The 72,089-nt window shown below is 44.5% G+C and overlaps 2 protein-coding genes across 2 annotated transcripts in view; one reads left to right on the top strand and one right to left on the bottom strand.

The window, feature by feature from the left end:
- LOC137306108 (probable G-protein coupled receptor 139) overlaps positions 1-6,297 on the bottom strand; it is a 14,741-nt gene extending 8,444 nt beyond the window's left edge. The window contains exon 1 of the mRNA XM_067975171.1: positions 6,227-6,297. Within this exon, the coding sequence (XP_067831272.1) occupies positions 6,227-6,297 (71 nt within the window). The remainder of the gene's footprint in view (positions 1-6,226) is intronic.
- A 22,559-nt stretch (positions 6,298-28,856) lies between these two features.
- LOC137306107 (probable G-protein coupled receptor 139) lies at positions 28,857-48,734 on the top strand. The gene is made up of 2 exons (XM_067975170.1): positions 28,857-28,908; positions 47,836-48,734. The coding sequence occupies exons 1-2, from the start codon at positions 28,857-28,859 to the stop codon at positions 48,732-48,734; spliced, it is 951 nt and encodes a 316-aa protein (XP_067831271.1).
- The last annotated feature ends 23,355 nt before the right edge of the window (positions 48,735-72,089 follow it).

The raw sequence follows: 72,089 nt of genomic DNA, 5'->3' as shown, positions 1-72,089 counted from the left end.
TACGGGGATAGGGCGTGGGAGTGGGACCAGCTGGATTGCTTTTGCACTGAGCTGGCATGGATTTATGGGCCGAATGGCCTGCTTCCGTGCTGTCAGCTTTCTGTGGTTCTATGAATACACGTGATTTTTACCAAGGGACCATAAACTAATCTTTCAATTAAAAAATAAATAAATGTTAAATAAAAAATGCATAAAATTAAAAATTATTAATTAATCAATGACTATTTTGAAATTAAGCTAAATTCATTTACTAAATATAATCTAGATCTCAAGTGACTCTATTGGTCGTAAAAATAAACGACTGATTAAATAAATAAAAAACTCTATATTGCATTACAGGCTTTGTGTCGGCATTGTTATATGTGGGAGCTTGTGGACAGTGAGACTATCCCGGATTGCCACATCTGCAGTAAATGTCTCTGCCTTGAGACACTCCGGCTCAGAGCCTTTGAACTGGACTCTGAGGTAAAGATACTTTGTCACATAAGTGAGGGGGATGCAGGGGAGGAGGACACGCAGAAACTGATCCTATCCAACAGGTGCGAGGCACTTGATATCTGTGAGAATAAGGATGAAGGCCACAGGGACGACGCCCAGGCTGACCATGGAGCAATTGACCCTCCAAGCGGGGTTGGAGAGGCTCAGAATAGAAAGGTTCTAGTCATCGGGGGTTCAATAATCGGGGGCTAGATATTCGCAATTAAGACTACAGGGGGCTGTGTTGCCTACTTGGTGAAAAGGTAAAGGATATCTCGGAGCAACTGGAGAGCAACTTAGAAAGGGAAGGAGAGGGTCCAGTTTTCTTGGTCCACGTCAGCACCAATGACATAAGGAATAACAAGGAGGATTTCGTGCTAGGAGAATATCAGACGCCAGGAACTAAATTAAAAAGGAGAACCTCACGGTTGTAATCTTAGGTTCACTATCCAAGCCACGTGCTAATTGGCATAGCGATAGGTAGATCAACCAGGTTAATGCGTAGCTGAAAGGCTGATGTCGGAGGGAAAGGGTTCCATTTCATGGGAAACTGACACCAGTGTTTGGAGAGGAAGGAGCTGTACCTTTGGAACGGGATCCATTTGAACCGGAATGGGACCAGTGTCCGAGTGGAATGGATAAATAGAGCGGTGGATAAGGCTTTGAACTAGCAAGATTGGGGGGAGGGATCTGGTAGCATAACACAGCCTAAGGATAACTGAAGCAGGAGATGAGTGTAATGGTCAGACCAGTGTTGGAATAAAGGTAACATAAACGGTCAAGTAACAAATACAATCAGAAAACAGAAATATAAAAAGACTGTTCATAATAAAGTAAAAGGAACAACTATTAACAATGAATTAAACTGCCTGGAGAGCACTGCAAACAGCGTCAAAAATAAAACTGGGAAACTGTAGGCAATAATCCATAGTAAGGATCCGGATGTAATAAATGAAACATGGCTAAATAAAGAGCAGGACTGGCAACTAAATATTGCAGGCTATAACATAACCAGAAAGAATAAGTGAGGGAAGAAGATGATGGGAGGTGGAGGGAGCTGTAACAGCTGTACCAATTAGGGATGACATAATTGCAAGGGAAAAACGGACATAACGAACAGAAGGACAGAAACAGAATCCGTCTGGATTGAATTAAAGATAAACATTTACATACAGCTAGATTTATACATAAATAGCAAACGCGTTGTCAAAGGAAGTGTGGGACCTGTTATGGACAGAAAAGATCTTCTTCTGGAGGCGGAGGGAATTGCTGAGGTTCTAAATGAATACTTTGCATCGAACTTGTAGCAGTAAAGGAGGAGATAGTATCGATATTGGACAGGATAGAAATGGATAAAGAGGATGTACTTAAAAGATTGGCAGTACTCAAAGTAGCAAAGTCACCCGGTCCAAATGGGATGCATCGTAGTTTACTGAGGGAAGTAAGGGTGGAAATTGCGAAAGCTCTGGACACAATCTTCCACTCCTCCTTAGATATGGGATGGTGCCGGAGGACTGGAGGATTGCAAAATGTTACACCCCTGTTCAAATAAAGGGGAGAGGGATAAACCCGGCAATTACAGGCCAGTCACCCGAACGTCAGTGGTGGGGAAACGTTTAGAGACAATAATCCGGGACAAAATTAATTGGTACTTGGAAAGTATGGGCTAATAAATGAAAGTCTGCATGGATTTGTTAAAGAAAAATCGTGTTTGACTAGCTTGATTGAGTTCGTTGATGAAGTAATGGAGAGGGTTGATGAGGGTAGTGTGGTTGATGTTGTGTATATGGACTTGAAAAAGACAAGTGATGAAGTTCTTCATAATAGAGTTGTTGGCAAAAATGAAGCCAATGAAATTAATGGGACAGTGTCAGCGTGCAAACCAAACTGGCTGAGGGACATATATATTAATGAACTGGACTTGGGTGGAGAAGGCATTATTTCAGAGTTTGCAGATGAGACGAAACTCAGAAATGTACTAGATAATGTGGAGGATAGTAACATACTTCAGGACGACATAGACAGACTGGTGAAATGGGCAGAGACATGGCAGATGAAATTTTACGCAGAGAAGTGTGAAGTGATGCATTTTGGTAGGAAGAATGAGGACAGACATTATAAACTAAATGGTACAATTTTAAAAGGGGTGGAGGAACAGAGAGACCTGGGCGTGCACTCAGACAAATCTTTGAAGGTGGCAGGACAAGTGGAGAAGGCTGTTAAAAAGCAAATGTGATCCTGGGTTTTATTAATACGGGCGAAGATTACAAAAACTAGGAAGTTATGCTAAACCTTTATAAAACAATGGTTAGGACCCAGCTAGAGTGTTGTGTTAAATTCTGGGCACCAAACTTTAGGAAGGATGTCAAGGCCTTAGAGAGGATGCAGAAGACATTTACGAGAATGGTGCCAGGGATGAGAGACATGATTTATGTGGAGACACTGGAGAAGCTGTGCTTGTTCGATATGGAACATAGAAGGTTAAGAGGAGATTTGAAAGAGCTGTTCAAAATCATGATCGGTTTCGACAGAGTAAGTAAGGAGAAATTGTTTTCAGTGGCAGAAGGGTCGGTAACCAAAGGACACAGATATACGGTGATGCGCAAAAGAGCCAGAGGCGACATAAGGAAACATTTATTTAACGCAGCGAATGTAATGATCTGGAATGCACTGCTTGACAGTGCGGTGGAAGCAGATTCAATGGTAACTTTCAAAGGGATTTATCTAAATACTTGAAGGGATAAAATACAGGTGTATGGGGAAAGAGTAGGGGACTGGGGCTCTTTGGATAGTTCTTTCAAAGAGCTGGCACAGTTATTTTGCGCCAAATCGCCTCAGACTTAAAAGAAACATTTCTACTAAGCTGAATTCTCCTTGGCTGCAGTAATGGCGGGGCGGGGGGGGGGGGGGTGCGGAGGGGGGTGGAATGTTCGTGACCCACACTCAGTACAATTCTTCAATGACTGATATACTCCAAGTAATACAGAGAACTATAGAATCATAGAATTGTTAAAGCACAGAAGGAGTTAATTCGGCCCATCGAGACCGTGCCCACTCTTTGTAAGAGCAATCCAGTTCGTTCCGTTCCCCAGCTTTTTCCCGGAAGAGCTGCAAAAATTTACTTACAAGCATTTATCCAATTTCTTTTTTGAATGCCACGATTGAATCTGCTTCCACAAGGCAGCGCCTTCCAGATCATAATCACTCGCTGCATAAAAAAAAACTTTCCCTGACGTTGTCTTTAGTTCTTTTGCCAATCACCTTAAATCTGTGCCCTCTGAATATCGACTCTTCCGCCGATGGGAATAGTTTCCCTTTATTTACTTTATCTGAACCTTTCATGATTTTGAACACTTCTATCAAACTTCTCCACTCCAGTCTATCCACACAACTGACGTCTCTCATCCCTGGAACCATTCGAGTAAATCTTGTCCTCACCGGCTCTGAGGCATTCACATCCTTCCTAAAGTGCGGTGCCTAGAATTGAACACAATACTCCAGTTGTGGCCGAAACAGTGTTTTATAAAGGTTCAACTTAACTTCCTTGCTTTCGTGCTCTGTGCCTCTATTTATAAAGCCCGGGATCCCGTATCCTTTTTAGTCGCTTTCTGAACTAATTCTGCCACCTTCAAAGATTTGTGCACATACTATCCCAGTTTTCTCTTTTCCTGCACCTCCTTTACAATTGTACCATTGAGTTCCTGTGGCCTCCCCTCGTTCTTCCTTCCAAAATGTATCACTTCGCACTTCTCTGCATTAAATTTCATCTCCCATGTGTCCGCACATTCCACCAGCCTGTCTATGTCCTCCTCAACTCTATCACTATCCTCCTCAACATTTAGTACACTTCCAAGTTTTGTGTCATCCGCAAATTTGGAAATTGTGCCCTGTATTCAAGAAAGACCAACTCATTAATATATATCAAAAAAGCAGCGGTTCTAGTACTGACCGCTGGGGAACATCACTCTCCACCTCCCTCCTGTCCGAAAAACAATCGTTCACCAAAACTCTCTCTTCCCTGCCACTTAGCCAGTTTCGTATCCATGCTGCCACTGCCCCTTTTAGTCCATGGTCTTCAATATTGCTGACAAGCCTATTATGGGGCACTTTATCAAAAGCCTTTTGAAAGTCCATATACGCAACATCAACCGCATTGCTCTCATCAACTGTCTGTTACTTCATTAAAAAAACTCAATCATGTTTGTTAAACGTGATTTGCCTTTAACAAATCAGTGCTGTCTTTCCTTTATTGATCCCTTTGTCTCTGTTGTCAGATGTGCCACTCCGGTCACAACCCACAGTCAGTACAATTCTACATTGACAGATAATTCTAGTAGTACCTGGTTTCTGTTGTCAGGCCTATCACTCCACTGAGTGACCTACACTCGAAACAATTCTACAATGATAAATACTTCCTGTAATGCACGGACACTGCTGCCAGGTGTTCTTCTCCGGTTAATGAACCACATTCAGTACAATTCTACATTGACACCTACTCCCAGCGATACGTGGCCTCGGGAGTCAGGTGATCGACTGTGGCTAATCACCACATTCAGTATAATTCCACAGTGACAGATATTCCCAGTAATCCATGAACACTGGGGTCAGGTGTTCCAATCCAGCTAGTGACCCACACTCTGTACAATTCTACAATGATAGTAATTCCCAGTAATATATGACCACTGGGATGAGGTTTTGTACTCCAGATAGTGATCCACACTCGGTACAATTCTACAGTGAAATACATTCCCAGTAATACATGACCACTGGGATGAGGTGTTATACTCCAGATAGTGATCCACACTCGGTACAATTCAACAGTGAAAGACATTCACAGTAATACATAACCACTGGGATGAGGTGTTATACTCTGGTTAGGGAAGCACACATGATAACATTATGCAATGACAGATCCTTCCAGTAATACATGGACAATGGATTTAGCTGTTCCGCTCCGGTTGATGACCTGCACTCAGTGCAGTTCTGCAGAGACAGATACAGTGGCGGAAGCGTCGATAACCAGAGGACACAGATTTAAAGTGATCGGCAAAAGAGCCGGGGAACACAAGAGGAAACATTTTTTTAATGCAGCGAGTTGCAATGATTTGAAATGCATTACCTCAAATGGTGGTAGAAGCAGATTGAATCTTAACATTCAAAAGGGAATTCGATAAAAAACTAGAAGGGAAAAATACAGGGACAATGGGAAAGAGCAGGGTAATGGGGTTTATTAGATTTTTTCTTTAAAAAAGCAGGCAGTGTCCTCCTTCTGTGCTGTCGCTGTCCTATGATTCTACGATTCTTTGAAAGAGCCGGCAGAGGCACGATGGGCCGAACGGCCTCCTCCTGTAACTACGTGGATATTATGATACTCCCAGTAAAAATGACCGGTGGAGTGAGGTGTTGCACTCCGATGAATGAACCACATTCATTATAATTCCACACTGACAGATACTCCCAGTTTGAAATACAACCGGACCGTTGTTAGCACTGAATGCAGGAGCAAGATTCCACAAGCTTCCGCTAAAGGTAATAATTTTATAACTTAACTTGGCCATGAGACTAAAACTGAAATATAGATTTAGATAAGACAAGGATCCTGAACTTTCATTCTTGATTGAAATTATCTCACTGATCCGTTGACGGTATAACTTTCACAACTCGATCAAGATATAACATTATCCGTCAAAGGGCAAAACCAGAAAGCAGCTCACACATGGTTTTACACAACTTAAATGGTTACAGTCACTTACCAGGAACACCAATGACGGCAAGGATAAGGTAGAATATTTTCTCGAAACTGTAATATGTCGCAAGCATTTTCTATGTTAAGCAAATTGTCACTTCGTGCTGCAGACAATCTCTCTGAATGCAAGTCTGAGGTGATACACAGCCTTTAATTTATAGCTGTGGGATCTCCATGTAAACATTGAGAATGCGACATCGTTCAAATTAGTTTTGTATGTTTGAACAAGCAGATTACGACATTCAGTCTCTATTGTGATAGAATATATTTGGTGCTGAGATTGCATTTGAAAACCCCAAGGACTGGACAATTCGAATATCATTAATTAACGAATGAAAATTCGAAGATGTATTGTCCGAGCAATGATGTTGATCCTTCAAACACTATCAGAGCCACTTTTATTTTTTTTATTCGTTCATGGGATGTGGGCGTCGCTCGCCAAGCCAGCATCTGTTGACCATCCCTAATTGCCCTTGAAAAGGTGGTGGTGAGCCGCCTTCTTGAACCGCTGCAGTCCGTTTGGTGAAGGTTATCCCACATTTCTGTTAGGTAGGGTGTTCCAGGATTTTGTACTACCAGACCTATAGATCTCATATTGTTTTGTTGATATTCTTCACTCTGCTGTGTTCATTCAGTAAATACATTCCAAATGTTAGTCTCCCTCTCAGAGGTGGTCTACTGCACTCTGGGATGTGGCTGCCCTCTTTCACTGTGGCCATTCGGTTTTCCAATTATATCAACTTACATTGCGTTCCATTGAGTTAACTGCAAAGAAACAGACCATTCGGCCCAAGAGGTCCATGCTGGTGTTCATGCTCCACACGAGCCTTCTCTCTCCTTACGTCATCTAACCCTATTAGCATTCCTTCTTTTCATTTCTCCTTCATGTGCTTATCGAACTTCGCCTTCAATGCATCTATGCTACTTGCCCCAACTATTCCCTGTAGTAACATGTTCCACATTCTTACCACTCTCTGGGTAAAGAAGTTTCGCCTGAATTCCCTGTTAGGTTTATGAGTGGCTATCTTATATTTATTGCCTCCAGTTTTGGACTACTCCGCAAGTGGAAACATTTTCTCTACGTTTACCCTATCAAAGCCATTCATAATCTTAAAGACCGCTATCAGGTCACCCCTCAGCCTTCTCTTTTCTTGAGAAAATAACCCCAAGCTGTTCAGCCTTTCCTGATAAGTAATCATTTCAGATCTGGTATCATACTTGTCAATCCAATTAATCTGGGCAATTTGTAACTATGGTTCGGAAAATTTGGACTTTTGCTTTTTGTCACACAATTGGGTAGCTTGAAGTTAGGGTATTATTTACCATACATTATTTTTGTATTAAGTCGGTTTGCTATTAAAATCTGCATGATGTCTTTTTAATATCAGCAATTGGCAAGGGAACATTGTTGCTGAATGAATTAATAGACATAAAAACGGTTTGAATGAAGCATCTCACACTAATATAAATACATGAAGGAATACTGAAGCATTAAACTAAACTAATCATTTCTGCAACCACCCTGCCGTGTTGCCTCCATGGTGCAAATGTAAAGGACATCACTGAGAGGGTGCAGAACATTCTGCGGAGTGAGGGGAACAGACAGAAGTTGTTGGGAGCGAATGATATAGGAAGGGACAGGGTCGAGGTCCTGCAGTCAGAGTTTCAGGTGGTAGGAAGGGAGTTAAAAAGTAAGACCTGAAAGGCAGAAATCTCTGGATTACTCCCAGTGCCACTCGCTATAGGAATAGTTGGATAAGAGAGGTTAATGCGTGGCTGGGGAAATGGTGCAGGAGGGAGGGCTTCAGAGTCCTGGTGCATTGGTTCCGGTTCTGGGGCAGGAGGGATCAGTTCAAGATGGGCGGGTTGCACCTCAACAGAGCTCGGACCAATGTCCTCGCGCTTAGTTTAAACAGTGCTGTGGGTGAGGGTATAAATTAATTTGGCAGGAGATGGGGATCAGGACGAAACAGAGGACTGGGAGGAACAGATAGCACGAGAGTAAAGGATAGTTCAGAAATAGGATTGATCAGACAGGGGGTAAATACGAGGCAGACGAAGATGGGATTGGAGTGCATGTGCTTAAACGCACGTAGCATGGTCAATATGGTTAGTGAGCTGCAGGCTCAATGATACAGAAGCAATAACCTAGACCTGGCTCAAAGAAGTGGACGATTGGATACATAATGTTCCTGGCTACAATGTATTCATGAAAACTAGGAAGGAAAGGACGGTGGAGGTGACAGTATGAATCAAAGAATCTATTATAGGATTGGGAAGGTATAATGCAGCTGAGGGGTCAAAGACAGAATCTATTTAGTTAGAATTAAGGAACAATAGAGGAGCTATTACACTGCTGGATGTATACTGTAGGTCACCAAATATTGGGAAGTAAACAGAGGAGCAGATGTTCAGGAAAATTACAGAAAGTTTCAAGAACTATAGTGCAGTAATAATGCACGACTTGGATTATCCCTAAAATAGACTGGTACAGTAAGAGTGTAAATGGCAAACAGGTGAGCAATCCTTTAAATTCATACAAGGGAACTTTCCAGAACAGTGTCTTTCTAGCCCAATCAGGAAGGAAACAATGCTTGATCTATTTCTGGAGAATGATGTGGTGCAGGTGGATCATGTTACAGTGGGGGAGCATTTGGGGAACTGTGATCATACTAACAATAGGTTTAGAATAGTTATAGTGAAGGACAAGGAAAAATCAAATGTGAAAATGCTTAACTGGATGAGAGTCAATTTCATTGATATAAAAATGGATCTTACCTGGTGGTTTGGAATCGAAAATTGGAGCCCTAGTAAAAATGAAGTCAATGGGAATCAGGGGGAAAACTCTCCAGGAGCTAGACTCATACCTAGCACAAAGGAAAATGGCAGTGGTTGTTGGAGGCCAATCACCTAAGCACAAGGACATTGCTGCGGTAGTTCCTCATGGCAGCATCCTAAGCCCCACGAACTTCAGCTGCTTCATCAATGACCTTCCCTCCATCATAAGGTCAGCAATGGTGATGTTCGCTGAACATTTCACAGTGTTCAGTTCCATTCGCAACCCCTCAGATAATGAAGCAGTCCGTGCCCGTATGCAGCAAGATCTGGACAACATCCAGGCTTGGGCCGATAAGGGACAAGTAACGTTCGCGCCAGACAAGTGCCAGGCAATCACCATCTCCAACAAGAAGGAGTCTAACTACTTCCTCCTGACATTCAACGGCATTGCCCTCGATGACTCGCCCACCATCAACATTCTGGAGGTCACCATTGACCAGAAACTTAACTGGACCAGCCACATAAATACTGTGGCTATAAGAGCACGTCAGAGCTTGAGTCTTGTGCGGTCAATGACACACCTCCTGAGTCCCCCACGGATTTCCACTACCTAAAAGGCACAAGTCAGGAGTGTGATAGAATGCACTCCACTTGCCTGGATGAATGCAGCTCCCACAACACTCAAGAAGCTTGACACCGTCCAACAGAAAGCAGCCCGCTTGATTGTCACCCCATCCACCACCATAAACATTCACTCACTTCACCACCAGTGCACCGTGGCTGCAGTGTGTACGATCCATAGGATGCACTACAGCAACTCGCCAAAGCTTCTTCGACAGCACCTCCCAAACCAGTGACCTCTACCACTTAGAAAGACAAGAGCAGCAGGCACATGGTATCAACATTACCTGCACGTTCCCCTCCAAGTCACACACCATCAAGACTTGGAAATATATCGCTGTTCCTTCGTCGTCGCTGGGCCAAATGCCTGGAACTCCCCACCTAACAGCATTTTGGGAGAACCTTCACCACACAGACAACAGCGGTTCATGAACGCGGTTGATCACCACCTTCTCAAGGGCAATTAGGGATGGGCAACAAATGCTGGTTTCGGCAGCGACGCCCACATCCCATGAACGAATAAATAAAAAATTGCAGGGGCTCAGGCCACAATCTTCCAATCCTCCTTAGATATGTGGACGGTGCCGGTGGACTGAAGCTTTGCAAATGTTGCACAACTGTTCAAAACAGGGGAGAGGACCAAACCCTGCAATTTCAGGCCAATCAACTTATCATCGTTGGTGGGAAAACATTTGGAGACAATAATCCAGGACAAAATTAGTTTGCACTTTGAAAAGAATGGGCTAATAAATGAAAGTCAGCATGGATTTGTTGAAGGAAAATTGTGTTTGAACTTGATTGAGTTCTTTGATGAAGTAATGGAGGGGTTTTGAGAGGGTAGTACGGTTGATGTCTAATTGGACTTTCGAAAAGCATTGATGAAGTACCACAAAATAGGCTGTCGGAATATGGTTTGAAACAAGAATAGAAGAAAAGAGGGCAAAGGTCGGACAGAAAGAGCGCGGAGGCATTGTAACAGTGAAAACAGTAAGATTCAAGAGACAAGTTGACCTCACCTAGTATAAACATACTAAGATCTGATAATGGGAAAAGGCCACTTAAACACCAAGACATTAAACAATTCTTGGTGGTTTCTGAGAGTCAGCAAAGTAGGAAGAGGAGATAAGACCAGCAGTGCTTACGTACAGAACAACACAGCCGAATAGTACAAAAATAGAGCTTGCTCCCTTCAAAAGGTTAGAGCTCTCAAGACTGGTTGGACGGTCGCACATTTCCACAGGCAGTCCACAAAGACTAAATCTGCACAACTTCTGTTTATTGAACGGATCGGTTTGTATTGTTTGCTTGGCATTAATCTAATCTGTGGACTGTTGTACAATATCTATAATACTATTGAAAATAATATTGAAGACAGCAGTAGAGCAATTCTGTTTTAAGTCAATCTATTAAATTTGTCATATTATGAACACTCGGGCTAGAATCAAGCGGATGTTATTGTTGATGGATAAACAACACATGGTTGTGAATTTAACGGGACCATAAGACCATAAAGAAAAGGAGCAGGAGTATGCATTCGGCCCCTCGAGCCTGCTCCGCAATTCAATGAGATCATGACTGGTCCGATTTTTACCTCAACTCTACTTTCCCGCCTTTTCCCCATATCCTTTGACTCCCTTGTTGATCAAAATTTTGTATAACTCGTCCCTCAATGTATTCAATGATTGAGCCTTCACAGATTTTTGGGGTAAAGAATTTCAAAGATTCACGACCCTCTGGGACAAGAAATTCCTCCTCATTTCCGTCTTAAACGGGCGAACCCTTATTCTGAGACTATGCATCCGAGTTTTAGATTCCCCCAAGAGGGATAACATCCTCTCAGCATATTCCCAACCGAGTCCCCTCAGAATCTTATATGTTTCAATAAGATCTATTCTCATTTTTCTAAACTCCAATGAGTATAGACCCGACCTGTTCAATCTTTCCTCATAAGACAACCCTTCCATACCCCGAATCAACCTAGTGAATCTTGTCTGAACTGCCTCCAATTCAAGTATGTCCTTACTTAAATAAGGGAACCAGAACTGTACGCAGTACTCCAGGTGTGGTCTCACCAGCACCCTGTGAAGTTGTAGCATGACTTCCCTTCTTTTATACTCCATCCCCCTTATAATGAAGGCCAATATTCCGTTTGCCTTCCAGATTACGTGCTGCACCTGTATTTTGACTTTTTGTGTTCATGTATGAGGACACACAGATCCCTCTGTACCGCAACATTTTGTAGTATTTCTTCCTTCAAATAATATTTCGTTTTTTAATTTATCCTCCCAAAGTGGATGACTTCACATTTTCCCACATTATGATCCATCTGCCAATTTTTACCTATTCGCTTCACCTGTTAATATCCCGAAGCGATAGTCCCGAAGGTGGTGTTGCCTACCCGGTGCCAGGGTTAAGGACATTTCCTCAGGGCTGGAGAGAAACTTGGGGTGGGAGGGCGAGGATCCATTTGTCGTGGTCCACGTAGGCACTAAGGACATAGGTAGGACAAAGAAAGAGGTTCTGCTGAGGGAGTTTGAGCAGCTAGGAACTAAATTAAAAAGCAGAACCACAAAGGTGATAATCTCCGGATTATTACCTGAGCCACGAGCAAATTAGCACAGGATAAATCACATCAGAGAAATGAATGCGTGGCTCGAAGTTTGGTGTGGGTGAAGAGGGTTTCGATTCACCGGCCAATAGCAACATTACTGGGGAACGAGGGAGCTGTTCCGTTGGGACAGTGTTCACCTGAACCATGCTGGGACCAGTGTTTTGGCAAACCGAATAACAAGGGCGGTAGATAAGGCTTTAAACTAAATAAAAGTGGGGAGGGCTGAGGTGGGGCGAAGTTTAGATTGATAAAGAGAAAAGACAAGGCAGTTGTACAGGAAAGTGATGTGGGGAATGATAAAAATAAAATGTCAGGAGCGACAGAGCGTACAAATATAAGAGTGCTCTGGCAAATGGGGCCGGGGTAGGAAAGAATGGTAAATAGACAAAATTAAATGTTCTTTACCTGAATGTGCATAGCATTCGTAATAAGATAAATTAATTGACGGCACAAATAGAAACAAATCGGTATGATCTGGTGGACATTACAGAGATGTGGTTGCAAGGTGAACAAGGTTAGGAGCTAAATATTCAGGGTTATTTATCATTTCGGACGGATAGGGAAAAAGGTAAAGTTGCGGGGGGGGGGGGGGGGGGAGGGGGGAGCTCTGTTAATAAAGGATGAAATTGATATAATAGTGAGAAATGATCTTGGCTCAGAAGATCAAAATGTTGAAACAATTTGAGTGGAGGTAAGAAATAGCAAGGGAAAGAAATCACTGATGGGAGTAATATCTTTGCCACCTAACAGAAGCTACACTTTAGGGAAAATGTTAATCAGGAAATAAGGGGGGCTTGTAAAAAAGGTAATGCAATAATCATGGGAGATTTTAACTTTCACATAGATCGGACAAATCAAATCAGCAAAGATAGCCCTGAGGAGGAGTTCACAGAGTATATTAGGGACTGTTTCTTAGACAAATATGTCGTGGAAGCAACCAGGGAACAGGCCATTTTGGATCTGGTAATGGGTAACGAAACAGGATTAATTAATGATCTCAATGTAAAGGTTGTATTCACTAGAGTTTAGAAGGTTAAGGAGTGATCTGATCGAAGTTGATAAGATATCAGGGGAACGGATAGGGTGGATAGAGAGAAACTATTTCCGCTGGTTAGGGATTCTAGGAGTCGGGGTCACAGTCAAAAAAATTAAGACAGACCTTTCAGGAGTGAGATTAGAAAACATTTCTCCACACAAAGTGTGGTAGAAGTTTGGAACTCTCTTCCGCAAATAGCAATTGATACTAGCTCAATTGCTAAATTTAAATATGAGATAGATAGCTTTTTGGCAACCAAACCTATCAAGAGATATGGGCCAAAGGCAGGTATATGGAGCTAGATCACAGATCAGCAATGATCTTATCAAATGGCGGAGCAGGCACGAGGGGCTGAATGGCGTACTACTGTTCCGATGTTCCTATGTTCCTATGATCCCTTTGGAAGCAGTGATCAAAACACGATAAAATTTCACATCCAGTTTGAGAGCGAGGATCTTGGGTCTGAAATTACTGCATTAAATTAAAATAAGGGCAATTATAGAGGAATGAGGGGCACGGTATCATAGTTGCTATGTTACTGGACTAGTAATCCAGATGCCCGGTCTCATAATCCGGAGTCATGAGTTCAAAACCCGCCACAGCAGCTGGGGAATTTAAATTCAATTAATTAAATAAAATCTGGAATTAAAATACTAGTATCAGTAATGGTGGCCATGAAACTATACCGGATTGTCGTAAAAACCCATCTGGTTCACGAATGTCCTTTAGGGAAGGAAACCTGCCGTCCTTACCTCGTCTGGCCTTTATGTGACTCCAGACCCACAGCAAAGTGGTTGTTTCTTAATTGACCTCTGAAATGGCTTAACAAGCCACTCAGTTGTACAATCTCGCCAAATAAGTCATAAGATGAATAAAACCGGACGGACCACCCGGCATCGGACCACTAGGCACCGGACACGACAACGGCAGACTAAGCCCAGTGCACCCTGCAAAGTCCTCCTCACTAACATCTGGGGAAGTGTGCCAAAATTAGGAGGGCTGTCCCACACACTAGTCAAAAAAACAGCCTGACATAGACATACTCACAGAATCATATCTTTCAGCCAACGACCCAGACTCTTCCATCACCAACCCTGGGTATGTCCTGTCCCACCGGCAGGACAGACCCACCAGAGGTGGCGGGACAGTGATATACAGTCAGGAGGCAGTGGCCCTGGGAGTCCTCAAGATTGACTCTGGACCCCAAGAAATCGCATTGCATCAGGTCAAACATGGGCAAGGAAAGCTCCTGCTGATTACCAACTACCGCCCTCCCTCAGCTGATGAATCAGACCTCCTCCATGTTGAACACCACTTGGAGGAAGCACTGAGGATAGCAAGGGCACAGAATATACTCTGGTTGGAGGACTTCAATGTCCATCACCAAGAGTGGATCGGTAGCACCACTACTGACCGAGCTGGCCGAGTCATGAAGAACATTGCTGCCAGACTGGGCCTGCGGCAGCTGTTGAACGAACCAACGCGGGGGAAAAACTTACTTGACCTCGTCCTCACCAATCTACCTGTGTTGGGGGGAGTGACCACCGCACAGTCCTCGTGGAGACGAGGTCCTGTCTTCGCACTGAGGACACCATCCAACGTGTTTTGCGGAACTAACACAGTGTTAAAAGGCGTACATTCAGAACAGATCTAGCAGTTGAAAACTGGACATCCATGAGGCGCTGTGGACCATCAGCAGCAGAATTGTATTCCAGCACAATCAGTATTCTCATGGCACTGCATATTCCTCGCTCTACCATTAGCAACAAGCAAGGGGATCAACCCTGGTTCAATGAGGGGTGCAGAAGAGCATGCCAGGAGCAGCACCAGATGGACCAAAAGATGAGCTGCCAACCTGGTGAAGCTACAACTCAGCACTACATGCATGCTAAACAACGAAACAATAGGCTACAGACAGAGCTAAGCGATTCCACAATGAACGGATCAAATAAAAGCTCTGCAGTCATGCCACGTCCAGTCGTGAATGGTGCTGGACAATTAAATAACTGACGGGTGGAGGAGGCTCTGTATACATCCCCATCCTCAATGATGGCAGAGTCCAGCACGTGAGTTGCAAAAGAAAAGGCTAAAGCGTTTGGAACCATCTTTAGCCACAAGTGCCGAGTGGATGATCCATCATGGCCACCTCCCGATATCCCCACCATCAAAGAAGGCAGTCTTCAGCCAATTCGATTAAACCCACGTGATATCAAGAAACGGCTGAATGCACTGGATAAAGCAAAGGCTATGGGCCCCGACAACATCTCGGCTGTAGTGCTGAAGTCTTGTGCTCCAGAACTAGCTGCGCCTCTTGCCAAGCTGTTCCAGTACAGCTACAAGACTGGCATCTACCCACTATGTGGAAAGTTGCCCAGGTATGTCCTGTCCACAAAAAGCAGGACAAATCCAATCTGGACAATTACCGCCCCATCAGTCTATTCTGAATCATCAACAAAGTGATGGAAGGGGTCGTCGACAGTGCTATCAAGCGGCACTTCCTCACCAATGCTCATCGATGCTCAGTCTGGGTTCCGCCAGGACCACTCGGCTCCAGACCTCATTACAGCCTTGGTCCAAACATGGACAAACGAGATGAATTCAAGAGGTGAGGTGAGAGTGACTGCTCTTTAAATCAAGGCAACATTTGACTAACTGTGTGGCACCAAGGAGCCCTAGTAAAATTGAAGTCAATGGGAATCAAGGGGAAAACTCTCCATTGGCTACAGTCATGATTAGCACAAAGGAAGATGTTAATGGTTGTTGGAGGACAATCATCTCAGCCCCAGGACATTGCTGTCGGAGTTCCTCAGGGCAGTGTCCGAGGCCCAACCATCTTCAGCTGCTTCATCAATGACCTTCTCTCCATCATAAGGTCAGAAATGGGCGTGTTCGCTGATGATTGCACAGTGTTCAATTTCATTCGCAATCCCTCAAATAATGAAGCAGTCCGAGCCCGCATGCAGCAAGACCTGGACAACATCCAGGCTTGGGCTCATAAGTGGCAAGTAACATTCGCACCAAACAAGTACCAGGCAATGACCATCTCCAACAAGAGAGAGCCTAACTACCTCCCCTTGACATTCAACAGCATTACCATCGCCGAATTTCCCAACATCAACATCCTGGGGGTTATGCACTGAACAGAAACTTAAATGGACCAGCCATATAAATACTGTTCCTCCAAAAGCAGGTCAGAGGTTGGGTATTTGGCGGCGAGTGACTCACCTCCTGACTCCCCAAAGCCTTTCCACCATCGACAAGGCACAAGTCAGGAGTGTGATGGAATACTCTCCACTTGCTTGGATGAGTGCAGCTCCAACAACACTCAAGAAGCTCGACACCATCCAGGACAAAGCAGCCCGCTTGATTGGCACCACATACACCACCCTAAACATTCCCTCCCTTCACCACCGGTGCATAGTGCCTGCAGTGTGTACCATCCACAGGATGCACTGCAGCAACTCGCCAAGGTTTCTTCGATAGCACCTCCCAAACCCGCCACCTCTACCACCTAGAAGGACAAGAACACAGGTACATTGGAACAACACCACCTGCACGTTCCCCTCCAAGTCACACACCATCCCGACTTGGAAATATTCCGCCGTTCCTTCGTCGTCGCCTGGTCAAAATCCTGGAACTCCCTTCCTAACAGCACTGTGGGAGAACCTTCACCACACGGACTGCAGCGGTTCAAATAGGCGGCTCACCACTACATTCTCAAGGGCAATTAGCGATGGGCAGTAAATGCCGGCCTCGCTAGCCATGCCCACATTCCATGATCAAATAAAAAAAACTGAAAACGAGGATTACAGGACACGTTTCCACAGGTAAGGGCCTCTCACGTTAAAATTCATTCCAGCAGAGTGCGACAGGTGATTAAAGAGACCGGGCTCCATCGGCGCAATCGATCAGTGTGTGCTCTTCATGTCGGGTTGGCAAATGCCGAGGTTGTTAGTTCGAGTGTCACCTGAAGCAACCACTCCTTGTCGCTTTGAACATTTCGTCCAGAGTTGAATTGGTCTGTTCCAAGATCCATCTCCTTTTTAGTGTTGCCCTGTGGTTCCTCCTGACTAACGTGTAAAAATAGCAACTGAGAGGTTTGAAGAAGCACTTTAGTACGACTTGTTTACAGGAGCGAGACTCCGGTTTTGGAGCCACAGGCTATGATTTTGATCCGTCCACGAATTGTTGGATGTAACTGGAGCGTTAAACTAGTGCCCTGCACCACTCAGACACGATACTTTCCATCCTACACTTCAGGAGCTATTTTTACAGGAATCGAATTGCTGCAAGCAAGAATTCTACGCCTAAAACATCAATTCTCGCACGGCAGAGGGCTGCATGTGTTCAGTTGGAATCCTGCCTGAAGAAACATTTTCAGGTTGGTTAGATGTAACAGGGATCAATGCTGGGGCCTCAACGATTTACAATTTATATCAATGACTTGGATGAAGGGACCGAATGTATGGTTGCTAAATTTGCTGATGACACAAAGGTAGATAAAAAAATAAGTTGTGAAGAGGACATAAGGAATATGCAAAGGAATATAGATAGGTTGTGAGTGGGCAGAAAATGGCAGATGGATTCAAGTGGGAACGTGTGAACTTGTCCATTTTGGCAGGAGGAATAGAAAAGCAGTATATTATTAAAATGAAGAGAGATTGCAGAATTCTAAGGTACAGAGGGATCTGGGTGTCCTCGTCCATGAATCACAACATGTTAGTATAAAGTTACAGCAAGTGATTGTGAAGGCAAATTAAATTTTGTCATTTATTGCAAGGGGAATGGAACACAAAAGAAACGTTTTGCTACAGTTTAACAGGGCATTGTTGAGACCACATCTAGAATACTGTGTGCAGTTTTGGTCTCCTTATATAAGAAAGGACATAATTGCTTTTGAGGCGGTTCAGAGAAGGTTCACAGGACTGATTCCTGGGGTGAGGGGGTTATCATTTGAGAAAAGGTTGGACAAGTTGGGCCTGTATACACTGGCATTTAGAAGAATGAGATGTGACCTTATTGAAACAAATAAGATCCTGAGGGAACATGAAGGGGTAGATTCTGAAAGGATGTATCCCCTTGTGGGAGAGACTAGAACTTGGGGCTACAGATTTAAAATAAGGGTTCTCCCATTTAAGACGAAGATGAGGAGATTTTTCTTCGCTCATAGGGTCCTGAGTCTGTGGACTCCGTTCTCCAGAAAGCGGTGGAGGCAGGGTCATTGAATATTTTTAAGGCTGCGTTGGATAGATACCCGATAAACAAGGGAGTTAAGGGTTATCGTGGGTAGACGGGAAAGTAGGGTTGAGGTCACAATCAGATCAGCCATGATCTTATCAAATGGCGGAGCAGGCCCGAGGGGCCGCATGGCCTACTCCTTCTCATAATTCGTATGTTCGTACGTGTGTAACATGCAGTCTGGCAGATCTGGAAGTCCAGCAGATTAACTTTTGCGCAGAGCAAATTATGAGCGTCCCTCTTGAGAGTTTTTCGCCAATCCAGCTCTGAGTGGATTAAGCATCATGAATTCGGGTGGGGCTGGAGCCACTTGTATAACAGGAAGTATTGGGGGCCACACACTGCTTTGATAATAAGAGTCTAAATGACGTAATGGAGACGGACGTTGCGATACAGATATACAAATGACGAAATGTAGCGATACAGGTTAATAAAGGCAAAAAAGCAAACCAGTCACCGGAGTTCATTTCTCGGGGAATAGAATTGAAAAGCAGAGAAGTTATGTTAAATATGTATATAACTTTGTTTAGACCACACTTGGAGTACTGTGAACATTTCTGGTCTTCATATTATAAAAAATGATATAGAGGCACTGAAAAAGATGCAAATAAGTATTTAATAGCATCATACCAGAACTGAAATGGGAAGACTGAGGGATCATCTGATAGACGTCTTCAAGATTATGAAAGAGTCGATGTGGAGAAGATGTTTCCACTTGCCAGGGAGAAGAGAACTACGGGCCACAAATATAAGATTTAAGATAATTAATTCAACAGGGAATTCTGGAGAAATTTCTTTACCCAGAGAGTGGTTGGAATGTGAAACTCGCTACCACAAGATATACTTGAGCCAACTAGCATTGATGCATTTAAGGGGAAGCTAGATAAACACATGCGTGAGAAAGGAATGGAATGATATGCTGATTGGGTTAGATGAAGGAGAGGGAGGAGGCTCGTGTGCAGCTTCTGAAACACTTGCATGGATCATGGACCTGTTGGGTCGAATGGCCTGTTTTCTGTGCTGTACATTTTATGTAATTTAATGGGCAGCTTCCTTTCCTTAAAATGTATTATCGATCAAGTTGAGGTAGTGAGAAGTTATTTCCTCTGGTGGGAGAGAGCAGAACAAGAGGCCATAACCTTATAATTAGATCTAGGCCGTTCAGGGGTGAAGTCAGGAAGCACTTTTCACATAAAAGGTAGAGTAAATCTGGGACTCTCCCCCACCCCAACAAAAGAAAATTTCAAAACTGAGATTGATAGATTTTTGTTCGGTAAGGTTATGGAAACACGGCGGGTCGATGAAGTTAAGATACAGATCGACCATGATCGAATTAAATGGCGGAACAGGCTCGAGGTCCTGAATAGCCTCCTCGTGTTCCTATGTTCTAATGAATGAAACAATAATTCAAGCAGAGAGACCGTCATGTGTCAGGATGTGTGAGTGAATAATGTTTTCTGCTTGAAGTATTGATTTCATTTATTGACTGTCTTCAGTCTTCCAGTTCAGTGCAGTCCAGTCAAGACAGCTGCTCGCAAAAAGTTGCATTTTCTGTGATGTTTTGGGTGAGTGGACTGCGGGAGGTGTCTGTGTCAGATTTTGGTGCAGGGAACTGTATCAGACTTTGGGAGGAACGGGAGATATGTCAAGTTTTGTTGGAAGGGACTGCCATATTTTGGGGGAGGGGAACTCTGTCAGATTTTGGGGGAGGGTGACGGTGTCAGATTATGCGGGACCGGGAGCAGTGTCAGAATTTAAGGCGAGGGAAGTGTGTCAGATTTCGTGGGGAGGGGGCTGTGTTAGATTTTGAAGTGGGTGACTGTGTCAGATTTTCGGGGCGGAGTCTGTGTCAGATTTGGGGGAGGCGACTGAGTCAGATTTTGGGGAGGGAGAGATCTGTCAGATTTTGGGCAAGAGATCGGTGTGAGATATTGGGGGAGTTGACTGTGACAGATTTTGGTGCGAGGGGTAATTGTGTCAGATTTTTGGGGGAAGGGACAATGTCAGATTTTGCGGGAGGGGAACACTGTCAGATTTTGAGGAAGAGTAACCCTGTGAGATTATTGTGGAGGGGACAGTGTACGATTTTGGGGAGTGGACTGTTTCGGAAATTGGACTGAGTCAGATTTTGAGCGGAGGTGGAGTTGTGTCAGGCTTTGTGGGAAGGAACTGAGTCAGATTTTGACGGAAAGCACTGTCAGATTTGGGGTGAATGAACAATATCAGAGTTTGGGGTAGGGGACTGTGACAGATATTGGGGGGAGCGGCAGATATGATAGATTTTGGGGAAGTGATTGCCAGATTTTGGGTGAGTTGAACTCTGTCAGATTTTGAGTGAGGGGACTGTGTCAGATTTTGGGGTAAGGAACTGTGTCAGATTATGTGGGACTGGACTGAGTCAGATATTGGGCAAGGGGACTAGGTCAGATTTTGAGGGAGGGAGACTTGTGTCAGATTTTGAGTGGTGGGGATTGTGCCCGAATTTGTTAAAAGGGGACTGTGCCAGAATTTGAGGGGACGGGCAGCTGTGTCAGATATTAACGGATGGCACTGGTTCAGATTTTGTTGCAGGGGAACACTGTCAGATTTTCGGGAAGGATAACGGTGTCAGATTATTGTGGAGGGAACAGTGCCTGATTTTGGCCAGAGGACTGTGTCAGAAATTGAAGAAAGGGACTGTGTGAGATTTTATGGGAGGGGACTGAGTCAGATTTTGAGGGGAGGGGGAGCTGTGACAGATTTTAGGGAAGGGACTGATTCAGATTTTGGGTGAGCGGAATTTCAGATTTAGGGGAGTGGAATGTCTCAGATTTTGAGGGAGGGTACCGTGTCGGATTTTGGTTGAAGGGACTGTGTCAGATTTTGACCGATGGGAACTTTTTCAGATATTGGGCAAGGAGACTGTGTCAGATTTTGGAGGGAGGGGACGGAGCTAGATTTTGCGTGAGGGGGCTGCGTTAGATCTGGGGGGGGGGGGCGGTGGTGGAGAGCTCTGTCAGATTTTTGGGGATAAAGTCGACTGCGTCATATTGTGTGGGGAGGAGAGATCTGTCAGATTTTAGGGGAGGGATGCTTTGCCAAGTTTTGGGATTGTGGACTGTGTCAGATTTTGGTGGAGGTGACAGTGCCTGATTTTGTGGAGTTTTGCTGTATCTAATTTTGGGGGAGTGCACTGTGTCAGAATTTGGTGGAGGTGAGATTGCCTGATTTTGTGGTGGTTGCTGCATGTGATTTTGGGGGAGTGCACTGTGTCAGAATTTGGGGGAGGGGACTGAGTCATGTTTTTGTTGCGACGACAATGCCAGATTTTGATTGAAGTGAGTGTGTCAAATCTTGTGTGCAGGGGATTGTGTCAGATACGGACAAAGGTACTGTTTCGGATTTTGAGGGAAGGGGAGCTGTGTCAGATTTTGGGGTTGGGGACTGTGTCAGGTTTTGGTGGGAGTTTAATGTGTCAGATTTTGAAGGGAACGGGGAGCTGTTTCATATTTTGTGGAAGGATACTGTGTCAGATTCTTTCGAGCGGACGGTGTCTGATTTTGAGGGAGAGGACTGTGTGAGTTTTTGAGGGAGGGGACTGTGTACGATTTTGAGGTAAGGGACAGTGTCAGATTATGTGGGACTGGACTGTCAGATTTTGAGGATGTGGGGAGCTGTGTGAGATTTTGGGAGTGTTTTTTTATTCGTTTATGTGATGTGGGCGTCGCTGGCGAGGCCGGCATTTATTGCACATCCCGAATTGCTCTTGAGAATGTGGTGGTGAGCCGCCTTCTTGAACCGCTGCAGTCTGTGTGGTGAATGTTCTCCCACAGTGCTGTTAGGAAGGGAGTTCTAGGATTTTGGTCCAGCGACGATGAAGGAACGACGATATATTTCCAAGTCTGGATGGCGTGTGACTTGGAGGGGAACGTGCAGGTGGCTTTGTTCCGATGTACCTGCTGATCTTGTCCTTCTAAGTGGTAGAGGTCGTGGGTTTTGGAGGTGCTGTTGAAGATGCTTTTGCGAGTTGCTGCAATGTGTCAGATTTTGATTGAGGGGACAGTGTCAAATTTTGATCTGATGGTATTGTGTGAGATATTGGACAAGAGGACCGTATCAGATTTTGAAGACGTCGGAGCTTTGTCAGATATTTGGGGGAGAGGCTTGGCCAGATTTTGTTGGGAGGGCACCGTGTAGGATTTTGGGGGAGGTGACTGTGTCTGACTTTGGGGGAGGCGAATGTTTCAGATTTTGTTGGGAGGGGACTGTGTCAGATTATGTGTGGCGGGGACGGTGTCAGATATTAGGCAAGTGGACTAGGTCAGATTTTGAGGGAGGGAGACTTGTGTCAGATTTTGGGCGGTGGGGATTGTGCCCGGTTTTGTTAGAACGGGACTGCGGCAGAATTTGGGGTGACGGGGAGCTGTGTCAGTTTTTAAGGGAGGGCACTGTTTCAGATTTTGGGGGAGGGGAACACGGTCTGATTTTTGGGAAGGGTAACGGTGTCAGATTATTTTGGAGGAAACAGTGCCTGATTTTGCCAGTGGACTGTGTCAGAAATTGATGAAAGGGACTGTGTGAGATTTTGTGGGAGGGGGATGAGTCAGATTTTGAGGGGAGGGTGAGTAGGGACAGATTTTAGGGAAGGGATTGAATCAGATTTTGGGTGAGCGGAATTTCAGATTTCGGGGCAGTGAAATATCTCAGATTTTGGTGGAGGGCACCGTGTCGGATTTAGGTTGAGGGGTCTGTGTCAGATTTTCATTGATGGGAACTTCGTCAGATTTTGGGCAAGGAGACTGTCTCAGATTTTGGAAGGAAGGGGACGGAGCGATATTTTGGGTGAGGGGACTGCGTTAGATGTGGTGGGGGTGGCGCTAGGTCAGATTTTTGGAGAAATCGACTGTGTCAGATTGTGTGTGGAGGAGAGCTGTGTCAGATTTTGTGGAGTTTTCTTTGCCAGATTTTGGGGAGGGGACAGTATGAGAATTTGGGGGAGGTGACTGAGTCAGATTTTGTTTGCAGGGGCTGTGTCAGATTTTGGTTGAGTGGAATTTCAGATTCAAGGGAAGTGGACTATGTCAGATTTTGGGGGAGGGGGCTGTGACAGATTTTGGAGGAGGAAACTGTGTCTGATTTTGGGGGAGGGGACTGTGACAGATTTTGGAGGAGGAAACTGTGTCGGATTTTGGGGGAGGGTACTGTGACAGATTTTCGGGGAGGAGACTGTCGGATTTGGGTTGAGGGCATTGTGTCACATGTTGTTTGAGAGGAGCTTTTTCAGAACGGACTGTATCAGGTTTTTCAAGGAGTTGACTGTGTCAGATTTTGTGGAGAGGAGAGTTGTTTCAGATTTTGGGGGAGGGGGCAGAGCTTGATTAAGGGGAGGTTGCTGTATCTGATTTTGGGGGCGAGCACTGTGCGAGAATTTGGGGTAGGGGACTGAGTCAGATTTTGGTTGCGGGTACTATCAAAACTTGGGGGAAGGGGACTGTGTCAGATATTGGACAATGAGACTGTTTCCGATTTTGAGGGAAGGGCAGCTGTGTCAGATGTTGGGGTTGGAGACTGTCAAGTTTTGGTGGGAGTGCAATGTTTCAGATTTTGAGGGAATGGGGAGCTGTTTCAGATTTTGTGGAACGATACTGTGTCAGTTTTTTGAAGGGGACCTCGTCATATTTTGCGGAAGGGGACTGTATCAGATTTTGGTTGAGGGGACTGTGTCTGATTTTGTGTTCAGGGGACTTCGTCAAATATTGGAAAAGAGACTGGGTAAGTTTTTAATGGAGGAGGCCATGTGTCAGATTTTGGGTAGTTGGATTGTGTCAGCTTTTGTTAGAAGGCGACTGTGCCCGAATTTAAGTGGACACGGAGCTGTGTTATATTTTAAAGGAGGGAACAGTTTCAGATATTGGCTGAATGGACGGCATCAGATTTTGGGGGAGTGGGAGCTGTGTCAGAATTTTGGTGGAAGGGATGTTCCAGATATTGTGGGCGGAGGGCGAGCTGTGTCAGATTTTCGTGGAGGGATTGAGTCGGATTTTGGGGGCGGGGACGACCAGGTTTCGGCTGAGTGGACTGTGTCAGGTTTTTGGATTGCGTACTATGTCAGATTTAGTGGGAGGGATCTGTTTCAGATTTTGTGATGGGGACTGTGTCCGGCTGTGGTGGGGAGCGTGAGCTTTGTCAGATTTTGGGGGAAAGGATTGTCAGGTTTTGGCGGATGAACTCTGTCATATTTTGTGGGAGGGTAACGATGTGAGATTTTGGGGGAAAGTGACTGTGTCAGATTTTGGTGAAGGGAACTGTATCAGATTTTGAGGGCGGGAACTATGTCAGATTTTGAGGGGAGTGGTCTGTGTCTAATTTTGTGGTGAGGGGTCTGTTTCAGATTTTGTGGAAGAGGAGTGTGTCGGATTTTCGGCGAGAGGGGACTGTGTCAGATTTTGGTGAAGGGTACTGTGTCAGATGTTGTGGGGAGGGGACTGTCAGATTTAGGTTTGAGGGGGGACTCTGTCAGATTTAGGGGGCGGTGACATTTTGATAAATTTGAGGCTGCAGTGTCAGTGTTTGGTTGGACGAGACGTGTCTTATTTTGGGCAGACCTGATTGTGATAGTCGGAGTTGTGTCAGATTTTGTCGGAGGGGACTGTGTCAGACTTTGGGGGAGGGGGCTGTGTCAGATTTTGAGAAGAGGGACTGTGTCTGATTTTGTGCTGTGCGGTCTGTGTCTGTTTTTTGGGGGGGTCTGTTTCAGATTTTGTTGCGGATGACTGTGTCAGATTTTTCGGGGAGTGGACTGTGTCAGATTTTTGGGGGAGGAGAGCAGTGTCAGATTTTGGGGAGGTTACTCTATCTGATTTTTGGGGAGGGCACTGTGTGAGAATTTGGGGGAGGGGCTGAGTCAGATTTTGGACAAAGGGACAGTTTCCGATTTTGAGGGAAGGGGAGCTGTGTCGGATTTTGGGTTTGGGGACTAGGTCAGGATTTGGTGGGAGTGGAATGTGTCAGATTTTGAGAGAACGGGGAGCTGTTTCAGATTTTGTTCAAGGTTAGTGTGTCAGATTTTTTGGAAGGGGCCCCGTCAGATTTTGGGGAAGTGCGCTGCGTCAGATTTTGTTTGAGGGGACTGTGTTTGATTTTGTGGGGAGGGGACTGTGTCAGATATTGGAAAAAAGGGTCTGGGTCAGATTTTGAGGGAGGAGGAACTGGGCTCTATTTTCGCAGTCGCGATCGGGTGCGTTGGTGGCGGGAGAGCTGCGAAAATCCGGGATTCCTGGGGCGGGTCCTGAGCCCGGCTCGAACCCTCCCAATTTCCTGGTTCCCCAGTGACGCGCTCACATGCGGGCGCAGCCCCCGCATGTGGGACTCCCGCCGGCAATTAAAGCCGGCGGGGTGCCACTTAAGTACTTGAACAGGTGTTTCAGGTTGTTTACAGACCTGATTGACCTGATATTTTAGGAGGGATCGGATTTTGCAATTAACTTCGACTGTTTCCCGTACTGGGGGAAACACTCCCAGTTCAAATGGCCGTGTTGCTGCCACCAAGATGTGGCAGCTGCAAAGGTCCATTTGACAGGTGGGGGAGGGGAGACCCTCACTCATTGCAGGAGGTCACTTTGTCACTTTGGACAAAGTTTGGCCTCCACCACCTTCCTGCTAACGATCAAATGCATAAATTTGCACACTTACCCCGGTGTCCAGACACATTTAACTACCTTGCGGACCCGGTCAAACTACCGGATGCGGGCCGCCGTAGATGCAGGCTTGACCTCCTCGGAGGGTGAACAGCATCACCAGACTCGCCGGCCACGCCGTCCACCTCTGACACGTGGAGCCCCACAAAACACTGATGCGACACATCCACCTGCAGGGCAGGAGGTAGGGCAACCGCAGAGAGAGATGCATCACAGACGGCACAACTCACGCAATAGGGTCTACAGACCGAGGCTCAGCTTCCCACACCTCTCTGAGCTGCAGTGCACACAGAGGCTCAGAGTCACTCTACATGCAGTCGTGGACATCTGCAGCCCCCTTCATGCCGATCTGCAGCCGGCTGGCCTGAGCACCATATTTTTACCTGTCGCTGTCAAAGTCACCACTGCCCTCAACAACTTCTCCTCTGCATCCTTCCAGGGTGCCACCGGGGCCATCGCTGGCGTCTCAGTCGTCCGCACAAAAGAGCCCTGCAAATACATCTCCACCACTCTGAAGTGACACAATGGGTGGCATCAAGTGTGAGTGTTCATGGTGAACCCCATGAAAGGGACCTTTTCCACGAGCCAGTCAAGAATGGGCAAGACGTGGCAGTAGTGGTGATAATAATAATATTTATTTTGCATGTGAAACAAAACAAAAGAAATGAAAAACATGACAAATCGTGAGACACCCTTGTGCATACCCTCTGAGCTCACAAAACTTTCGCCGTGCATTTCCGGGAACCCCTACGTATTGCTACTCCTGTGGCTTCAGCAGAGGTAGTGGCAAGTTGCTCTTCTCCATGCCCTGACCGATGAGATGCTTTGGGTTGACCCTCTCTGGGTTTGGGTGCCCGTGAGGGCCTCTCCAAAGACTGCTCCATCTGCATCTGTGCAGGGACAGACTCGGCCACCGAGAGAGAGGGGGCAGCATTGCCGGTACTGTTTGAGAGGGCGGCAACGGGTGAGACGTGGGAGAGCTTTGAGTGGCGTCCCCACTTCCATGTGCCCTTTCACCATCATCCCTCTCGTGGTCCAGGCCCAAATCACTCCTTACACCCTGCTGGACGGCAGTTTGGAGGACTTGTGTGAGACCTTGGAATCGACTTGTAAAGTATCTGTCAGCCTGTTCAAGGCAGCAGAATGTTGCTCACCCTGAATCTGAACTGCCTTGTCAGGACCTGAATGGACTCATTGTTGAGCCGTGCTTGAAGCTCGATGGAGGATAGCCTTTCCTCCACCGCAGACATTCACGCAACGACCCGCGACACTATCTCAGAGATGCCTTCACGTCCCTGCGACACTATCTCGGAGTTACCCTCCTGTACCTGTGCCACCATTGCCCTCATGCAGGAGTTGGACTCCTCCATCCTCTGCGCGATTGTGGAGAGTGTGCGTGGCACCTGTTCCAGCACCTCGGCAATGTGCTGCTGCCCCTCGATGACTCTCCTTTTCATGTCTGGCCCCCAGGGTTCAGCATCTGGATCCAGCTGAGGACAGCCTGGAGAAGAGTGCTCCGACCGCCGCGGACTCTGCACGGCTGCCCCTGCCACTCGGGTCTGCTCGTGCTCACATGTGCGTGGTGACTCAACATGTGCAAGCCCAACTAAGTGAGGACGGGGACCCACCGAGGTGTATGTATCTGCGCTGGTGGATGCATGGCTCAGATGTGACGATGGAACCTCAGAGACCGGCAGGTCCTCTAAGGAATCGCCCTCCACACTCACGGCGCTCGCAGATGGCCCTGCAAGCGAACAGAAAGCAATATTATGCACGTGGACAGATATTGAGGTGCAGCTGATGCCAAGTGATGCTAAGATCATGCGCTACCTTGAGTGCTGAGTGTTAGCTTTCTGTGACCGGCCGTTTGTGCAATCCTAGCCTCGGCATCCGCCACGGACAGGCGCTCCAGCGTGCGGCTGATGTCGAACGCCTGATGCTCCGCGTCCGTTAGGACCACCTGGTGTGGCGGGCCCCCTCAGGTCCATGCCCTCTCCCGGAAGTTCTGGTATCTCTTCTCCTATCAAGGCAAAACACAAAGACGTGATTGAGTGAAGCTTGCATGGTGAGCCGCTGCATGCATTGGTGTGGGTGGGGTTGAGAGTGAGGGAGATGCATGGGATAGTCAGTGTGCAACATCGCCATGATATTGTATGAGGATTGAGTTGCGTGGTAGTGTTCGAATTAGGACAGGGGCGGTGAGTACGTGCAGGCAAGATGAGGATGATAGTTGAGTGGATGTGAGGAGTGATGCGAGAGCGTTGTGGTGGCAGTGCAGAATGAGTTGTGTGGTGGTGGGAGTGATGTGGAAGACAGAGTGTGGGAGAATGCGTAAGTATACTCACTTTGCCTAACCTGGTTAGATCATTAATTCACTTCTGTCACTGGACCCAGGTTCGTGACACATTGCCGCTGCTGCTGACCTCCTCGGCCACCTCCAATCATGCCTTCTTCGTGGTGGAGGGAGGGCACTTCCTCCCATCAGACGGGAAAAATATTTCCCTCCTCCTCCTCACCCCATCCAGCAGCAGCTGGAGTGAGGAGTCTGAAAATCTTGGGCCTGCCTTCCCTCTGGCGTGCTCGATGGTGCAGCATTGGTTGTTTGCTGCAGTCGGAGCATTGGTGGACTGCCCCTTTAAATAGATCTCCTCCAGCTGACAGACCATACTGCGCATGCGCAGTCCGCACGCCGCGCAGCTGACCGGCGGGAAACCCACAAGCAAAGGTAAGTGGCTCCAATTACCCTTTAATTGCGTGCGGAGCACACTGATTTCAACGGTCACATTACCCACGCGCCCAGTCGACCCCCTGCTGAGAACCCACTGCCCTGCAAAGATCGACCCCACTGTGTCAGATTTTGGGTGGTGGGGATCGTGTCCGATTTTGTTAGAAGGGGATTGTGCCAGAATTTAAGGGGACAGCGAGCTGTTTTACATTTTGAGGGAGGGAACAGTATCAGATATTGGGTGAGTGGACTGCAACAGATTTTGGGGGAGTGGGAGCTGTGTCAGATTTTCGGGGGAGGGGCTGATTCAGATTTTGAGGGTGGGGCTGTGTCGTATTTTGACGAGGGGACTGTGTCAGTTTCTGGTTGAGGGGAGTTGTGTCAGAATTTGGGGGGACGGGAGTGTCAGATTTTGAGGGGAGGGGGAGTTTAGTCAGATTTTCGTGAAGGGATTGAGTCAGATTTTGGGTGAGGGGGCTGTCAGATTTGAGTTGAGTGGACTCTGTCCGGTTTTGGGGTTGGGTACTATGTCAGATTTTGTGGGGTGATCTGTGTCAGATTTTGGCGTAGGGCACTGCGTCCTGCTGTGGGGGGAGCGGGAGCTGAGTTAGATTTTGGGGGGAAGGGACTAACAGATTTTGGGGGAGGATCTCTCTCATATTTTGGGGGAAGGTAACGGTGTGAGATTTTGGGGGAACGGACTTGTGTCAGATTTTGTGGCAGGGGTCTGTGTGAGATTTTGGTGAAGGGAACTGTTTCAGACTTTGGTGGATTGGACTGTGCCAGATTTTGAGGAAGGGCAATCTGTCTGATTTTGTGGGGAGTGATCTGTGTCTGATTTTGTGGGGAGTGGTCTATTACAGCTTTTGTGGGAGGGGACTGTGTCAGATTTTGGTAAAGGGAACTGGGCCAGATTTTGGTGGAGGTGGAGCTGTCTCATTTTTGGGGGAAGGACTGTGTCAGATTTTATTGGGAGTAGTCTGTGTCTGTTTTTGTGGGGAGGGGTCTGTTTTTAGGTTTTGTGGGGGAAGAGTGCGTCAGATTTTGGAGGGAGGAGACTGTTTCAGATTTTAGTGAAGGGAACTGTGTCAGATTTTGTGGGAGGGTCCGTTTCAGATTTGAGGGGAGCGTAAACTGTGTCAGATTTTCGGGGAAGAGACTGTATCAGATTTGGTGGGAGGGGTACTCTTTCAGATTTTGTGGGATGGGGAGCTGTCTCAGATTTTGGAAGGAGGGGTGTGTATCAGATTTTGGTGGAGGGGACATTTGTGTGAATTTGTGGGGGCAGTGTCAGAGTTTGGTTGGAGGGGAGCCGTGTCAAACTTGGAGTATTTGGGGGCCGAGGACTGTCTCGGATTTTAGAGCAAGTGGCGCTGTGTCACATTTTGGGGGAAGGGAGTGTGTCAGATTTTGGAGGAGGGGAACTCTGTCAGAATTTAGGGAAGAGCGACGGTTTCAGAGTTTTGGGGAGGGGGAGCTGAGTCAGAATTTGGGAGAGAGGATTGTGTCAGATTTTGGGGGAGGCAATTGTGTCAGATTTTGTGGAGGAGACGGTATCAAATGTTATGGGGATTGTGTGTTGTGTCAGATTTTGGGGAGGGGACTGTGTCAGATACTGGGGGAGTGGGTGTTGTGTCAGATACTGGGGGAGTGGGTGTTGTGTCAGATTTTGAGGGAAGGGGACTGTGTCAGATTTTGTGGGGAGGGGACTCTGACCTATTTTGTTGGAAGTTCTGTGTCAGATTTTGGGAATGGGTGAACAGTGACTGCTTTTGGGGGAGAGGACTGTTTTAGAGTTTGGTGCGACATTTACAGGGATATGAAGGACTGTCGATATTCAGATTTCCCCCAGACTTTGCCTGTGTGAACAGGGGTCTGTGGGAGTGAGTCACAATATATTAGGGTGCCAAGGTCCCAGCGGATTCAAAGGTAGCAAATATAAACCCGCAATTCAAGAAAGGATGGAGAGAGAAAAGAGGGAACTACAGATCAGTTAGACATCAGTCTTCCGGAAAATGCTGGAATCCATTGTTAATGGTGTGGTACCAGGGCACTTGAAAATCAGAGTATGATTCGGCAGAGTCAACATGGTTTCATCAAAGGGAAATCGTGTTTGACAAATCTACTCGAGATAATGCTGATGTAACTAGCAGGGTGGATGAAGGGGAACCAGTGGATGTATTATATTTGGATTTTCAAAAGGCATTCGTTAAGGTGAAACATAAAAGGTTATTACCGAAGATAAGGACTCATGGGGTTGGGGGTAATATAGTAGCATGGGTGGAGGATTGGTTAATGGATAGAAAACAGAGTGTAGGGATAAACGGGTCATTTTCAGGTTGGTAATGTGGTGCCGCAAGGATCAGTGCTTGGGCCTCAGCTATTTACAAACTATATTAATGAATTAGATGAAGGGACCAAGTTAAATGTACCCAAGTTTGCTGACAATACAAAGCTCGGTGGCAAAGTAAACTGTGAGGCGGACACAACAACTATGCAAAGGAATATAGACAGGTTAAGTGAATGGGCAAGAAGCTAGCAAATCGAGTATAATGTGGGGAAATGTGAGGTAATTCACTTTGGTTGGAAGAATAGGAAAACAGAATATTTTTTAAATGGAGAGAAACTATTAAATGTTGGTGTTCAGAGAGACTTTGGTGTCTCCGTACAAGAAATTTAAAAAAAAATAGCATACATGTGCAGCAAGTAATTCGGAAGACAAATGTCATGTTGGCCTTCATTGCAAGGAGTTGGAGTACAAGAGTAAGGAAGTCTTATTACAATTGTACAGGGCTTTGGTGAGACCACACCTGGAATACTGTGTACAGTTTTGGTCTTCTTATCTAAAGAAGCATATACTTCCCTTAGAGACAGTGCAACGAAGGTTCAATAGACTGGCTCCTGGGATGAGAGGGTTGTCCTATGAGGAGAGATTAAGTAGAATGGCCCTAAACTCTCTGGAGTTTAGAAGAATAAGGAGTGATCTCATTGAAACATACAAGATTCTGAGGGGGATTGACAGGGTAAATGCTGAGAGGTGGTTTCCCATGGCTGGAGAGTCCAGAACTAGGAGGAAAAATCTCAGGATAAGGGGTCGGCCTATTAAGACTGAGATGCGGAGAAATGTCTTCACTCAGAGGGTTGTGAATCTTTGAAATTCTCTGCTGCAGAGGGCTGTGGATGCTCAGTCGTTGAGTATTTTCAAGGCTGAGATCGATATATTCTTGGACTCCAGGGGAATCAAGGGATATGGAGATCGGGAGGGAAAGTGGAGTTGAGGTCGAAGATCAGCCATAATCTTATTGAATGGTGGAGCAGGCTCAAGGGGCCAAATAGCCTACTCCTGCTCCCGTTTCTTATGTTCTAAGGACCGTAGACATTCAGCCTTTCCATAAATTTGTCAGAATTTATAGGGGTCTGCGAGAGTGAATCAATACATAAAGGGATAGCAAGGATTATACCCAGACAATATTAGTGTTTACAGGGGTCTGTGGGAGTGGTTCAATATTTACAGCGTTACGAGGCAGTGTGCACATTCAGACAGTCCACAGACTGTGTCAAAAAGTCCTGAAGCGGATCAATATTTTTGAAGTATATGGAGTCGTTATCATCGTCTGTAGGAATATTTGCAGGAAATCCATAGACTGTTCGAATAATTACAATACAATCCAGAGACTGTGCCATTATCTACAGTTGATCCAGAGACTGCCCCAATATTTACAAGAGGATCCATAAACTTGCCAATACTGACGGGGTATTCAGAGATTGCACCAATATTCTCAGGGTGGTCTCCAACTGACCAGTTGAATGGTTCAGTTTCCATCTCTGAATGTGAACCCAACCCATGAGAAGTGGGTAGAAACTGTCTGAAATTAAAGGATTTCACTCAGAAATAATCTGCAATCTGTAAATGAAACTGCTCTCCCTTCACATTAGTGTTGTTAGACTGCGGGTCTCATAGTTTCTGTTCGTCCAAATATTTATTAAAATAATGTACTGGACTTTGAGATTTCTATCTGTGTAATATTTGGAAAAGTATATGTTGTGATACAAAAATTGTTGGGTTTAAAGTTGATAACTGAATCTGTTTGTTCAGTAACTGTAATTAATATCAGTCTCCATGGACCATAATTGTGTCACTGGAGTGTTTCTCTCTGTTATAAATAAGCATCTACTTTCAACATGCTATTCCATAGTGTCAATGGGAGCATCACCTCCCGCATTAACAGTGCTCATCGGCTCTACAGAAGGGAAAGAATAGATCTGAGAGCAATAGTTTGGAATTTTACAACAGTGGATCATAATTTGAGAACAAAATATTTTAATGTTACAACAATGGGTCGTAATCTGAGAACAATGGATTGGAACAGCCCATTCTGGACTTTTGAATATCTCTATGTATATTATGATTCACTGCCATTAGAGGATCGGATATATTATGCGCTCTTTGGTTCTCAAGTAATTTACTATCCACTGCTCGCTGCTGTTGGAATCTTTGGTAAGTATATCCAACTGTTAATTCTATAAACCATGTTTCGCTGTATTAATCTTCTTGTCATTCCCCGTCCCACATTCGCTGCTGTTGGTGTTACAGGTAAGACTCTATCTTCAGCTATTAATTCAATAAATCATATTTAACTGTGTTACTGTTCTTGTCGTTCCCTGTTCCACGCTGGCTGCTGTTGATGTCCCAGGTAAATCTCAATATTCAGCTATTAATTCTATAAACCATGTTTGACTGTATTACTATTCTTCTCGTTCTCTGTCCCACATTCGCTGCAGGTCGTTTTCATGGTAAGTCCCAAAATCCAGCTCAAAAATGAAAGGGGGGCATCCGTGGTGGAAGATAAATTGATGCGGGTACAGGGTAGGGAGATATATTTACGGGGATTCATGGGTGTGAGATTTAATGCACAATGGGTCCCTGGAAGGGAGCCTTTATTTCAGGGTCCCTGAGCGTGCATCAGTTTTACAGTGTTCTTGGGCTGTCAGTAATTGAAAGGGCCCCAGACACGGTATTAATATACAGAGGATGCAGAGACGGTGATAATATACAGGGGATCCAAAGTCGTTGCTAAAATACAGAGGATCCAGAGACGGTGATAATATTAAGAGTGGCATCCAGAAATCATACTAATAGTTACAGGGGATAAAGAGATTGTACTAACATTACAGGGGATCAAGAGAAAGTACTATTTACAGAGAGATTCAGAAATGGTAATAATAATTACAGGGGACCCAGGGACGGTACAAATATTTACAGTGGAGCCAGATAGGATATTAATATTTCCAGGTGATCCAGAGATGGTGTTAATATTTATAGAGGGTTAAAGAGGCGGTATTGATGTATAGAGAAGGATCCAGGAAGGGTAATAATATTTAGAGAGGGATCCAGTGACGGTACTAATATTAGCAGGAGTTCCAGAGACGGTAATAATATTTACAGGGAATCTACGGTACTAATATTTACAAGGGATCCTGAGACTGTACTAATATTTACTGGAGATCTAGGGATCGTGCAAATATTTATAGGGAATTCAGAGACGGTACGAATATTTAAATGGAATCCATAGACGTTACTAATATTTACAAGAGATCCAGAGATGGTAGTAATATTTACAGGTGATCCAGAGAACCTGCCAATATTTATAGGGGTTCCAGAGACAGTACTAATATTTACAGGGACTCCAGAGACGGATTTCATATTTACATGGATCTTGAGAAGGCACCAATATTTATAAGGGAACCGGAAACGTTACTATTATTTACAAAAGATCCATAGACGGTACTAATATTTGCATGGGTTCCAGAAACGGTACGAATATTTGGAGGAGATCCTCAGACGTATTAATATTTGGAGTGGATCGAGAGACGGCAGTAATATTTACAGCGGATCCAGAGACGGTACTGATATTTACGGTGGACCAAGAGAATGTACTAATATTTACAGTGTATCCAGAGTTCCTGCAATATTTATACGGGGTCCAGAAGCGGTACTAATATTTAGAGGAATATCCTTAAATTGTACTAATAACAGGGTGGGGTGCAGAGACGGAACTAATATTTACAGGGGATCCAGAAAAGATGCGAATATTTACACGGGATCCAGTGATGGTACTAATATTTTCAAGGGATCCAGAGATGATACTGATATTTACAGGGCATCCAGCTATAGCTGCAATAGTTACAGGTTATCCAGAGACGGACGGATTTCATATTTATAGGGGTCCAAAGACGATAGTACTATTTACAATGCTTCCAGAGAGAGTGCTAATGTTTACATAGAATCCAGAGACGTCACTAATATTTGTAGGGGGTCCAAAGATGGTACTAATGTTTACAGTGGATGCTGAGACGGTGCTAATATTTATGGGGATCCAGAGTAGGTACTAACATTTACAGTGGATCCAGAAAAAGTACTAATATTTACTGTATATCCGGAGACGATACCATTATTTACAGGGAATCCTGAAGCGGTTATAATAATTACAAGTATTTCAGAGATCGTGCAAATATTTACAGGGGATCCAGAGGCGATACTAATATTTTCACAGGATCCAGAGACGGTAACAATATTTACAAGGGATCCTGAGATCGTTCTAATATTTGGAATGGATCCAGAGACGCACAAATATTTAAAGGGGATCAAGAGAGAGATCCCATAATTACAGGAGGTTCACAGACGGTACTAATATTTACAGGGGATCCAGAGGGAGTACTAATGTTTACAATGGATCCAGAGATGCTGCTAATATTCACTGGGATTCCACTGATGCGACTAATATTTATGGGGATCCGGAGACTGTACGAATAGATATAGCAGATGCTGAGGCGGTGCTAATGTTTACGGGATCTGGAGTAGTTACCAATATTTACAGTGGATCCAGAAATGGTACTAATATTTCCAGGGGAACCAGTGAGGTATCAATATTTAGAGCGGTTCCAGTGACGGTGCTAATATTACAAGGAATGCTTAGTTGATACTAATATTTGTAGGGGTTTCAGATATCGTGTTAATATTTAAAGGGGGCAAAGCGACATTTATAATATCCAGCGATGGTGCTAATATTTAGATGGGGTCCATAGTCGATATTAATATTTACAAGGCATCCAGGAAAGGTACTAATATTTATAGGGAATCCAGAGATGCGACTAAAATTTAGTGGGGATCCAGTGACGGTATTTATATTTACATTTTATTCAGATACGGAAGTAATATTTACGGGGATCCAGAATAGGTACTAATAATTACAATGGGTCCAGAAACCGTACCAATATTTACAGGTTGTCCATAAATTGTGTTAATATTTAAAGGGGGTAAAGGGACGGTAGTAATATTTAAGAACATAAGAACGTAAGAAATAGGAGCAAGAGGAGGCCAATCGGCCCTTCGAGCCTGCTCCGCCATTTAATAAGATCGTGGCTGATCTGATCGCAACCTCAAATATAAATTCATGTCCAATTTCCTGTCCGCTCCCCGTAATCCCTAAGTCCCTCTACTTCGAGGAAACTGTCTATTTTTGTTTTAAATTTATTCAATGATGTAGCTTCCAAGGCTTCCTGGGGCAGCAAATTCCACAGACCTAACACCCTCTGAGTGTAGAAGTTTCCCCTCATCTCAGTTTTGAAAGAGCAGCCCCTTATTCTATGATTATGCCCCATAGTTCTAGTTTCACCCAACCTTGGGAACATCCTCACCGCATCCACCCGATCAAGCCCCTTCACAATCTTATATGTTTGAATAAGATCGCCTCTCATTCTTCTGAACTCCAATGAGTAGAGGCCCAATCTACTGAACCCCTCCTCATATGTCCGCCCCCTCATCCCCGGGATTAACCGAGTGAACCTTCTTTGTACTGCCTCGAGAGCAAGTATGTCTTTTCTTAAGTATGGACACCAAAACTGTATGCAGTATTCCAGGTGCGGTCTCACCAATACCTTATATAACTGCAGCAATACCTCGCTGTTTTTATATTCTATCCCCCTAGCAATAAACGTCAACATTCTGTTGGCCTTCTTGATCACCTGCTGCACCTGCATACTAACGTTTTGATTTTCTTGCACTACGACCCCCAGATCCCTTTGTACTGCAGTACTTTCCAGTTGCTGCCATTAAGATAACAACTTGCTCTCTGATGTTTCCTGCCAAAGTGCATAACCTGACATTTTCCAATATTGTATTGCATCTGCCAATTCTCCGCCCACTCACCCAGCCTGTCTATATTCCCTTGTAAGTTTTTTATGTCCTCCTCACTCTCTACTTTCCCTCCCATCTTTGTATCATCTGACAACTTTGATATGTTACACTCGGTCCCCTCCTCCAAATCGTTAATATAGCTTGTAAAGAGTTGGGGACCCAGCACCGACCTCTGCGGAACACCACTGGTTATTGTTTGCCAGTCCGAAAATGAACCATTTATCCCAACTCTCTGCTTCCTGTTAGCTAACCAATCCTCCACCCATGCTGGAATGTTACCACCAATCCAGTGATTCTTTATCTTGAGCAATAATATTTTATGTGGCACCTTGTCGAATGCCTTCTGGAAATCTAAATACACTACGTTCACTGGTTCCCCTTAATCCACCCTGTACGTTATGTCCTCAAAGAACTGAAGCAAATTTGTCAGACATGACTTCCCCTTCGAAAAGCCATGCTGACTTTGTCCTATTAAATTATGTTTATCCAAATGTTCCGCTACTGTCTCCTTAATAATAGACTCCAAAATTTTACCCACCACAGATGTTAGGCTAACTCGTCCATAATTTCCAGCCTTCTGCCTACTACCCTTTTTAAATAAGGGTGTTACATTAGCAGTTTTCCAATCTGCCGGAACGTTTGCTGAGTCCAGAGAATTTCGGAAAATTATTGCCAAAGCATCCACAATCCCTGCTGCCACTTCCCTCAAGACCCTAGGATGTAAGCCATCAGTTCCAGGGGATTTATACGCCTTGAGTCCCATTAATTTTCTGAGTACCAATGCCTTCGTGATTTCAATGGTATTTAGCTCCTCTCCGCCTCGAGCCCCCTGTTTGTCCAGTGTTGGGATATTCTTAGTGTCCTCTACCGTAAAGACTGAAACAAAATATTTGTTCAGCATTTTTGCATCTCCATGTTTCCCACCATTAATTTCCCGTTCTCATCCTCGAAGGGACCGACTTTTGCCTTAGCCACCCTTTTTCTTTTTATATAACTGTAGAAACTCTTGCTATCTGTTTTTTATATTTTTTGCGAATTTATTTTCATCATCAATCTTCCCTTTCTTAATCAATCCTTTGGTTACTTTTTGCTGTCTTTTGAAGACTTCCCAATCTTCTATCTTCCCACTAAGTTTGGCTACCTGATATGTCCTTGTTTTTAGTCGGATACTATCCTTAACTTCGTTACTTAGCCACGGATGGCTGTCATTACATTTACACCCTTTTTTCCTCAGTGGAAATTTTTTTTTTTTAAATTTTAAAATAACTCCTTAAATGAACACCACTGCTGATGTACCGTCTTACCCTTTAATCTATTTTCCCAGTCCACTTTGATCAATTCCGCTCCCGTACCATCATAGTCTCCTTTATTCAAGCTCAGGACGCTCGTTTGAAATCCAACCTTCTCACCCTGTAATTTTATATGGAATGTAACCATGTTATGGGCACTCATTCCAAGGGGATCCTTAACTAGTACATTGTTAATTAATCCTGGCTCATTACACAGGACCATGTCCAAGGTTGCTTGCCCCCTTGTCGGATCAGTTACATACTGCTCAAGAAATCCATCCCCAATACACACAATAAACTCGTCCTCAAGGCTGCCCTGCCCAATTTGATTTGTCCAGTTAATATGATAGTTAAAATCCCCCATAATTATAGCTGTTCCCTTTTTACATGCCCCGACTATTTCCTGGTTAATACTTCTTCCAGCAGAGTTGCAACTATTAGGAGACCTATATACTCCGCCCAATAGTGTTTTTTCCCCTTATTATTCCTTGTCTCTACACAAACTGTTTCCTTATCCTGATCCTTTGTCCCAATATCATTTCTCTGTATTACAGTGATTCCTTCCTTTATTAACATAGCCACCCCACCTCCCCTTCCTTCCTGCCTGTCCTTCCAGATTGTTAAATACCCTGGTATATTTAAGTCGTTGTCACCCTGCAGCCATGTTTCTGTAATGGCCATAAGATCATACCCATACGTAGTTATTTACGGGGGATACAGAGATGGTACTAATATGTACAGACGATCCAAAGGCGCTACTATTATTTATGGAGGATCCTGTGATGGTTCTAATATTTACAGGGGATCAAGAGATGGTTGCAATATTTACAGGGGATACAGAGACACTGCTAATATTTACACGGGATCCAGAGTCGAATTTCATATCTGCAGGGATTCCGAGACGGTGCAAATGTTTACTGGTGATCCAAAGGCAGTACTAATATTTGTGGGGGATCCAGAGACGGTGCTAATATTTACTGGGGATCCAAGACTGTACTAATGTTTACAGTGGAACCAAAGGGAGTACTAATATTTGCAGAGGATCCAGAGAGAGCGCTAATGTTTACGAGGGATCCCGAGGCAATATTAATATTTGCAGGGGATCCAGAGACAACACTAATATTTACATCGGATCCAGTGACGGTACTGATATTTACACAGGATACTGAGATGGTATTAATATTTACAGGGGTATCCAGAGCTGTGCTAATATTTACAGGAGATCCATAGAGAGAGTTAATGTTTACAGGAGATCCAGAGATCACTCAAATGTTTGCAAAGGATCCAGAGATAATAATATTATTTTCTGTGTCCCAGAGATTTTAATTATATTTACAGGGGGTCCAGAGTCCGAATTAATATTCACAGGGAATGCAGAAACGGTGCTAATATTTACAGGGAATCCAGATTGTGTGCTAACATTTACAGGAGATCCAGTGATCGTACTGCTATTAACAGGGGATCCTGAGATGGCCCTAATATTTATAGCGGATGCAGAGAATATAATAATGCTCGCAGGGGCCCAGAGACGGTGATAATATTTACAGGGGATCCAGAGAGGTAATAATGCTAACAGGGGTTCCAGAGAAAGTTCTAATGTTAACAGGAGATCCAGAGTTTGTGCTAACATTTACAGGGGATCCATATACGGTACTAATATTCATAGGGGATCCAGAGACCTTATTAATATTTACAGGTGACGTAGAGGTCGTCACAATATTCACAGGCGATCCAGAGACGTTAATTAAATTTATACGTGATCCAGAGATCACAATAATATTTACAGGTTATCCAGAAATCATCCCAATATTTACGGGCGATTCAGACACGTTATTTAAATTTACAGGAGATCTAGAAATCATAATAATATTTACAGGGGACCCAGAGATATTAATAATATTGACAGGGCATCCAGAGGTGTAATAATATTTAAAGGGGATCCAGAGGCTTTACTAATATTTACAGCGGATCCATAAACGATATTAATGTTTACAGTGGACCCCGAGATCATACTAATATTTCATGGGATCCAGAGATGTTTCTAATATTTGGTTGGGATACGGAGACGATACTAATATTTACGGTGGATCCAGAGACAATTGTAATATTTAAAGGGAATCTGGAGACAGTTGTAATATCTGCAGGGGATCCAGAGATGGATTTCATATTTACAGTGGATCCAGAGACGGCACTAATATTTGTAGGGGACCAAGAGACGTTACTAATATTCATAGCGGATACATAGGCCGTGCGACTATATACAGTGGGTCTAGAGCCGGTACTAATATTTAAAGGGGACCCATGGGCAGTAATAATATTTTTAAGAGGTCCAGAGGCGGTATTAATTTTTTAGATGGTCCACGGGCGGTACTAATAATTCAAAAAGGTCCCAGAGAACGCACGAATATTCACAGGGGATCCAGAGATCATACTAATATTTACAGTGGACCCAGAAATGGTTATAATATATATGGGGGATCCAGAGACGGTACTGATACTTGCAGCGGATACAAAGACGGTACTAATATTTACAGGGGATCCAGAAACGTTACTAATATTTATAGGGATGCCGTGTCGGTAATTCTACTTACAGGGGTCCGTAGAGTGGACTAATATTTCGAGGGGATCCAGGGATTTTACTAATATTTACGTGGGTCCAAAAAAGGTGCCAATATTTACAGGGGTCGAGAGATTTTACTAATTATTAAGGGGGTCAATTGACGGTGCTAACCTTTATAGGGGTCCAGAGACTTTACTAATATTTCGAGGGGATCCAGAAGCGGTAATGAAATTTACAGGTGACTGACAAACTGTGCTCATACTTACGGGTGATCTGTAGAGGTGTTACTCGTTACAGGGCATCCAGAAACGGAACTAATATTTATCTGGAATCGAGGGACCGTACTAATATTGATATGGGATCCAGAGATGGTACTTGTAATCCAGAGCTTGTACTATCCAGATCCACTGTAAATGTTAGTACCGTCTCTGCATTCCACGTTAATATTATTAGAGTCTCAGGATTGCCTGCCAAATATTAACATCATCCCTGGACGCTGTGAAAATGTTAGCACAAATTCCGGATACCCTGCAAATATTAGTGTGCTCTCTGTCAAATGTAAATATTACTATGGTATCTGAATTGCCTGTAAATTTTAATACTGATTCTTGATCCCCTTTAAATATTAGTGCGATCTCTGGATTATGTGTAAATTTTAATAACGTCTCAGGATCGTCTGTGAATATTTCTACCTTCTCTGGATCCATTGTAAATAATGGTACTATCTGTGGATAACCTGTGAATATTTGTACCATCCCTGGATTCCCTGTAAATAATGGTACTATATGTGGATAACCTGTGAATATTTGTACCATCCCTGGATTCCCTGTAAATAATGGTACTATATGTGGATAACCTGTGAATATTTGTACCATCCCTGGATTCCCTGTAAATATTATTACCGAATCTGGATCTCCTGCAAGAGATCCAGAGTAATATTTAAATTTGACCCAGAGAACACACTAATATTTACAGGGTATCCGGAGTTTGTGCTAACATTTGCATAGCGTCCAGGAATGATGTTAATATTTGGCAGGCAATCCTGAGACTAATAATATTAACAGGGAATGCAGAGACGGTACTAATATTTACAGTGGATCTAGATACGGTACTTAGACTTTCAGTGGATCTAAAGAAGGTACTAATTACTACAGGTACTGCAGGAGATCCAGAGATGGTACTAATTTTTACAGCGGTCCAGGAAGCTTTCTAGTATTTACAGTGGACCCAGGGATGTTACGAATATTTACAGGGGATCCAGGAAGAGTGCAAATATTTACAGGGAATCCAGTGACGGTACTAAAATTAAAGGGGATACAGGAAAGGTACCAATAGTTACAGGGGATCGCCAGAAGATCCTACTACTCACCAGGGGATCCAGAGTTCGTGCGAATATTGACAGGTAATCCAGAGAAGGTACTAACATTTAATGGGGATCGAAAGGCAGTACTAATATTTACAAGATGTCCAGAGACTGAACGAATATACAGATGAGATCCACAGATGATACCATCAATTACATTGGATCCAGAGTTCATGTTAATATTACAGGTGATCGAGAGACTGCACTTATATATACAGGGGATCCAGGTACTTCACTAATATTTACAGAGTATCCAGTGACGTTAATAATATTTCAGGGGATCCAGAGACAGTGCTAATATTTATAGGAGAACTAGGGACGGTGGTAATATTTTCAGGGAATCCTGAGACTTTACTAATCTTGACAGCGGATCCAGTGGCAGTATTAATATTTTACGGGGGTGCATGATGGTACTAATAATTACAGGTGATCCAGAGATCGTGCCAATATTGACAGGGGAACCAGAGGTTATAAGAATATTTATAATGTATCAGGTGACGGTAATAATATTAATAGGTGAACTATAGAATCATAGAATCATACAAAAATTATGGCACAGAAGGAGGACATTCGGCCCATCGTTTCCGCGCCGGCCGAAAATGAGCCACTCAGCCTAATCCCACTTTCCAGCTCTTGGTTCGTAACCTTGTAGGTTACGGCACTTCAGGTGCACATCCAGGTACTTCTTAAACGATTTGACGGTTTCTGCCTCGACCACCCTTTCAGGCAGTGAGATCCAGATCCTCACTACCCGCTGGGTGAAAAAGAAATTCTCAGCTCCCCTCTAATCCTTCTACCAATCACTTCAAATCTATGCCCCCTGGTTATTGACCTCTTTAATAAGGGAAATAGGTCCTTCCTATCCACGCTATCTAGTCTCCTCATAATTTTGTACACCTCAATTAAATCACCCCTCAGCCTCCTCTGTTCCAAAGAGAACAGCCCCAGCCTATCCAATTTTTCCTTACAGCTAAAATTCTCCTGTCCTGGCAATATCCTCGTAAATCTCCTTTGTACCCTGTCTCGTGCAATTATATCCTTCCTGTAATGTGGTGACCAGAACTGTACACAGATCGAGAGACTATACTAATACTTACAGGGTATCAACAGACGAAATTATATTTTACAGGGGAATCCCGAGATCACAGTAATATTTACAAGGTGTCTAGAGATGGTTCTAATATCTAAATGGGATCCAGGGACGATATTAAAATTTACAAGGGTTGCAGAGAGAGTAATAATATATGATGTGGAGATGCTGGTGATTGACTGGGGTGGACAAATGTAAGGAGTCTTACAACACCAGGTTATAGTCCAACAGCTTTATTTAAAATCGCATGCTTTCAGAGGCTTTCTCCTTCGTCAGGTGAGTGTGGGATTCGATAAAGGTACAGCATATATAGTCAGAGAACAATGCCTGGTGATTACAGATAATCTTTCTAACTGCCAGTTATCAATGCAATCAAAGGAGTTGAATAGTGTTCAGACAGAGAAACATTACATACAAGGCTACTGCATACACTAACGGTCAGAACATAAAGACAGCGAGAGAGAGAAACATCCGAAAAGCAGAGAAAGAGAGAGAATGACCAGTTGTATTAAAAACAGATAACTTTTTTTCGCTGGTGGTGTTACATGGTGGTGTTACATGTACCCAAGATCCCGGTTGAGGCCGCCCTCATGGGTGCGGAACTTGGCTATCAATTTCTGCTCGACGTTTTTGCGTTGTCGTGTGTTTTGAAGCCCGAAGTTTGGGGAATACTTCAGCAGTCAAGGACATTCAGCCTCCGATCTTCGGGTAAGCGTTCTCCAAGGCGGCCCTCGAGACACACGACAACGCAAAATCGTCGAGCAGAAATTGATAGCCAAGTTCCGCACCCATGAGGACGGCCTCAACCGGGATCTTGGGTTGATGCCACGCTACATGTAACACCACCAGCGAAAAAAAATTATCTGTTTTTAATACAACTGTTCATTCTCTCTCTTTCTCTGCCTTTCGAATGTTTCTCTCTCTCTCTCTCTGTCTTTATGTTCTGACTGTTAGTGTATTCAGTAGCCTTGTATGTAATGTTTCTCTGTCTGAACACTATTCCACTCCTTTGATTGCATTGATAACTGGCAGTTAGAAAGATTATCTGAAATCACCAGGCATTGTTCTCTGACTATATATGCTGTACCTTTATGGAATCCCACACTCACCTGACGAAGGAGGAAACCTCCGAAAGCTTGTGATTTTAAATAAAGCTGTTGGACTATAACCTGGTTTTGTAAGACTCCTTACAGTAATAATATATACAGGGGATCCGCAGACGATACTAATATTTGCAGTGGATGCAGGAATCGTACTACTATTTGTCGGGAATCCAGAGACTGAAAGAATATTTACAGGGGATCCCAAGATGGTACTAAAATTTAGAGAATCTAGAGATAGCACTAATATTTACAGTCGAATCCAATGTCGGTATTTCTATTTAAAGGGGACCAGAGACGGTATTAATATTACAGGGGATCCAGGGACGGTAATAATATTTACAGGGGATCCACAGATGATACCAGTATTTACAGGGGCATCCAGATATCTTGCTAATATATTTAGGGGATCCAGAGACGGTAATAACATTTACAGGGGATCCAGAGATTGTACTTATATTTACAGCGGATCCAGAAACTTTACTCATATTTACAGTGGATCCAGATATTGTACCAATATTTACAGGGGTCCAGAGACGGCACTAATATTTACAGGGGTCCAGAGACGGCACTAATATTTCCAGGGGATCCAGAAATGTTACCAATATTTAGAGGATATCCAGAGTCTGGTGTAATATTTACAGGGGATCCACAGATATCGCACCAATATTTACAGGGGATCCACAGATTTAACTAATATTTATTGGGGGACCAGAAAATGTACCAATATTTCCAGGAAATGCTGAGACGATAGTAATTTTTACGGGGATCCACAGCTGATAATAATATTTACAGGGACATCGAAAGGTCGTGCTAATATATTCAGGGGATCAAGAGATTTTACGAATATTTGAAGGGGATCGAAAGAGGGTACCAATATTTACAGGTGGATCCACAGATGTTATTAATAGTTACAGGGGGATCCTGGAACGGTACTAATATTTTCAGGAGATCCAGAGTGGGTACTAATATATACAGGGGAATCCAGAGAAGGTACTAATATTCATAGAGGGGTCCCGAGACGATACTAATATTTACAGAGAATCCAGAGATGGTATTAATATTTACAGGGGATCCGGAAGTTGCACTAATATTTACAGTGGATCTGGAGATCGTACTAATATTTACAGAGGATCCACAGATCATATTAATAATTACAGTTGATCTGGATACGGTACTAATATTACAGGGGTTACAAAGACGGTATTAATATTTGAAAGGGATCCATAAACGATACTAATGTTTGCAAGGGATGTACAGATGCTATTAATATTTGCAGTGGAGCCAGAGACAGTACTAATATTTACAGCGGATCCGGAGAAGCTATTAATATTTGAAAGGATATTTAAAGAAAAGGCATTAATATTTACGTAGAATCTAGAGATGGTACTAAAATTTACTTCCAATCCAGGGACGGTACTAATGTTTACAGGTGATCCAGAGAAGGACCAATATTTACAGGGGATCCAGAAACAGTATTAATATGTACAGGAACATAGAGATGGTATTCATCTTAAGAGTGGAACCAGAGTCGGAACTAATACTTCCAGAGGATGGAGAGATTGTGCAAATATTTACAGGGTTGCTAAGATCATGCTAATATTTACAGGTAATCCAGAGGCGGTGCTAATATTTACGGAGGATCCAAAGATGGTATTAATATTTACAGTGGACCCAGAGATGGTACTAATATTTACATGCAATCCAGGGACGATACGAATATTTAAAGGAGATCCAGAAAAGGTACTACTATTTGCAGGGGATCCACATGTGTTACTTCTATTTACAGCGGATCCAGTAATGGTACCAATAGTTACGGGGGATCCAGAGAATGTAATAATATTTGTAGGGGTCCAAACAATGTAATAAAATTGCAGAGGATCAAGAGATGTTACTAATAACTATAGGGAATCCAGAGACGGTATTAATATCTCCAGGGGATCCAGACACTGTGCAAATATTTACTGGGGATCCAGAGATGTTACAGATATTGACAGGGGATCCAGAGATGGCACTAATATTTACAGGAGGCCCCGGGACCGTAACAATATTTACAGGGGATCCCGACACGGTACTCATATATACAGGAGATGAAGGGATGGCACTAATATTTACAGGCGATTCGGAGTCATTACTAATATTTAAAGGGGATCCAGATATGGTAATAATGTTTACGGTGGCCCAGAGACGGTAATAATACTCACAGGGATCCAGAGTCAATACTAATTGGTAAAGTGGATTCAGAGATCACTCCAATATTTACAGGGGATCTAGAGATTGTACTTTTATTTACAGGTGATCTACAGACTGTACTAATATTTCCATGGGATACAGAGTTCGTGCTAATATTTAGAGGTGATCCAGAGACGGTACTAATATATAGAGGGGAGCCAGTGATATACTAATATTTACAGGGGATCCAGAGAAAGTGCTAATGCTTATAGGGAATCCAGGGACGGTACGAATATTTAGAGGGGACCCGGAAGTCGTACTAATATTTAAAGGGGATCCACAGTTTATACGAATATTCATATGGCGTTCCAGGGGACGTACTAATATTTACCGGGGTCCAGAGACGATATTAATATTTACAGGGGATCCAGAGTCGATACGAATATTTATAGGGTAACCAATAATCACACCAACATTTACAAGGAATCCAGAGATCGTACACATGTTTACAGGTGACTCACAGACGTTACTGATATTTACATGGGATACAGAGTTCTTGCTAATAATTAGAGGTGATCCAGGTACGGTGCTAATATTGTCAGAGAATCCAAAGACGCTACTAATGTTTACAGGGGATCCAGAGATCGCCCTATTGTTAACAGGCGATCCGCGGATAGTATTAATATTGACAGGCGATCCATAGTCGGTACTAATATTTACAGCGGATCCAGAGAAGGTGCTAATATTTTAGGGAATCCAGAGATGGTACTAATATTTACAGGGGACCCAGAAATGTTAAAAATATTTAGAGTGGATCCAGTGACGGTGCTAATATTTACAGGAGACCCAGAGATGCTATTATTAATTACAGGGTATCTGGAGACAGCAGTAATATTAGAAGGGGAGCCAAGTATTAATATTTACAGGGGATCCAGAGATCGCCCTATTGTTAACAGGCGATCCGCCGATAGTATTAATATTTACAGGCGATCCATAGTCGGTACTAATATTTACAGCGGATCCTGAAACGGTACTAATATTTACAGGGAAGCCAGAGCCAGTACTCATATTTACAGGGGATCCAGAGACGGAGCTAATATTTACATTGTGTCCCAGCCTGATGTATAATTTCCCTGTTTACTTCCCTTCCTTGCAGTGAACTTATTAACGATTATGATCCTCTCTCGGGGAAAGTGCGGTCTCTCCAAATGTGTCACTCGGTACCTATTGGCCATGGCAGTGGGCGATCTACTGGTCGTTATCACTGATCTGATACTCAGGCAGATTCCGATTGCTTATCAGGTTCATTTTCAGTTCCTGGATTCAATCCCCGTGTGTAATATCCACGCCGTCCTGCTTTTCGCGGCCACAGACTGTTCTGTCTGGTTCACCGTTACTTTCACATTTGATCGTTTTGTGGCCATTTGTTGTGAGAAGCTGAAAAGTAAATATTGCACCGAGAAAACGGCAGCTGTGGTTCTGGGAACAGTGAGTGTGCTGGGCTGTTTGAAGAATATGTTCTGGTACTTTAAGTTCAGGCAGCAGTATTTACTTTCCAATCAACCCTGGTTTTGTGAGACAACAAACAATGTTTTAGAATCACGTGTGTGGGCAGCAATCGAACTCCTTCATTACATCCTCACCCCGTGTGTCCCATTCGTTCTGATTCTGCTGCTCAATGCTTTCACCGTCAGACACATTTTAGTGGCCAGCAGCGCCCGCAGGAGACTCCGGACTCACAGCAGCAGGGAGAGCCCCAGAGACCCAGAGATGGAGAGCCGAAGGAAATCCATAATTTTACTGTTCGTTATATCAGGGAACTTTATCCTGTTGTGGGCAGTGTTTACTCTGACTTGTATATGGAGCCGGATGTTGTTTTTGGGGTATGGGTCTGTGATTGCACCTGACTTTGTACAAGAACTGGGATTCATGCTCCAGCTCCTGAGTTGCTGCACAAACACATGTATTTATGCCGTCTCACAGACTAAATTCAGAGAGCAGTTGAAGAATGTGGTGACATATCCCTTTACTGCATGTGTTAAATTCCTGAAATAATGAGACGATCAGAAGAGTTCTCTCTCATACTGTATCTGATTCTCTCTCCACCAGGCTCCTAACACTGTCTGTTCTGCAATCACTGAAACACTATAAACCAGAGGCAATTTATCAAATCATTTAAAGCGCTTGTCCAAATTTATATCTCAAGCAGTCTAAGTTGTAAAATAATATGTCGCAACTAATTGCACCAAATGTTTCACCATGTCTGAGAATTTAATGTAATAAAATAAACAACAATACAAGGTGCCGGTGACAGGTGTGTTAAAGGGGCGGGACACAGAGGAGATATCAGGACTGTCCACATTCTCAAACCAATGAACCCCAGGAGAGCAGTGAGTAGTAAAGTCCACACTCTCTCCCACACATACACACTTGCGGAGAGCAGTGAGTAGTAAAGTCCACACTCTCTCCCACACATACACACTTGGGGAGAGCAGTGATTAGTAAAGTCCACACACTCTCCCACACATACACACTTGCGGAGAGCAGTGAGTAGTAAAGTCCACACTCTCTCCCACACATACACACTTGCGGAGAGCAGTGAGTAGTAAAGTCCACACACTCTCCCTCACATACACACTTGCGGAGAGCAGTGAGTAGTAAAGTCCACACACTCTCCCTCACATACACACTTGCGGAGAGCAGTGAGTAGTAAAGTCCACACACTCTCCCACACATACACACTTGCGGAGAGCAGTGAGTAGTAAAGTCCACACACTCTCCCTCACATACACACTTGCGGAGAGCAGTGAGTAGTAAAGTCCACACTCTCTCCCACACATACACACTTGGGGAGAGCAGTGAGTGTAAAGTCCACACTCTCTCCCACACATACACACTTGCGGAGAGCAGTGTGTAGTAAAGTCCACACTCTCTCCCACACATACACACTTGGGGAGAGCAGTGAGTCGTAAAGTCCACACTCTCTCCCACACATGCACACTTGCGGAGAGCAGTGAGTACTAAAGTCCACACTCTCTCCCACACATGCACACTTGCGGAGAGCAGTGTGTAGTAAAGTCCACACTCTCTCCCACACATACACACTTGGGGAGAGCAGTGAGTCGTAAAGTCCACACTCTCTCCCACACATGCACACTTGCGGAGAGCAGTGAGTACTAAAGTCCACACTCTCTCCCACACATGCACACATGCGGAGAGCAGTGAGTAGTAAAGTCCACACTCTCTCCCCATCACACTCCTGGGGTTCAGTGAGTAATATAGTTCACACTCTCCCCCTACACATCTCTGGGGAGAGCATTGAATTGTAAAATCGAAACACTCCCCCAAAAGATCAAGTGCAGCAGTGATTAGTTAAGTCCACACTCTCAAACCATCACACGCCTAGAAAGCAGTCAGCAGTCAAATCCACCCACTTTCACCCCAAAAACCCCTGGAGAATGCAGTCAATAGTCAAAATCACATTCTCTATCCCCCACACACCCAGGGGGAGAGCAGTGAGTAGTAAAGTCCACACTCTCTCCCCCACACTCCTATGGGGAGAGCTGTCAGCAGTCAAATACACACAGCACCCCCCTCCAAAAATCTCTGGAGAAAGCATTGACCAGGAAAGTCCACATTCTCCGCGCCCCACACACCCATGGGGAGAGCAGCCAATAATAGGGATTCATTCAAGGGAGAGATTGTGAGGGTTCAGAACAAACATGTACCCACAAAGAAAAAGGGTGCGACGCCAAATCAAGAGCCCCCTGGATGACAAGCAGGATACAGGATAGGATACAACAATAAAGGCAATCTTACGTCAGTTAAGGAGAGCTCAATACTGCAGAAAGCACAGAGGTGTATCGAAAGCGCAGGGGTGAAATTTAAAAAAGGAAATTGGGAAAGCAAGGAGAGGGCATGAAAAAGGACTGGCAAGTAAATACAAGGAATAACCAAAGCTATTTTATAAATACATAAAGAGCAAGAGTATAACGAAGGAAAGAGTGGGGTCTATTGGAAACCAAAGAGGTAACCTATTTGTGGAGGTGGAAGATGTGGGCACGGTTCTCAATGAATACTTTGCGTCTATCTTCACAAAAGAGGGGTACGTGCAGAGATTGTAGTTAAGGAGGAGGAGTGTTAAATATTGGATGGGATAAACATAGTGAGAGATGAAGTGTTAAAGTTTTTAGCATCTTTGAAAGTAGACAAATAACCAGACCTGCATGAAGTGTATCCCAGGCTGTTAAGAGAAATAAGTGAGGAAATAGCTGCGGCGCTGACCATCATTTTCGAGCGTAACCTCGGTGGTGGGCAAATTATTAGAATTGATTCTGAGGGACAGCATATACCGTCATTTAGAAAGGTACGGGTTAATCAAGGACAGTCAGCATGGATTTATTAAGGGAATGGAGTTTCTGACTAACTTGATTTTTTTTTTGAGCAAGTAACAAGGAGGGTCGATGAGGGTAATGTGTTTGATATAGTCTACATGAATTTTAGCAAGGGTTTTGACAAGGACCTGCTTGGCAGACTGGTCAGAAAAGTAAGAGCCCATGGTACCCAAGGGAAAGTGGCAAGTTGGATCCAAAATTGGGTCGTTGGCAGGAATAAAAGGGGAGTGTTCGGCGGGTGTTTTTGCGACGGAAAATGTGTCTCCAGTCGGGTCCCGCAAAGCTCAGTAAGATTGGATCGGCTGTGGCTGATTCCTTTGGATCATAGGAGGCTGAGGGGAGATTTAATAGAGGTATATAAAGTTATGACAGGACTAGATAGACTGGATAAGGACGACATAATTCCCTCAGCAGAGGGATCAGTGACCAGGGGACATTGATTTAAAGTCATTGGGAGAAGGATTAGAGCGGAGCTGGGGGGAGATTGTTTCAACCAGAGGGTGGTGGGGGTCTGGAACTCACAGCCTGAAAGGGTGGTAAAGGCAGAAACCCTCAACTCACTTAAAAAGTACTTGGATGTGCACCTGAAGTGCCGTAACCTAAAACCTAAAGGGCTATGAACCAAATGCTGGAAAGTGGGATTAAGCCAGATTCTTTCGGCCGGCACCGAAACGGTGGGCCGAATGGCCTCCTATTGTGCAGTATTTTTTTCTGTCTCTCTGATTATAAACCAACTCCACAATCACTGACACCAATCTCCTCCTTTCTGATATAAACCAACCCCAAAATCGCTGACAATAATCTCCTTCTGTCTAATATAAGCAAACCCCACAGATACTGACACCAATTTCCTCCAGTCTGATATAAACCAACACCACAGTTACTGACACCAATCTCGTCCTGTCTGATAAAATCCAAGACCGCAGTCGCTGACATCAATCTCCTCCAATCTGATATATAAATCCACAGTGACAGACACCAATCTTCCACTCAGATTCTGGCTCAGCGGCAGGAAACAAAGGGTAATGGTCGACGGGTTTTTTTGTGACTGGAAGGCTGTTTCCAGTGGGGTGCCGCAGGGCTCAGTAGTAGGTCCCTTGCTTTTTGTGGTATATATTAATGATTTGGACTTAAATTTAGGAGGCATGATTAAGAAGTTTGCAGATGATCCAAAAATTGACCATGTGCTTGATAGTGAGGAGGAAAGCTGTAGACTGCGGGAAGATATCAATAGACTGGACAGGTAGGCAGGGAAGTGGCAAATGGAATTCGATCCGGAGAAGTGTGAGGCAATGCATTTGCGGAGGGCAAACATGGCAAGGGAATACACAATAAATGGGAAGATATTGAAAGGTGTAAAGGAAGTGAGGGACCTTGGAGCACGTGTCCACATATCCCTGAAGTTAGCAGGACAGGTCGGTAAGGTGGTTAAGAAGGCATATGGAATACTTTCCTTTATTAGCTGAGGCATAGAATTTAAGAGCAAAGAGGTTCTTCTGGAACTGTATAAAACAAAGGTTAGGCCACAGCTTGAGTGTTGTGTACAGTTATGGTCACTGCTTTACAGCAGGATGTAATTGCACGAGAGAGGGTACAGAGGAGATTTACGAGGATGTTGTCAGGACTGGAGAATTTGAGCTATGGGGAAAGATTGGATCAGCTGGGGTTGTTCTCTTTGCAACAGAGGAGGCTGAGGGGTGATTTAATTGAGGTGTACAAAATTATGAGTGGCCTAGAGTGGATCGGAAGGACGTATTTCCCTTAGTGGAGATGTCGATAACCATGGGACATAGATTTAAAGTGATTGGTAGAAGGATTAGAGGGAAGCTGAGGGAAACAATTTTCACCCAGAGGGTGGTGGGGGTCTGGATATCACTGTCTGAAAGGGTGGTAGAGGCAGAAACCCTCAACTTATTTAAAAAAGTACCTGGATGAGCACCTGAAGTGCCATGAGATACAAGGCTCCGAACTAAGTGCTGGAAAGTGGGATTAAGCTGAGTGGCTCTTTTTCGGCCTGCGAGGACACAATGGGCCGAATGTCCTCCTTCCGTGCTGTAAATTTTCTATGATTCTATGATTGTATAATTGGGGCAGTGGCAGCATGGATACGGAATTAGCTAAGGAACAGGAAACAGAGAGTAATGGTGAACGGTTGTTTTTCGGACCGGAGGGAGGTGTACATTGGTGTTTCCGAGGGGTCGGTACTAGGACCACTGCTTTAATTAATATATATTGGACTTGGGTGTACAGGGCACAATTTCCAAATTTGCAGATGACACAAAACTTGAAATTGTAGTGAACAGTGAGAAGGATAGTGATGGACTTCAAGAGGATATAGACAGGCTGGTGTACTGGGCCGACACGTGGCAAATGAAATTTAACGCAGAGGAGTGCAAAGTGATACATTTTGGAAGAAAAAGAGAGGAGAGGCAATATAACCGTAACGTTACAATTCTGAAGGGGGAGCAGGAACAGAGAAATCTGGGGGAATACGTGCAAACATCATTGAAGGTGGCAGGGCAGGTTGAGAAAACGGTTAAAAAATCATACGGGATCCTGGGCTTTATAAATAGATGTATAGAGTACAAAAGGAAGGAAGTTATGATGTAACTCTATAAAACACTAGTTCAGCCACAACTGGAGTATTGTGTCCAATTCTGGCCACCGCACTTTAGAAAATATATGAAGGCCAAAGAGAGGGTGCAGGAGAGATTTACTGGAATGATTCCAGGGATGAGGGACTTTAGTTACGTGGATAGTCTGGAGAAGCTGGGGTTGTTCTCCTTCGAGGAGAGAAGGTTGCGAGGAGATTTGATAATGGCATTCAAAAGCATGAAGGGTCTCGATAGATCAGATAGACAGTAACTGTTCCCATTGGTGGAAGGGTCAAGAACCAAAGGACATAAATTTAAAGTGATCGGTAAAAGAAACAAAGGTGACATGATGAAGAACTTTTTTATACAGCGATTGGTTAGGATCTGGAATGCACTGCCCGAGGGGGTGGTGGAGGCAGATTCAATCATGGCCGTCAAGGGGGAACTGGATCAGTACATGAAGGGAAAAATGCAGGGCTACGGAGGAAGGGCGGGCGAGTGGAATGAGCTGGATTGCTCTTGCAGAGAGCCGGCACGGACTCGATGGGCCAAATGGCCTCCTTCCGTGCTATAACATTTCTATGATTCTATGATTTAGCTTTTATTACCCTGTTTCCTTCTGCCCTTTCCTCTAGTTTATGTCTGTCTCGCTATCGGGTGAACATTTGATTTGAAGCATTTGTCATAAACTGATGGCTTTTCCACATTTCGGGGCGGTCAGACACGCTCTGTCGGTCTGTTAGTGCTTCTGACCATTTTTGGGAACAGGCCGTGAGTGAAAAGTTTACCAGCAAAGTAACAGGGAGTTAACACACCGGGAATAAAACTCGTTGCCTCACATTGTTAGACACTGAGTGACACATGTTGTAATGTGTCAAGGAAGAAAGAAAAATAAAGGGCAGGTGTGTTTCTCCGCCCCAGGGGCAAAGATATATCAAACATTGTAGTGGATTGTATTCAAAATAACATTGCCAATGACTTTTTCTGTAGATATATTTGTTTTTAAAGTCTGGATTTTAAAATTTACTTCAACCCCAAAAACAAAAAAAACGCTAATAGTCCGTATGGGGATTTAACCAGCGACCTCGTCGTTGAAGGACCACGCTTTAACCAACTGAACTAACTGATTATAAATATGCCTCACGGTCATGGGTTCGAGCCCCGTGTTGGACGGTCTATGTTTTACTTCTCACACCAGCTGACAGTGTTATTGCAGAAACATTGAACAAACCACATCCCTTAAACATTGTGATCTGTTTCTATATAACATGGTGGGGTGTGAATCGAAATTAACAAATAAAGTGCACATTAATGTATCAGACTTAATTCTGATGATAATTATTTTACAAACAGTGGACAGCCCATCGTGAAAACATTGTCCCGATATAAAATCAGTCGGCAGGACCCTAAGCCGCTGTGAAAATGCTGTGACCGCAACGTAATTCAAATACACAGCCTTCGAATTTGGACTCAAACGCTACCGTTACGCCACGAGTTCCATAGCAAGCGGGTGGAGACGGATCCAGAGGAGGGAGATTGGTACCGACCGCTACCTGGGCTCTCAGAGTACGGGAGGCCGAAACAGCAGCAGCCAGACCGGCTCAACACAAGCGTAGGATCCCCTCTCTCAAATCAAGCCGCTGCGGAGGAGAGCTGCCGGTCTCGGCCTGAGCCCTGAGCCCTGCCTTCGGTCTCTCTTTACTGAACGGGGCTGATGCAGTTTCAGCCCACACATAGGCTCAGGAATCCCACTCCTCAGAGATTCACTGATGTAAATCTTGTTTAGATTTTGTGAATTAAGATTTAATTCAATCCTCATCTGCCCTCCGCTCTGTCAGTTCAGAACTTTATTTAAATCGATATTTGGAGCTCTGTTTTACACGGTGCCGGTTGTTTAAGTATTTCTCAGTCCCACTATTCCCATTAATTACACTTTTTGCTGCTAACTTCTGCTAATCACAAAGTGCCCAGGAATTAGGGAATTTCTCCCGGGGACTGGGGAACTGACTCGGATTTGGCTCAACCCACAAATACTCAAAAGTTATTGTCACTGCCGTTGCACAGGATTAAAGGAAGGCACCGATCCAGAAGCGGTTTTATATTATTACTGACAAATCAGTGTAAAAGGCAAAGGACACATTCTGCTTTTCTGCAGGGCTGAGTCCCTGCCAGCTTCTCCGACTTTCTGTCTCCCTGTCCATCCGTCTGTTTGCTTCTCTGCCTTATTCTACGGCTTCTTGTTTGCTGGCTGCAGGCCTCAATCCCCGACTGATTAAATATCGGAGTCTGTGTCGGAATTAATGACTGTGACTGAGCGTCTGCCCACTTATGGACCTGAATGGCAACATTTCTGAGTTCCTGCCTTCGCTCAGTATCACGGGCCTGTCTCTGTCCCTCAGGATGACAATACACCCACAAGCTTTCCGACTGAACACAGGTTTGGTCAGTCTGTTCACGCAGCTCATTCTGGAGTTTAATGATTTTGAAATGAATTTTATTTCCTGGGTGAGTTGTGAAGTTTTGATCAGTGAAATGTTTGTGAAAGAGAACGGAGGAGAAATTTGAGAGCGTTTAGATTGGTACAGAAGTGATGTTGCTTAACGGAGAAGCAACGCGTTTCCAATCAGTGCAGAGAGAGATGATTCAGCGGTTCACGTTCTGTGTAAACACATCCTCTGACTTGCGGCTGATACACTGAGCCAAGGTTTCCGAGGTGCTGTGGTTATCGCATTTACCTCACATGTGAAAAATCCCCGGTTCGATCCTGGGCGGAAATGTTAATTGGGAATTTGATGCACATGAGCCTCCATGCGTAAACTTCTTCTCTGAAGAAGGGCGATAATTGTTTGTTCATAATAATTTAACAACGGCTGTACCAGATTCCTGGTGTCATAAACAATCAACATTTTTTAACCAGATTGTTAAATTACAGTCTGGAAAATGAGAATGGGTGGAAATTCATCACATACAAAGCACAATAATTTATTTCAAATGTCACTATCACTCGGCAACCATGTTCATATTTCCGTGAGTCTGCAGCAGAAAGATATCGGTTGACCAATAGCGATTACAACAATTCTTCATCTTTCATTAATTAACTTAACACCATTCATTAGTCGCTGAACCCTCAAGCTCAGCAAAATAACATTTTTTGTCGTTAATTTTCGAAGATTCTTCTATAATTCTATGACTGTTCGTTTCGGTTGCATCACACTGGAGGGGATTGGTGTCAGTGACTGTGACGTTGATTTATGTCAGGCAGGAGGAGATTGGTGACAGTGACTGTGACGTTGATTTATGTCAGACAGGAGGAGATTGGTGAAAGTGATTGTGGGCATGGTTTATATCAGACAGGAAGAGATTTGTCTCAGTAACAGTGGCGATGGTTTATATCAGACTGGAGGCGATTGGTGTCAGTGACTGTGGGTATGGTTAACATCGGACAGGAGGAGATTGGCCTCCGACTCTCATTCTTTATATCACCGAATACTCAGGACTCTCATCTCTCCGTTCTTTTCATCTGCTGGTTGCAGATATTCTTGTGGTTAAATATGAATAATACACAACATCTACTATAGGTCAAAACTTTAAAAGGAATAAAGGAACAGAGAAATCTGGGGGTATATGTGCACAAATCAATGAAGGTGGCAGGGCACCAGAAAACAGTTTCAAAAAAGATAGGGAATCCTGGACTTTATAAATAGAGGCATGGAGTACAAAAGTATGGGGAGTCATGATGAACCTTTACAAAACACTGCTTCGGCCACAACTGTACTATTGTGTCCATTTCTGGCCACCGCACTTTAGGAAAGATGTGAAGGCCAAAGAGAGGGTGCAGAAGAGATTTACGAGAAGGATTCCAGGGATGAGAAGAACAGCGTCCACGACACCACACAACCCTGCCACGGTAACCTCTGCAAGACATGCCAGATCATCGACACAGATACCACCATCACACGAGAGGACACCACCCACCAGGTGCACGGTTCATACTCCTGTGACTCGGCCAACGTTGTCTACCTCATACGTTGCAGGAAAGGATGCCCCAGAGCATGGTACATTGGCGAGACCATGCAGACGCTGCGATAACGGATGAACGGACACCGCGCAACAATCGCCAAACAGGAGGGTTCTCTCCCTGTCGGGGAACACTTCAGCAGTCATGGACATTCAGCCACCGACCTTCGGGTAAGCATACTCCAAGGCGGCCTTCGAGACACACGACAACGCAAAATCTTCGAGCAGAAATTGATAGCCAAGTTCCGCACCCATGAAGACGGCCTCAACCGGGATCTTGGGTTCATGTCACACGACACGGAACCCCACCAGCGAACAAATGTTATCTGTTTTTAATATAACGGGTCATTGACTGTCTTCCTTCTCTCCCTCTCTCTTTTTTTGGGGGTTTGTATATTCGGTGGCCTTTTTAGGTGACACCTTTCTGTCTGCTCACTGTGATTGCCTTGGCAACGGGCAGTAATCACCAGGCATTGTTCTGTGATTTTAAAATGCGAATGATTCGAAAATGTCATTTCCACACCACCTGAGGAAGGAGGAAGCCTCCGAAAGCTTGTGGGATTAAAAATAAAATTGTTGGACTATGACTTGGTGTTGTAAAATTGTTTACAATTGGAACAGAGATGGTTGCGAGGAGATTTGATAGAGGTATTCAAAATTATGAAGGGTCCAGACAGAGTAGTTAGAGATAAACTGTTCACATTGGTGCAAAGGTCAAGAATCAGAGTGCATAGATTTATGATGATTGGCAAAAGAACCAAAGGTGACATGAGGAAAAACCTTTTTACACAGAGACTGGTTACGAACTGGAATATACTGCCCGAGGGGATGATGGAGGCAGATTCAATCATGACATTGAAAAGGGAACTGGATAAGTACTTGAAAGGAAAAAAATGCAGGGCTTCGGGAATAGGTCGGGGGAGTGCGACTGCTGGATTGCTCATGCATAGAGCCAGCAGGGACTCGATGGGCCGATTGGCCTCCATCCTTGCTCTAACCTTTGTATGTTTCAATGATTCTATGATCTCACAGCCCCGGTATATTTGTTCTTTCCCTGAACAATCTTATACAAAATCAAACTGTACACAGATACCGACAATGTTTCCCTCATCCCGACAGAAGCAGCAGGAAATGTCACTTTAAACTGGCAGTTGCTTCAAATGATTCACGATAGACCTGCGTTGCCTCTCAACTGTTCCAGGAGTTGTATTGATTCAGTGCGTGAATTTTGGAAAAGGAAACATGTCCATCAGCAGCTTGTGGCAGTCTTTTACCTCACTGTCCATTTCATGCACATGCCGACTTGCACTTGGTGGTATCCTGCCCTGAACATGCCCTTCTGTCGCGATAGGTGTTCGATAAGAAAATGCCATTTTGTGCGAGCAGCTTGTCTGGCACGAAAATTACCTGAATTACAAAGGGGCAAGTAGGAAAGGCCGCGTTGGGCAACTTGCTGGCAGCAAAGAATTTTCAGCGGAACATGTGGATTTTTTTTGTTATTCGTTCATGGAATGTGGGCGTCGCTATCGAGGCCGGCATGTATTGCCCATCCCTAATTGCCCTTGAGAAGGTGATGGTGAGCCGCCTTCTGAAACCGCTGCAGTCCGTTTGATGACGGTTCTCCCAAATTGCTGTTAGGAAGGGAGTTCCAGGATTTTGAATCCGCGACCATGAAGGAATGACGATATATTTCCAAGTCGGGATGGTGTGTGACTTGAGGCGAAATTGCAATTGGTGTTGTACCCATGTGCCTGCTGCTCTTGTCCTTCTAGGTGCTAGAGGTCGCGGGTTTGGGAGGTGCTGTCGAAGAAGCCTTGGCGAGTTGCTGCAGTGCATCCTGTTGATGGTAAACACTGCAGCCACTGTGCGCCGGTGGTGAAGGGAGTGAATGTTCAGGGTGGTGGATGGTGTACCAATCAAGCGGGCTGCTTTATCTTGGATGATGTCGAGCTTCTTGAGTGTTGTTGGAGCTGAAATCATCCAAGCAAGCGGAGAGTATTCCATCACACTCCTGACTTGTGCCTTATAGATGGTGGATAGGCTTTGGGGAGTCAGGAGGTGAGTCACTCGCCGCAGAATACCCAGCCTCTGACCTGCTTTTGTAGCCACAGTGTTAATATGGCTGGTCCAGTTAAGTTTCTGGTCAATGATGACCCCCAGGATGTTGATGGTGGGGGATTCGGCGATGGCAATGCCGTTGAATGTCAACGGGACATGGTTAGACTCTCTCTTTTTGGAGATGGTCATTGCCTGGCACTTATCTGGCGCGAATGTTACTTGCCACTTATGAGCCCAAGCCTGGATGTTGTTCAGGTCTTGCTGCGTGCGGGCACGGACTGCTTCATTATTTGAGGGGTTGCGAATGGAACTGAACACTGTGTAATCATCAGCGAACATCCCTATTTTCTGGCCTTATGATGGAGGGAAGGTCATTGATGAAGCAGCTGAAGATGGTTGGGCCGAGGACACTGCCCTGAGGAACTCCTGTAGCAATGACCTGGGGCTGAGATGATTGGCTTCCAACAACCACGACCATCTTCCTTTGTGCAAGGTATGAATCCAGCCACTGGAGAGTTTTCCCCTTGATTCCCATTGACTTCAGTTTTACTGGGGCTCCTTGGTGCCATACTCGGTCAAATGCTGCCTTGATGTCAAGGGCAGTTACTCTCATCTCACCTCTGGAATTCGGCTCTTTTGTCCACGTTTGGACCAATGCTGTAATGAGGTCTGGAGCTGAGTGGTCCTGCCGGAAGCCAAACTGAGCATCGGTGAGCAGGTTATTGGCGAGTAAGTGCCGCTTGATAGCACTGTCCACGACACCTTCCATCATTTGCTGATGACTGAGAGTAGAATGATGAGGCGGTAATTGGCCGGATTGTATTTGTCCTGCTTTTTGGGGACAGGACATACCTGGGCAATTTTCCACATTGTCTAATAGATGCTAGTTTTGTAGCAGTACTGGAAGAGCTTGGCTAGAGGCGCAGCTAATTCTGGAGCACAAGCCTTCAGCACTGCAGCTGGGATGTTGTCGGGACCATTGCCTTTGCTGTATCCAGTGCACTCAGCCGTTTCTTGATATCACGTGGAGTGAATCGAATTGGCTGAAGACTGGCTTCTGAGATGGTTGGGATATCGGGAGAAGGCCGAGATGGATCATCCACTTGGCACTTCTGGCTGAAGATGGTTGCAAACGTTTCCGCCTTGTCTTTTGCACTCACGTGCTGGACTCCGCCATTATTGAGGCTGGGGATGTTTGCAGAGCCTCCTCCTCCCGTTAGTTGTTCAATTGTCAACCACCATTCACGATTGGATGTGTCAGGACTACAGAGCTTTGATCTGATCCGTTGGTTGTGGAATCGCTTAGCTCTGTCTATAGCATGTTGTTTCCACTGTTTAGCATTCATGTAGTCCTGAGTTGTCGCTTCGCCAGGTTAGCACCTTATTTACGCCTGGTGCTGCTCCTGGCATGATGGCATGCTCTTCTACACTCCTCATTGAACCAGGGTTGATCCCCTGGCTTGTTGCTAGTGGTAGAGTGAGGAATATGCCGGGCCATGAGGTTACAGATTGTGCTGGAATACAATTCTGCTGCTGCTGATGGCCCACAGTGCCTCATGGATGACCAGTTTTGAGCTGCTTTATGTGTTCTGAATCTATCCCTTTCGGCTCGTACATTTGGACCGATATATTCTGCATTTATGCTTCATTTAACTTCATAGATTTCTGGAAGACGAGACAGGAAAAGAGAGGAGGATGTGGACTGAGTAGAATTTCAATTCTGTCGGAGTTGGTGCGAGAGTGAGTGCAGTCAAACTCTACACGCAGCTTTGAATTTAGTCACTCAGACACCGCAGGAATGCAGTGCAGAGAGCCCAGGTGACATTCTTGGAATGAGCTTTGTGGTGGTCATGGACAACTATGATGGGAGGAGGAAGTTACAAAGGGACATGGGCAGAATGAAGGAGAGGGCAAAACCACGGATGATGGCGTAGTAATCTCAGGATTGCTGCCAGTGCCACATGCTAGTCAGCGTAGAAATAGGAGGATATTTCAAATGAATACGTGGCTAGAGGAATGGTGCAAGGGGGAGGGATTCAAATTCCTGGGACACTGGAAACGGTTCTGGGGGAGGTGGGACCAGTACAAACCGGATGGTCTGCACCTGGGCAGGGCCGGGACCGCTGTCCTAGGAGGAGTGTTTGCTAGTGCTGTTGGGGAGGGTTTAAACTAAAGTGGCAGGGGGTTGGGAACCTGAGCAGGGAGAGAGAGGAAAGCATAACAGGAAGGGACAGAAGGTATGGAGTAATAGGTAAAGTGTTAAAAAAGGAAAAAGCAGGAACTAAGCGTCACAAAACAGATTTGAAAGTTCTTTATCTGAATGCACGTAGCATTCGTAATAAAATGGACGAGTGAACGGCACAAATAACTACGTATGGGTATGATCTTGTGGCCATTACAGAAACATGGCTGCAGGGTGACAACGACTGGGAATTAAATATGCCAGGGTATTTAACAATCAGGAAGGACAGGCAGGAAGGAAGGGGAGGTGGGGTGGCTATGTTAATAAAGGAAGGAATCACTGTAATACAGAGAAATGATATTGGGACAAAGCATCAAGATAATGAAACAGTTTGGGTGGAGATAAGGAATAATAAGGGAAAAAAAACATTAGTGGGCGTAGTATATAGGCCTCCTAATAGTTGCAACTCTGCTGGAAGAAGTATTAATCAGCAGATAGTCGGGGCATGTAATAAGGGAACAGCCATAATTATGGGGGATTTTAATTATCATATTAACTGGACAAATCAAATTGGGCAGAGCAGCCTTGAGGACGAGTTCATTGAGTGCATCAGGGATGGATTTCTTGAGCAGTATGTAACTGATCCTACAAGGGGGCAGGCAACCTTGGACCTGGTCCTGTGTAATGAGTCAGGATTAATTAATAATGTCCTAGTTAAGGATCCCCTTGGAACGAGCGACCACAACATGGTTGAATTCCATATCCAATTAGAGGGTGAGAAGGTTGATTCTCAAACAAGCGTACTGAGCTTGAATAAAGGAGACTATGATGGTATCAGAGCGGAATTGATTAAAGTGGACTGGGAAAATAGATTAAAGGGTAAGACGGTACATGAGCAGTGGTGTTCATTTAGGGAGTTATTTTACAACTTTCAAAATAAATATATTCCACTGAGGAAAAAAGGGTGTAAAAGAAATGACAGCCATCCGTGGCTAAGTAAAGAAATCAAGGATAGTATCCGACTAAAAACAAGGACATATAAGGTAGCCAAACTTAGTGGGAGGTTAGAAGATTGGGAATTCTTCAAAAGACAGCAAAACGTAACTAAAGGATTGATTAAGAAAGGGAAGTTAGATTATGAAAAGAAATTAGCAAAAAATATAAAAACAGATAGCAAGAGTTTCTATAGTTATATAAAAAGAAAAAGGGTGGCTAAGGCAAACATAGGTCCCTTAGAGGATGAGACCGGGAAATTAATGGTGGGAAACATGGAGATGGCAAAAATGCTGAACAAATATTTTGTTTCAGTCTTTACAGTAGAGGGCACTAAGAATATCCCAACACTGGACAAACAGGGGACTCTCGGGGGGGAGGAGCTAAATACGATTAAAATCACTCAGGAGATGGTACTCAGTAAAATAATGGGACTCAAGGCGGATAAATCCCCTGGACCTGATGGCTTCCATCCTAGGGTCTTGAGGGAAGTGGCAGTAGGGATTGTGGATGCTTTGGTGATAGTTTTCCAAAATTCCCTGGAATCAGGAGAGGTCCCGGCAGATTGGAAAACTGCTAATTTAACACCGTTATTTAAAAAGGGTAGTAGGCAGAAGGCTGGAAATTATAGGCCAGTTAGCTTAACATCTGTGGTGAGTAAAATTTTGGAGTCTATTATTAAGGAGACAGTAACGGAACATTCAGATAAGCATAATTTAATAGGACAAAGTCAGCATGGCTTTATGAAGGGGAAGTCATGTCTGACAAATTTGCTTGAGTTCTTCGAGGATATAACGTATAGGGTGGATAAAGGGGAACCAGTGGACGTTGTGTATTTAGACTTCCAGAAGGCATTCGACAAGGTGCCACATAAAAGATTATTACTTAAGATAAAAAATCACGGGATTGGGGGTAATATTCTGGCATGGGTGGAGGATTGGTTATCGAACAGGAAGCAGAGAGTTGGGATAAATGGTTCATTTTCGGACTGGCAACCAGTAACCAGTGGTGTTCCACAGGGGTCGGTGCTGCGTCCCCAACTCTTTACAATCTATATTAACGATTTGGAGGAGGGGACCGAGTGCAACATATCAAAATTTGCAGATGATACAAAGATGGGAGGGAAAGTAGAGAGTGAGGAGGACATAAAAAACCTGCAAGGGGATATAGACAGGCTGGGTGAGTGGGCGGAGATTTGGCAGATGCAATATAATATTAGAAAATGTGAGGTTATGCACTTTGGCAGGAAAAATCAGAGAGCAAGTTATTTTCTTAATGGCGAGAGACTGGAAAGTACTGCTGTCCAAAGGGATCTGGGGGTCCTAGTGCAAGAAAATCAAAAAGTTGGTATGCAGGTGCAGCAGGTGATCAAGAAAGCCAACGGAATGTTGGCTTTTATTGCTAGGGGGATAGAATATAAAAACAAGGAGGTATTGCTGCAGTTATATAAGGTATTGGTGAGACCGCACCTGGAATACTGCATACAGTTTTGGTCTCCATACTTAAGAAAAGACATACTTGCTCTCGAGGCAGTACAAAGAAGGTTCACTCGGTTAATCCCGGGGATGAGGGGGCGGACATATGAGGAGAGGTTGAGTAGATTGGGACTCTACTCATTGGAGTTCAGAAGAATGAGAGGCGATCTTATTGAAACATATAAGATTGTGAAGGGTCTTGATCGGGTGGATGCAGTAAGGATGTTCCCAAAGATGGGTGAAACTCGAACTAGGGGGCATAATCTTAGAATAAGGGGCTGCTCTTTCAAAACTGAGATGAGGAGAAACTTCTTCACTCAGAGGGTGGTAGGTCTGTGGAATTTGCTGCCCCAGGAAGCTGTGGAAGCTACATCATTAGATAAATTTAAAACAGAAATAGACAGTTTCCTGGAAGTGAAGGGAATTAGGGGTTATGGGGAGCGGGCAGGAAATTGGACATGAAGCTGAGTTCGGATCGGTCAATGCCCTGTGGGTGGCGGAGAGGGCCCAGGGGATATGTGGCCGGGTCCTGCGCCGACTTCTTGTGTTCTTTAGATTTGTGGTTGGGATCAGATCAGCCATGATCTTATTGAATGGCGGAGCAGGCTCCAGGGGCCGATTGGCCTACTCCTGCTCCAATTTCTTATGTTCTTATGTTCTAATAGAGTCATAGAGTCATAGAGTTATACAGCACGGATAGATGCCCTTCGGCCCATCGTGTCCGCGCCGGCCATCAGCCCTGTCTACTCTAATCCCATATTCCAGCATTTGGTCCGTAGCCTTGTATGCTGTGGCATTTCAAGTGCTCATCCAAATGCTTCTTGAATGTTGTGAGGGTTCCTGCCACCACAACCCTTTCAGACAGTGAGTTCCGGACTCCAACCACCCTCTGGGTGAAAATGTTCTTTCTAAAATCCACTCTAAACCTCCCGCCTTTTACCTTGAATCTGTGTCCCCTTGTTATAGAACCCTCAAGGAACGGAAAAAGCTCCTTAGTATCCATCCTATCTGTGCCCCTCATAATGTTGTACACCTCAATCATGTCCCCCCTCAGCCTCCTCTGCTCCAAGGAAAACAAATCCAATCTTCCCAGTCTCTCTTCATAGCTGAAGCGCTCCAGCCCTGGTAACATCCTGGTGAATCTCCACTGCACCCTCTCCAAAGCGATCACATCCTTCCTGCAGTGTGGCGTCCAGAACTGCACACAGTACTCCAGCTGTGGCCTAACCAGTGTTTTATACAGCTCCATCATAACCTCCTTGCTCTTGTGAGGCAAAGGAGGAGATTGCGCGGGCTCTGACACATATATTCAGAACCTCTCTGGCCACAGGGGATGTGCCAGAGGACTGGCGAACCGCTAATGTAATACCATTATTCAAGAAGGGGAGTAGGGAAAAACCCGGGAACTACAGGCCAGTGAGTCTAACATCAGTGGTCGGAAAATTATTGGAAAAAATTCTGAAGGACAAAATTAGTCTCCACTTGGAGAAGCAAGGATTAATCAGGGATAGTCAACATGGCTTTGTCAAGGGAAGATCATGTCTGACTAATTTGATTGAATTTTTTGAGGGGGTGTCAAGGCGTGTGGATGAGGGTAACGCAGTGGATGTGGTATACATGGATTTCTGTAAGGCCTTCGATAAATTCCCCCACAGGAGACTGGTCAAGAAGGTACGAGCCCAAGAGGGTGCCTTGGCACTTTGGATACAAAACTGGCTTAGTGGCAGAAGGCAGAGGGTGATGGTCGAAGGTTGTTTTTGTCACTGGAAGCCTGTGGCCAGTGTGGTACCACAGGGATCGGTGCTGGGTCCCTTGCTGTTTGTGGTCTACATTAATGACTTGGATATGAATGTAAAAGGTATGATCAGTAAGTTCGCTGATGATACAAAAATTGGTAGGGTGGTAAATAGCGAGGAGGATAGCCTCAGTCTTCAGGACGATATCGATGGGTTGGTCAGATGGGCGGAACAGTGGCAAATGGAATTTAACCCGGAAAAGTGCGAGGTGATGCACTTTGGAGGGACTAAAAAAGCAAGGAAAACACAATGAATGGGAGGACCCAAGGCAAGACAGAGTGTCAGTGGGATCTTGGTGTGTAAGTTTACAGATCCCTGAAGGCGCCGGCCATCAAGCCCTGTCTACTCTAATCTCATATTCCAGTATTTGGTCCGTAGCCTTGTATGCTATGGCATTTCAAGTGCTAATCCAAATGCTTCTTGAATGTTGTGAGGGTTCCTGCCTCCACAACCCTTTCAGGCAGTGAGTTCCAGACTCCAACCACCCTCTGGGTGAAAAAGTTATTTCTCAAATCCCCTCAAAACCTCCTGCCTTTTAACTTGAATCTATGTCCCCTTGTTATAGAACCCTCAACGAAGGGAAAAAGCTCCTTAGTATCCATCCTATTTGTGCCCCTCATAATTTTGTACACCTCAATCATGTCCCCCATCAGCCTCCTCTGCTCCAAGGAAAACAAACCCAATCTTCACAGTCTCTCTTCATAGCTGAAGCGCTCCAGCCCTGGTAACATCCTGGTGAATCTCCAGTGCACCCTCTCCAAAGCGATCACATCCTTCCTGTAGTGTGGCGACCAGAACTGCACACAGTACTCCAGCTGTGGCCTAACCAGTGTTTTATACAGCTCCATCATAACCTCCTTGCTCTTATATTCTATGCCTCGGCTAATAAAGGCAAGTATCCCATATGCCTTCTTTACGACCTTATCTACCTGTTCCGCCGCCTTCAGGGATCTGTGAACTTGCACACCAAGATCCCTCTGACCCTCTGTATTGCCTAGGGTCCTCCCATTCATTGTGTATTCCCTTGCCTTGTTAGTCCCTCCAAAGTGCATCACCTCGCACTTTTCTGGGTTAAATTCCATTTGCCACTGTTCCGCCCATCTGACCAACCCATCGATATCGTCCTGCAGACTGAGGCTATCCTCCTCGCTATTTACCACCCTACCAATCTTTGTATCATCAGCGAACTTACTGATCATACCTTTTACATTCATATCCAAGTCATTAATGTAGACCACAAACAGCAAGGGACCCAGCACCGATCCCTGTGTTACCCCACTGGCCTCAGGCTTTCAGTCACAAAAACAACCTTCGACCATCACCCTCTGCCTTCTGCCACTAAGCCAGTTTTGTATCCAAAGTGCCAAGGCACCCTGGATTCCATGGGCTCGTACCTTCTTGACCAGTCTCCTGTGGGGGACTTTATCGAAGGCCTTACTGAAATCCATGTATACCACATCCACTGCGTTACCCTCATCCACACGCCGAGTCAACCCCTCAAAAAATTCAATCAAATTAGTCAGACATGACCTTCCCTTGACAAAGCCATGTTGACTATCCCTGATTAATCCTTGCTTCTCCAAGTGGAGACTAATTTTGTCCTTCAGAATGTTTTCCAATAATTTTCCTACCACTGATGTTAGGCTCACTGGCCTGCAGTTCCCCGGTTTTTCCCTACTCCCCTTCTTGAATAATGGTATTACATTAGCGGTTCTCCAGTCCTCTGGCACATCCCCTGTGGCCAGAGAGGTTCTGAATATATCTGTCAGAGCCCCCGCAATCTCCTCCTTTGCCTCACATAGTAGCCTGGGATACATTTCGTCCGGGCCTGGGGATTTATCCATTTTTAGGCCTGCTAAAACCGCCAATACCTCCTCCCGCTCGATGTTAATATGTTCGAGTATATCACAGTCCCCCTGCCGTATTTCTATGTCCACATCGTCCTTCTCCATCGTGAAAACAGATGCAAAAAATTCATTTAGAACCCCTCCTACATCTGCCGGCTCCACACACAGATTGCCATTTTTGTCCCTAATGGGCCCTATTTTTTCCCTAGTCATCCTCTTACCCTTAATATACTTATAAAACATCTTAGGATTTTCCTTTATTTTGCTCGCTAGTGTTATTTCATGGCCCCTCCTTGATCTCCTAATTTCTTTTTTAAGTATCCCCCTGCACTTTTTGTACTCCTCTAGGGCTTCCTCCGTCTTTAGCCTTTTGTATCTGCCAAAAGCCCTCCTTTTTTTCCTAATCCATTCTCGTATATCCCCTGACATCCAAGATTCCCTGGGGTTCTTGGAACCACCCTTGACCTTTACGGGAACATGTTGCCATTGTCTGGTCTCAATCTCCCTTCTGAAAGACTCCCATTGCTCCGATGCGGATTTTCCTACAAGCAGCTTATCCCAGTCCATTTTGGCCAGATCCTTCCTTATCCTATTAAAATCGGCCTTCCCCCAATTTAGAACCTTTATTTCCGGCCCATCCCTGTCCTTTTCCATGACCACCTTAAATCTCACCGAATTATGGTCACTGTCACCAAAGTGCTCACCTACTTGCACTTCTTCCACTTGGCCGGCCACATTCCCTAGAATTAGGTCCAGTACCGCCCCCTCTCTTGTCGGACTTTCCACATGCTGGCTCAAAAAGCTCTCCTGGATGCACGTTAAGAATTTTGTACCCTCTAAGCCTTTTACACTCTGAGTATCCCAGTTAATATTGGGGAAGTTGAAATCCCCCACTATTATTACCCTATTATTTGCACAATTTTCTGAGATTTGCCTACATATCTGTTCCTCTATCTCCCCCTGTCTGTTTGGGCGCCTATCGTACACTCCCATCAAAGTGCTTGCCCCCTTTTTGTTTTTAAGCTCCACCCACATGGCCTCATTAGAGGAACCTGCTAACATATCATCCCTCCTTATGGCAGTAATTGATTCTTTAATTAATATTGCGACCCCCCCTCCTCTTATACCTCCCCCTCTGTCTCGCCTGAAGGTTCTGTACCCCGGAATATTGAGCTGCCAGTCTTGCCCCTCCCTCAACCATGTCTCTGTGACAGCAACAATATCATACTCCCATGTGTTTATCAACACCTTCAGTTCATCCACCTTATTCGCAAGAGTCCTTGCATTAAAATAGATGCCATCCAGCCTTGCCCTCACATAATTGCCCTGTCTTCCAAGCTGACTTTTTTTTTCTCTATATTTGGCTGCACATCACCCCCTATTGTTGCTCCGCTCTGTATCCCATCCCCCTGCCAAGTTAGTTTAAACCCCCCCCCCCCCAAAAGTGCTAGCAAAACTCCCCGCAAGGATATTTGTCCCGCTCTGGTTCAGGTGCAACCCGTCCGACTTGTTGTGGAGTGTGAGATCATCCGCTTTGAGTCTCAGAAAGACAAATTCTAATATTGTCTAAATGTAAAGAGACCAGAAACTGTGGATAAGCAAAGGGATTTAGGTTTCCAGTCAATTAAATCAATAAAAGCTAATGCAGAGGTCCAAGTGGTGGTCAAAAGGCAAATTGAATGTTGACCTTTAGCTCAAGGAGGATGACAGACAAACGGGGGGAAGTGATCCTGCAATTATATCGAGCATTGGTTGGACCCCATCTGGAGCAATGTGTTCAGTTTTTAGAACTGAAGTTCAGGAAGGATATTTTGGGCTCAGAATTGTGCAGGGCAAATGGTGAAATTATTAGGACAGATTGCATAGTCTAGGCTTGTATTGTTTTCAGTATAGATGGTTGAGGGTGATTGTAAATGCAAATAAGGAAAAGACAGGTCTGTTAAATAATACTTTGCTTCAGTATTTGCAGTAGAGTAAGAGGATAGCATCCCGGACATCCCAAGAAAAGTTATTTTGAATCAGGGGCGGGACTCAAATTAATTAATGTAAGCAAATTAACAGTAATGTAGAAAATATTGACAATAAAGAGTGACAAATCCCCAGGACCAATCGGTTTCCATCTCAGGGGTTTAAAGGAAGAAGGTGAGAACATTGCAGATACCCTAACTATAATCTTCCAAATTTCTCTCGATTAAGAAAGCGTTCCTTTAGATTGGAAAATTGCACATATCACTCCGCTCTTTTAAAAAAGTGAGAGAAGGACACCAAGGAATTATGGACAAGTTATCCTAATACCTGTTGTCGGGAAATTACTAGATTCTATAATTAGGGATAGGGTGACTGAACACCTCGAGAATTTTTCAGCTGATCAGAGAGAGCCAGCATGGATTTGGAAAGGTTAGGTCATCTGATGAACCTGATTGAATTTTTTCAAGCGGTCACTAAATAGTAGATAGGGGGATGTCTGTGATGTTGTCTATGTGGACTTTCAGAATGCATTCAATAAACTCCCTCATAAGAGACTGTTAGCTAAAAGTGAAGCTCGTGGAATTGAGGGCAAATTATTGATTTGATTAGGAAATTGGCTGAGCGGAAGAAGACAGAGAGTAGGGACAAAGAGCACGTACTCAAATTGGCAACATATGTTTCGTGGTGCCCCACAGGGGCCTCAACTATTCACCCTATTTATAAACGACTTGGATGACGGGATAGAGAGACATATATCCAAGTTTGCCGTTGACACAAAGATAGGCAGCATTGTAAGCAGCATAGACTTACGGAGAAATATTAATATATATAATGTGAATTGGCAAAACTGTGGCAAACGGATTGCAGTGTAAACAAGCGAGAGGTCATCCACTTTAGGCATAAAAAAGATAGATCAGAGTACTTTCTAAATGATGAGAAGCTGGAAATAGTAGAGGTCCAAAGAGACTTTAGGGGTTCATGTACATAGATCATTAAAATGTCATGGACAGGTACAGAAAACAATACAAAAAAAGGCGAATGAAATGCTGGCCTTTTTATCTATAGGTCTAGAGGTAGAAGTTATGCTACGGCTATATAAAGCCCTGGTTAGATCACATCTGTAGTACTGTGTTCAGTTCTGAGCACCGCACCTTAGGAAGGATATATTGGCCTTGGAGGGAGTGCAGCGTTTATTTACGAGAATGATACCAAGACCTCAACCAAGGGTTAAATTACAAGGAGAGATTACACAAACCACGGTTTTATTGCATGGAATTTAGAACATTGTGGCGTGATTTGATCGAATGTATTCACGATATTAAGGTGAACTGATAGAGAGAAACGATTTCTGCTGTTGGTGGTGTCTGGGACTAGGTGGCATAGCCTAAAAATTAGAACAAGGACTTACAGGACTGAAGTTAGGAAACACTTCCACACACAAAGGGTGGTAGAAGATGGATCTCTCTTCTGCAAACTGCAGTTAATGCTCGCTCAGTTGTTAATTTTCAATCTGAGATTGATAGATTTATGTTAAACAAAGGTATTAAGGGATATGGGGCTAAGGCGGGTATGTGGAGTTAGGACACAGATTTGCCACGATCTTTTGAATGATGCAACAGGCTCGAGGGGCTAATTTTTCTTCTTATGTTCCAATGTTCCGATCCTCAATGTATTTAAAATGATACAGTGATTCCATAGGTTAGATAAAGATGCTATTTCCTCTGTTGGGGGAATCCAGAACAAGTGAGCATAATAAAATTAGAGCTAGGTTGCTTCGGAGTGAAATCAGGAAACCTATTTTCACCCAGAGGTTTAGACAAATCTGGAACTCTCTCCCCCAAAGAGCTGTAGATGCTGGGTCACTTGACAATTTCATGACTGAGATAGATGGATTTTTGTTCCGTGAGGGTATCAAGTGACATGACTTAAAGCCGGTATACGGGTTTAAGAGACAATACTGCTGTGATCTAATTGAATGTCAGAACAGGTTCGGGGGTTGGGTGGGGGGGGGGGGGGTGGTGTTGGCTGGTGGTGAATGACATCCTTGTATTCCTCTGTTCCTCCCCCTCTCCGCCTCTCCACAGCA

The sequence above is a fragment of the Heptranchias perlo genome, chromosome 42 (assembly GCF_035084215.1).
Source record: "Heptranchias perlo isolate sHepPer1 chromosome 42, sHepPer1.hap1, whole genome shotgun sequence".
Taxonomy (NCBI): domain Eukaryota; kingdom Metazoa; phylum Chordata; class Chondrichthyes; order Hexanchiformes; family Hexanchidae; genus Heptranchias; species Heptranchias perlo.
This window is presented reverse-complemented; position numbering and strand designations above follow the sequence as displayed.

What these genes read in the sequence shown, in the direction of transcription:
- LOC137306107 (XM_067975170.1), top strand. Translation starts at nt 28,857, where the DNA reads ATGCGCAGTCCGCACGCCGCGCAGCTGACCGGCGGGAAACCCACAAGC. An exon ending in CGGGAAACCCACAAGCAAAG is followed by an intron (nt 28,909 to 47,835) that starts GTAAGTGGCTCC and finishes CCTTCCTTGCAG; the next exon opens with TGAACTTATTAACGATTATG.